Genomic DNA, 71,012 nt, shown 5'->3' on the forward strand with positions numbered 1-71,012 from the left:
TGGTTCAAGGATAAAAAGGGATGCCCCACATTATTTCCATGACACAAATGCAAAAATGATGATTTGGAAACTTTATGCAAAACTGGTCATGCATGCACCTATGTGGATGCTCAAGTGTAAAATTTTTATGGTCATGTGATGCTAGGGCTCAGGATTCATTTCCTCTATTTTAAATCAACCCAATGTTTCCAAAATATGTTCTTTTATCAATTTGTGCATTCATCCGAGTCCATTTCGGGCGTCTGGGGAAATTTCACAGCATTCACCCTTCAGGTGTAGCCACATTTTCCAAAAATTGGTTATGATCAATGAATTTTTTTCAAAGAAAAGTTGGAAATCATCTCTTTTCAAAAGCATGTCGGTTTTTCAGCTAGACAACTTATTTTTCTCTTTTTCCCATTTTTTCTTACTTGCTTTCTTTTTCCTTATTTGCTCTCTTTTTCTTTACTTGCTCTCTTCTTTTCTCATTTGCTCTCTTTTCCCTTTCATTTTTTTCTTTTCTATTTTTATTTTTATCATGATTTTTGTTTGTTTTACATATATTTTTTTGGACGATGTTCCTAAACGAAAAACTCTATACGGTTCCAGAATTTCAAACATCATTGATAGTAAATATATATAAACACTAACGCAACAATCCAAACAAAAATGTATGCGCTGTACAAATGACAATCGAAATAACAAAAACAAACATTAGTCTCTCAAGTCAAAACATAACATATAAATGATAAAAGAAATACGAAAGAAAAACATGAATCTGGGGATCTCCCAGTCATGCATCTCCACTCCCTCCCAAGAAGTCAAGCAAATCGGCCATCTCCTCGTCCTCGTGGGCCTCTTCTCCACCGCCGGGAGCTTCTGGGGGTGCCTCTCCTGCTTGGGCCTCGGGCCAATCTCCGGGCCATGCAACCTCTGCCCTGAACTGGTCTGGAGTAGGGCATGAAAAAGAAGCGAAGCCCTGGCTCTGCATGCTAAGGCTCATCTGGTACAGACAATCATGGATCTGTACATGTGCTCGGTGGTTGGCCGCCTGCTGGCAAACCAAATGCCGTAAATACTGCTCCATGTCAAATGCCCCAGCCTGGCCAGCCTGATGAGGTGGTGGTGGCGCGCCTGCGGCCTGTGGAGCATCACCCTAAGCCTGTCTCTGGGTACAGTACTTCTCAATAAAAGCCCGGGTGATAGGCGGCCGAATCACCTTGGTAGGTGCAACGGGAACTCCGAATGACTGGCAGAGTCCTGTGATCAGTGCGGGAAATCCCAGGGCCCTGTTGGACTTATCTGGATCCAAAGGGTGCCTGGTAGGCGCCATACCTGCAAATATATAAATGGCATCAGCGATTAACTGAGCCACATGGACGCTCATCCGCGTCAGGATGGCGTACACCAGCTGACACTTCGGCAGGGGGAGGTCGGAATTATGATCGCTGGGCAGGATGTTGCTGAGGAGCAACGTCATCCATATCTGGGTCAGGGTGGTCATGTTGGTGCGCATGATTCGCACTCGCCTCCCTGCAGCAGTCCGGGAAAAATCCTGCCCCGGTGTACATAGCAGTTGGGCGATGGCCTCCTCATCGAACCCGTCAGACCGGTTCCTCCTCTGGCCATACTCGCATTCCTGGCCCTCTTCCAACACCAACGGATATCCCAGGAGCTGGCCGATAGCGTCGGCATCAAACGGGATCCACTGACCCCTTACCCAGGATCTCATGTCACGCACGCCCTCCTCTGTTGGCCAAGCATTGGCATAAAACTCAAGGACTATTTCTGGATCGAACTTGGCCATGGGAGTAACCAGTGATGTCCACCGCCGGCACCCTATTTCCTCTTGGAAATCGGTATACTCGTCGTCCCTGAGCTGGACGCGTCGCTCCCGGAGAAATGACCATCCCTTGATGGCCTCGAAGCGCTGCTAGTGTACAGCACTCCTAAAGCGGTGACTGTCATACTCAGGAGCGAAACTAGTCCCTTCAGCCGCCTTATCCTTCCTGGACCTCTTTGAGGCAAGCTTGCTCGGGGCCATTTCCTGCGAAGTCAAACATTTGGAAAGTTAGTTTTACCAAGGGATGCTACTCTTAAAACAAAAATGGCATACAACCTCCTCCAATAAATACAAACATCAATGTAAATTTAGAGCAAGCTTATGCGCATACTTCTTTACGAGCGTTCACTTGCACAAGACATTCTTATAACTAAGAAAAATGCACCCATATACAATCAAGGCACCTTCGTTACCTAGATTATTTATATGTACTTCCAAGGTGTATTTGTTACCTACATCACACGCATTTCCTTTGCTAAATTTACATACATGCATACTCAAAGCACTTTGGCCATCAAAAATTGCATACGTGCACATTCTGGTATTTCTAATACCTATACACACAAACATCATGATGAATCTTGACTATCTACACAATAAGGTGCTACATTTCATGCTTTTTTTTCAAGTTTTTTTTTTTTTTTTACTACCTAAAGCCGCATGCAAATTCAAGTATATTTTCTTTTGCTGACTAAAATTGTATTCAAATTAAAAGGTATTTTTGTAAGGTATTTTCTTTACATAACATGCAACAATTTATATATTTTTGTGAGACATTTTGACTACCAAAAATTACATATACATACATCCTAGTATTTTGCTACCACACCCAAAGTGTAAATTGCCAAAGGTATTTTGCTACCTATTCTAAACATACACATTCATGATGAGCAAAATTCCTAACCATCTAGGCGTAGGGAAATTATTTGTAGCGTGGCCCATAGCTGATTGCTGGCCAAAAAGGGTAACTTTACCCAACATGCACCTCCTCTTGTGTTCTTTTGCATAAAAACTTTGGTTCCTAGGCCTAGGACATATGTGGGGCAATTACTCTAGCCTTTTTCGGGAATGAATGCATGTCCCAAAAAATAGAAAATATGTGCAAACCAAAATGCCCCATGGGTTGTTTCCTTACAAAAGTCACGCGCTAATGCCATTGAGGCATTTCACCGAACACTTGGTGGGCGCGCGTTTAGGCATCAATAGCAAGAGAACGGGGACAATGTGGCATGCCCCATTGCTTCAAAATGCATTATAGGCCTAGGGCCATCCCATACAAACCCCCAATTCAACCTAATCAAGCAAGAAAACAAACCAAAATTGCCCCACATATTTGAGCACATTCCCACAATTTAGAGCACCAAAAGCAGATCAAAATACACCAATGAAAAGCTAGAAAGCTTAGGGATGGAACACTTACTTGTTGGTGATGAACAAAAGCGCAAAACGGAATCAAAAAAATGCCAAAAATGATGACCCTAGGGCTGCAAACTCGTCAATCCCGTGGGTATGGCTTTTGAAAGGGGGGAAAAGAAGTTTTTGAATGCAAAAACGTCCCCCCTTTCGTCATTCTTATAATTTGGTGCAGGGGTGGCTCGCCCAGGCGAGCTAACCTGCATTTTTTTTTTTTGAGGGGAACATTAACCATGTCCCCTCCTTTCTCATGGATTAGCGTCTTGCCTAACTTGAACTTACTTAGGTTAGAATTAGGCGTTGATTACTTATTTTTACTTTTTAAAACAAACAAATAGTAAAAGAAAACTGCGAATACAAAGGATACGGGGCTGTCTTGCAGCGACGTTCTCTGCTTGTTTCGCGCAGAGAAGGGGCAACGATCGGTCGGTCGTGACCCCATCCCCACTTGCATCCATTCCTAAGTACCAGCAAGTAATAAACAACCAGGTTCGGCCAATGTTGACCGCGTCATTGTCTTACCTTGATTGGTTTCTGCTGTCCACATTTGGTCCTCACCCCAGAAGGTAGCTCAAGATGATCCTGCCCCTGTCTTACCACAACAATATGCATGCGTATGCGTATGCATGAATGTTTTCAAACGCAGCGAATCTTAGCAAAAGTTGGTTTAGGTTCAATTTTAATTAAGCGCTTGGGGCATCCCACGAACTGAGCGGAAGGGCTCAGGTGATCACAAATCAAATGCAAGGTTTGAAACCAACGTGAGGACTAAAGCCTCGAATCCACGTTCATTTCTTTGAAAGATTGTAACGAGAGACACAGCAGACGGGAAATCCCTGGGGGAAATCCAGAAAACGCATAAAGATAAAGAACATGCAGCGACATCCTTAATTGCCCCAGCTTCTAAGCATAATATCGCTTGACGACATCAGAATTCACGGGTGAAGGTAACTCTTCACCATCCATGTTGGTAAGCACCAGGGCTCCTCCGGAGAAAGCCCTCTTCACAACAAAAAGGCCCTTAGTAGTTCGGGGCCCATTTCCCTCGATTGTCCTTGACAGAATGGGACATTTTCTTTAGCACAAGGTCTCCCTCATGGAACTTGCGCAAACGTACTTTCTTGTCGAATGCATTCTTCATTCTTTGCTGGTATAAGCGCCCATGACTCAAGGCCGTTAAGCGCTTACCCTCAATGAGGTTGAGCTGGTCATAGCGCGTTTGATCACTAACTAGGCGAGCCAATCTAAACCTTGTATATGAACTTTCAGCCATTCATGGTAGCCACCAATGATGCCATTACGAATGCCTCTAAGTTCTTGATCTTTCCTTAACGGGGTTTCCCATGCCTTGTGGATTCTTTGTATAGCCTTGAAATTTTGTGCGTCGAAATCCCTTACAAGGAAAGGAGACATGCTTTCTTCCGTCGGTGCTCCCCTCATGGGGTACCCTAGTTGTCTTATAGCGAGCGCGGGATTGTAGTTAATACAACCCCTCGTTCCTACCAGCGGAATGTTTGGGTATCCTCCACATGAGAAAAGGACTCCTTCTTTTCCTTCCTTCCATCGGGGGAACCAATTGATTGTTCTACCACCTATCCCAGCCAAGAGCTGGTCCCAATCTATTCTCCTCTTTTCAGTACACGAGCGATGGCTCAGGAGCGGACATGGATGTCTTGTGTCTTGTTGGAACAAGTGCGAAACCAACCAAACACAGAGGGCGGGCAAGCAACAGATGATCCGTGCGCTACTCTTTTCGCACCTTCGGTCAAATGTGTCAAATAGATCTGCCAAGACAGCTACCACCGGACTTTCCTTGCTATAGTGGTATGCAAGGAAAGCGTCGATTGCTGCTAGGTCCACCAAACCATCCACGTTTGGAAAGAGGACGACCCCAAAAATTAGCAAAGCTAACACATCCATAAATGGGACCCAATCTCCTTGATTGGCCATACCCCTTGCCTTGTCTTCTAGGTACCCCCGTGGTAGGCCCGCCATGCCGTTCCGAGTCTGTTTTATGCGGTCCAAACATCTTGCTGAATCCTTGACCACAGTTGCAATTCTGCTCAAAGAGGGGAGACACCCGGAGGGAAGATATGGTCTTCTTCCCCCGAGAGGACATCCTAGAATTTCCTCAAATTCTTCAATGGTTGGTACTAACTGGAAGTCTCCGAATGTGAAGCACCTCAAAGGCTGGTCGTAGTATTGGGTGAGTGATGCAATGGCTTCTATGGACACCTCTGCTATGGTCAACTCTAAGATCTTTCCGTAAGTCTTGCGGAAGGCTTGCATTTGGAGAGGTTCCATCAACCGCCCTAATTCCTTGATGCTGGTGGTATCTAGGCTTTTAACCTTGACTTGGTAGAACCTCTTGCCGGTTTGATTTGTTCCCATGCTTACTAAAGTGAGACAAAAAGCTGGTGCAAATCAAAACTCCGATATCTCATGGGTGGAATGGATGAATGCATGAAGGAATGCATATGACACAGATGCAATCTAGGAATGCAGGGGCCTGAGGAATTGTCTCCTTCTTAGATACAACGTCTAGGGGTAGCAAAGTGCCCCAACATACGTTTTTAAGAAGGCGACACGGACCCTCCGTTGGTTTGTTTACAGAGGGGATCAAGACAGAACCCATATGCGATGCATATGCAAAAGACGCAATGCGGGAATGTACATAGTATGACAATATTCACTGAACATAAGCAAAAGGGTATATGATACTTATGCATGGCAGTGTGAAAAATGGCACGCAGCGTGTTTGCTCCGTGCCCCTATTTAAGGGACCTATAAGGGAGAGAACTAACTAGGCATTTAGTGATAACCCCCAAGGTAGTCATATCTCTTTTGATAGTTTCTAGAGGTATCATTCTCTTCGAAGAACATATTGCAGCAGTAGGGACTACTAGCAACAATAAGTTTTCAAAGAGAAAAGCTCTAGATGAGGGTTCACTGTAATCAAGCAAGTCGGAGACCTAGCATGATCACAGATTCACCTCCGCTCCTTATGTTCCCATGAACCCGGGTATAGGGCCCTTTTTCACTCACAGTGTGTGCAAATAGTGTTGGTGTTTGTGTGCATCAAATGAATAAGTATTTACCTCATGCATACATTTAAAATGCACTAAAAGCAACAAAGAATTTATATACACAAGAACATAATGAAGGGAAACCAACAAAGGGGTAAGTCACGGTAAAACATTGCACAAGATTAAATGGCCTAACTCTCTAAAAATAGTCCCCAGTGGAGTCGCCAACTGTCGCAACCTACCCTTCGGCGGGAGGGCGACGCGTGACTCGCGGGATGCGTGTTCCACGAAAGGAATACGCGCGGAGTCGCCACCAACGTTTATTTGAGGAAAACGTCGGAAAAACCGGAAAAGACGCGATCTACGAACTTTTAAGTGAAAGGTTCGGGAGTTGTATTTACGCACGGGGAAGGTATTAGCACCCCACACGTCCGTCCCAAGGGACGGCAGCCTTTAATCGAATGTGCAAACATGACCTTGATTTTTTATGTTCCCTTTTAAGTCCTTATATCCTTTATACCCTTTTTATATTTTTCTCTTTTTGTGGTCGACAAGGGTGTTTCCCTTTGCTCCTACGTATTCCTCAATTGCGATGAGGAAATCAGACCTACGTAGTTCTTTCTTATCAAGTGATTCTTTTTTACTTTAAGAGGTGATCATTTTAAGGCGTTGGACCTTGAAAATGATCCATTTTACTTAGTGAGAAATTGAAATGACAAACTTCAAAAACCTATTTTTGTGGACAAGCTTGACTAGGCGAGTTGATTTTAGCCTTAGTTTCACCTTAGTTATTAGTCAATTCGGTTAAGAATGAGAAATCCCAAAGAGAAAATGTCCGGTTGATTTTCCACTTTATTTTACTAAAAGGTATATTTTTGTTATTATATTATTATTTTATCTCTTTTTGATTTCCAATGTGGTTACGGCACGACCGAACGGTCGGAATTTATTTTAAAGTTTACGGATCATACAATTCAAACGTTCGGTGGAAATTTATTTTATTTTTAAGTTAAGCGAGAAATGACTTTAGTAAAATGGCTTAAGCACGTCAACAGGGGGTATAAAAAGTAAATGAAATGAGAATAAAAATACACGAAACACAATGTGGACCACCACGGGTACATAGAATGACTCGAAAAGCTTGGTTCAAGGTACTTACCCGTTGAAGATCGAAGAACGATGAAGAACGAATGAAGAACGTCGAAGAACGGTTGAAACCTTTGCGAAATTCTTCACGGAAAACGTTACGGAAACGTTTCGGAAGCGCCTCGGCTTAGATTTTCTTCACGGAAACAATTTTTCCAAGCAAATTCGAAAGAGAGAGAAGTGCCTAAGGGGTGAACCCTTTTCTTCTTCACTACCTCCCCTATTTATAGCAAAATAGGGGAGATGCTTGCCGCCCAGCTCGCCCAGGCGAGCCAGGTTGCTTCCTCTAGAAGCAACAGCCTTCTGGAGGAATCTTCTGGAGGGCCCAAGTGGGCCTGGGTGCTATTTGCACCCCCATTTTTACTAAGTACACCCCCCTCTGCTTTTTTTTTGGTGATTCTTTTTTCGTAAAGTTACGGAAACTTACGAATTTCGTAACGATACTTGTTTTCTTTCCGTAATGTTACGGAACCTTGCGAATTACATAATCATCCCCTTTTTGACTTACGGAATGTTACGGAACCTCACTTAATTATGCAACGATGCCTCCATTTGATTTCCGGTGTGTCACGGAAACTTACGGATTGTGCATCAATATTTTTTGGTTTTCCGGCATGTCCTGGAATTTCACAAATTGCCTAATGATGGGTGCCAAGCACCTCACAAGGACCAAAGAAAAGTCGCATGTCATCAAGCAAAGGTCCCCGGACGAAATTAGGGTATGACACTTAGCATGTACGACGGACGCGTCCTTCTTTCTGTCGGGCCCTTGTGTGGCGTACCTCCATGGCAACGCCTTGTCACTTTTGTAGGGGAATGATGCAGGTTTCTTAATTGGGATAGGCTGGAAGCCTCGGGGCTTGTGCGTGTCAACATCCCTAGTGAAGTGGATCACCAATGGCTTGGGTTTGCTCGAGCTCTTATCAGCCGATTGCATGCACACATTTCCTCCCTCTTTTCTCGCGCCACAAACCTCAATCAGGCCTTTGTCCATCAACCCCTATAGCAGGTCCTCTACCACCGAGAATGCCTCTACATCGTGTGACACTCCTGAATGTATCAAACAAGTATCTCCCTTGACCCCGTCAAGGCAAATCATGTCTGCTTCGCGCAATGCCTCCAATATGAACCTTCTAGAGGATTTGTCCTTACATTTGGGGTTGTCCCCTTGAAATGTCAGCCATCATGCATCAATCAAACTTTGGACCTTGTGTTTGAAAGCCATGCATTGTTCTATTGAATGCCCGGGACACCTCCATGATAAACATAGGTTGCATTGGGGTTGTACCATCAAGGGAAGGGAGATTGGTAGATCTTCCTAGGGTTCACCACCACCATTTGGTTGGTGATCAAGGATGGTAGCAATTCATCATATGGCATCGGGATCAGGGTAAATTCCATAAGCTTCTTTACTGGAAAATTCCTTCCTGGATTGGCACCTGGGCTGGGATTGGAGTTGTCGGAGGGGCAAGATTATGCGGGAGCCAAGTTTTAAATGGCAGGCCTTTGTGGTTGAACGGACACTCTTTGCTGGACGGGCGCCGAATTGGAAGGGTTTCCAACATAGGCCGAAAGGCTCGGCTGATGTGGGGAATATTGGTAAGTGTTGCGAGGGGTTTGCTGGGATTTAGGCCAAGTAGGAGCGGAAGTCACAGCATGGGTATCTCCTTCCTTCTTCTTGGCCCCACTTGCTTCGAATATTCTATTGCTCGTGTTGGCCGAAGCGGCATAATCAAACTTTCCCCTTCTTAAGCTTACCTCGATCCTCTCGCTCGCAAATACCAAATCTGCGAAGCTAGAGGGCATGTAACCCACCATCTTCTCATAGTAGAACACTGGCAGCGCGTCCACTATCATAGTCATCATTTCTCTTTCCATCATGGGGGGCGCCACTTGTCCAGCCAGGTCCCTCCACCTTTGGGCATACTCCTTAAAGGACTCGTGCTCCCTCTTGCTCATATTTTGCAATTGGGTTCTGTCAGGAGCCATGTCAGTGTTATACTGATACTGCCTGATAAAGGCAGCTATCAAGTCCCTCCAAGAGCGGATCCGGGAAGCTTCCAAATTTGTATACCAAGTGACCGCTGACCCGACCAAGCTCTCTTGGAAGAAATGCATTAAGAGCTTCTCCTCTCTGGAGTATGCCCCCATCTTCCGACAGTACATTTTCAAGTGGTTCTTGGGGAAAGTAGTCCCCTTGTACTTATCAAAATCTGGCACCTTGAACTTCGGGGGGATGACAATGTTAGGCACTAAACACAACTTTGGCATGTCGGGGAATGGGTAATCACCAATCCCTTCGATGGCTCTTAACCTCTCTTCGATGAGATCCAATTTCTCCCTTCCTTCCACTACCAAAGGCAGTCTCCCCATGGAGAAGTGTAGAGGTTACAGTGGGCGTTGTTGACGGGCCCCCACGGCATCAGGTTGAGGCATTCCACTACATGCTGGACCCTCGGTGTCGAACATAGGGTATGGTTCAAAGTCACCCTGAGCATGATCCCGAGGCTCTTCACGGGAGTCTTCCAATAGCTGAGCGAATGACGTATGCCCCAACTGGGGTTGCTAGCCTTCAATGGGAACGGGAACGACATGGTTAGCTTTCTCGTTGGGCATGTGCATGGCGTTGGGTGGTGTATAGTTGGGGGGTAGGCCATATTGGAAAGCATTCCTATTATGCCCCATGTGTGGACCGCCCGTGCTGCCTAACACCTCCCCTCCCTGACCTACCATGTACGGGATTGGTTGTTTTGCTTAGTTTATAACGGATGGGTGGGTCGAATCTGCCTCAGCAGTGGCGTTGGTGGCGGAAACTGCGACCGCATTGCTCTCCATCATTCGGTTTATGCTTAACATGGCCTCCATCATGGAGGTCATTTGATCCTTCATGGCCTCCATATCGGCCTTTATTTGCTCTTGCACTTCTTCTATCTCAACCATGACTCTTTTTGAATGAGTTTGATAGGGGTGCTGTAAAGCGTGTTTTTCTTTTTTGGTTATGGTGTTTACTTGACTATAACTGCTAAAAGAACAAAATGCAATGAGTAATTTGACAATGAACTAAACATGAATGCATGACAATGATAAGTTGTCGAAGTATTGGACCCATGCAGAAATTTTAGCAGAGACATAGGGTTGAATCAAATCTCATTTTCATTAAGAGACAAAATTGTCTATCTTGTCAAAGTCAAAACCTAAGTATAAATGCCTCAACGGTTCCTAATTATGTGGAGCATTAACTCGATCATATGGTGGCAATAATCGAAAAGCCCATGAACTTCCTCGAGAGCTGAGTACACGTCCGCCATTGCCTTGGCTTTGGCTAACAGCCTTGGAAGCTCTTGACTTCCATTCAAGGTGAAAGTGAACCTATCCATCCACATCATAGCTTCTCAGTGTAATGAATCTATCACCCTTTTCGCTTGCAGGACCACCTTGTGCGTCACTTGCATGGACAAAAATACATTCAAGACGTGAGATTCTTGACTTGGTGTATCCACAAAAGTTATAGATAACTTCATCCTTGAAATTTAGGCACTAGTCTTATGTCGTTTCGATGTCTACAACTCAATATATCCTCAAAACACTCCACATACGTTAAAATGTCCTTTACATCAAAGTCACTCCAAGCATAGAACCTCAAGCATCCATGGCAATCTCCTTAACTAATCCACCTTTCTAAGGACCCAAAACATAACAAACCTCAAAAATTCCTAGTGATGAAAATTAAAGAAAATAATCATGCAAGTAGTCCTAATTAACACAAAATGAATGCAAACCCTTCTGAATAAATATGCAAAACATGGAATAAATGAAACGCATCGAACAACCACAAACATAAATATTTGTTTGTCCTCAAGCAATCACTGCGGCATAAGCAAAAGAAATGGAATCCAATGAAATTAGGCTCGAAGAAATAGAAATGTAAGCAAGGTCGCTTCTTTCCTCAAGTCTCTAGAAACAGATGCATTGACAAGGTCGCTTCTTTCCTCACTCAAGTGTTTAAGGACTTCACAATTTCACTCATACTTCTTCAACAAGACAATTGTACCATGGGCTTGATAAGGAACCTTATCTCCACTAGAAAACCCTGAGAACATTGAATGAGTCACAAGGTCTTTTGTGAGGTTGTAATAGGACTAGGGGTTAAAGAACAAGGTAGGAAATTGAAACAAAAGGATATGCAAAGGGTTAAATAATTTCAAAACAATTTCAATACGATGATGAAATTCATAAGAATTACAATTCATAACAATTGGAATACTCCCCAAGATTCACCATTTATCATTCTTCCTTTCTCACTATCCAATTTCACTATTTTTTTTAAAAAAATTACTTTCCACCCTTTAATTTTCTTGCTTTGTTTCTCTTTTTTTTTCATTTTTTTTTCAAGCTTTTCTTTCTTTTTTTGCTTTCTATAAATTCCCAAAGCTTCAAAATCACAAGGAGCACCCCGAACTTAGCACATGGTTGCTACAATATATTATATATGGTACCAAGAAATATTAAAATTAAAAATGTGGGGTACAAAGGAAAAGAATACAATGTATGGCTGAAAGGGGCAACTATGGGTCAAGTAAGTTCTTGTTTTGGAGTTTGAAAAACAAATGCCTAATGCCTTGATCATGCTCTCATTCACACAAACACAATTATACTTCCTTAAACAAGTTCCAAATGAAGTTCTAGAGAGCGCAAAGATGTCAAGTTCACACTCAAACACAAAGAATAGGGGTAAAAATAAATTTGGTGTAAGATTCTCCCAATTTGGCTCAAAATCTAACATTTGTAGCTAAATTCAGTGCAAGCATTCAAACAAAAGATCTCATGCTAACTTTTCAACTTGTTTAGAGGTCATCAATTGCCATTTTCCACTGCAAAGCATAACACATTGGGCACTAATTCAAAGTAGTCAAAAACAAATTTTCAGCACATAGGATAAATTCAGGATTCAAGGAGTTTTGATTCTATGATGGAAAAAAATGACAGGTGGTGCAAATAGAAAAGTATGGTGCAAATAGCACAAAAAGGGTGCAGATAGAAAATGTGAGGTATGAAAAGCAAAAGTGAGAAAGTTACAAATATTAAAACTTACATGGTCCCCAATGTAAAGGATAAGCAAAGGGATGAAAGATATGAAAAATTGTTTCCTTAAAGTTTCCTATCTTCTTGCATAGCTACTATCCAATGGTCATCTATAATAGCTTCCTTAAAGTTTTTAGGTTCTATTAATGAAACAAATGTCATATTATTGCATAAATCTTTAAGAGAATGTCACGTTCTTACCCCTTTTGAGATATCACCGATGATGTTGTCAAGAGGATGATTTCTTGAAGTTTTCCATTCTTTGGGAAGATTATCATTTTCTTGTCTTGTGTTATCTTGATCATCCTTGTCTTCATCATCTCTCTTTCTTTTCAAATTTCTTTCTTCATTTTGAGTATCTTTCAAAGTATTTGCAATATCATAAAAAAAACTCCTTTCTCGGGGAGGTAATATTAGTTTCATCAAAAGTAACATGTATTGATTCCTCAGTTATCATGGTTCTTTTGGTGTATATTCTAAACGTTTTACTATGTAAGGAATACCCAAGGAAGATACCTTCATCTGCCTTAGAATCAAACTTTCCTAGACTTTCTTTACCATTGTTTAGAACAAAACATTTACATCCAAAAACAAGTAAATGTGCAATGTTTGGTTTTCTATTGTTGAAAAGTTCATATGGGGTTTTCTTAAGAATGGGTCTGATTAAGGCTCTGTTCATAATATAACATGCGGTGTTAACCGCTTTTGCCCAAAAGTATTTTGGAAGAGGTGTGTCATTTAAAAGAGTTCTAGCAATTTCTTCTAGGGCTCTATTTTTCCTTTCTACTACTCCATTTTGTTGGGGTGTCCTAGGTGCAGAAAAGTTGTGTTCTATGCCATATTCATCACAAAACATTTCAAACTCATTGTTTTCAAATTCACCTCCATGATCACTTCTGATGGAGATAATTTTGAGATTCTTTTTGTTTTGAATGACTTTGGCAAGTCTTCTAAATGCATGAAATGCATCATTTTTATGAGTAAGAAATAAAGTCCAAGTATACCTAGAATAGTCATCAACAATTACTAATGCATAGTAACTTCCACCAAAACTCATGACCCTAGATGGTCCAAACAAATCCATGTGTAATAATTGCAATGGTTGAGTGGTGGAAACAATATTTTTAGATTTAAAATATACTTTCGTTTGTTTACCTTTTTGGCATGCATCACACAACTTATCTTTTTCAAATTTTAATTTGGGCAAACCAATAACTAGATCTTTTGAAATTAATCTATTTAGATGATCCATGTTAATATGAGCAATTCTCTTATGCCATAACCATGGATCACAATCTTTACTTAAAAAGCATCTATTATTTTCATATTTTTGTTTTAAATCAATCGTGTAAACATTATTTTCTCTAAAACCTATATGTTCAATATCTTTGTCATGCTTAATAACACATTTTTCAGAATCAAAAGATACTTTATATCCTCTATCACATAATTGACTAACACTTAATAAGCTATGCTTCAATCCTTCTACAAGCAACACATTTTCAATAGGAGTAGAAGAACTCGTACCTATTTTACCGACTCCAATAATTTTGCCTTTGTTGTTGTCACCATATGTAACGTGTCCACTTTTCTTGGGGGAAATGGTTGTGAATTTGGATACATCTCCCGTCATATGCTTGGAACATCCACTGTTGATATACCACTTCTTCCTTACAGAATCTTCTTTGTTGTTCTCATCTGATTTTGTCATGAGACATAAGTTGACTTGGTCTTCATCATGATCTTGAAATAACCTATTCCTGAAAATACTTTTGAAAAACAAAGAATCTAAAGAGGCCATTAATCTTGAAGTGGTTAAACTTTCTACAAGAAACCTGCTCTAATACCACTTGTTGAATCAAGTGGCCTCAGAATAATTAAGAAGGGGGGTTGAATTAATTATTCCTAAACCTTTACTAATTAAAAATTTACTCTTCTAAGCCTTTTACTATGTTGTTAAGTAAATGAAGAACAGAAAAGAAACTTAACCAAAAGTAAAAGCATGAATTAAAATGCACAACAGAAATTAAAAGAGTAGGGAAGAAGGAGACAAACACACAAGAGTTTTTATACTGGTTTGGCAACAACCTGTGCCTACATCCAGTCCCCAAGCGACCTGCGGTCCTTGAGATTTCTTTTCAACCTTGTAAAAATCTTTTTACAAGCAAAGATCCACAAGGGATGTACCTTCCCTTGTTCTCTTTGAACAACCTAGTGGATGTACCCTCCACTAGAACTGATCCACAAGAGATGTACCCTCTCTTGTTCTCAGTCAACAACCCAAGTAGATGTACCCTCTACTTGTACCACAAAGGATGTATCCTCCAATGTGTTAAGACAAAGTTCTCGGGCAGTTAAACCTTTGAAACTTTGTGAATGGGGATACAAAAGAATTCTCAGGCGGTTAGTCCTTTGAAATCTTTTGTATATGGGAAAGGGAAGAATCAAAAGAATTCTCAGACTGTGTCGTTTTGAATTCTTTAACAAGGGAGAAGGGAGACACAAAAGAATTCAAGCGGTTAGTCCTTTGTTCTTTTGGAAAAGGGAGAAGAGAGACACAAAAAGAATTCAGGCGGTTAGTCCTTGGCGACTTCTTTTTGGCAAAGAGAGAAGGGAATGAAAAAGATGAATAGCACAAGTTTTGTTTTCAAGGTTTGGAAAACCAAAAAACTTTAGAAAGCTTTTGGCAAAGGAAGAAGAAGAAGGAGTTCAAAGAGATTCAGAAATCAGTTGACAAAAGTTTGTTGTCTAAAGAATGAATTGGAAAAGATAGATTTTGAAATGCAAAACAAAGCCTTGTTTTTATAGACTCTTCATGTCTGGTCAAGAGAACCATTAGAAGAGTTATGACCTTTAGAAAAACTTAAAACCAATTTGAAAAAGTCAAAAATTATTTGAAAAGTTACATCTTTTGATTTGTTCAGAAACTATCACGATAATCGATTACCAAATCAGTGTAATCGATTACACGGAGCTTTTTTGTGAAAGGATGTGACTCTTCACAATTTAATTTGAATTCCAACGTTCAAACACACTGGTAATCGATTACCAAATCATTGTAATCGATTACAACATTTTGAAATCAATTGGAACATTGTAAATTCAGTTGAAAGCTTTTTGAAAAACATTTTGCTACTGGTAATCGATTACAATAATCTGGTAATCGATTACCAGAGAGTAAAAACTCTTTGGTAAAAGGTTTTGAGAAAAATTCATGTGCTACTCAGTTTTTGAAAAAACTTTTTAATACTTATCTTAATTGAGTTTTCTCTTGATTCTTGAATCTTGAGCCTTGAATCTTGATTTTGATTCTTGGAACTTGAATCTTGAAACTTGATTCTTGATTCTTGAAATCAAATTTCCTTTTGAACCTTGAAGTGTTCTTGATTCAATCTTGAACTCATTCTTTGATTCTTGAGATCATCATCTTTGTTATCATGAATTGTTCTTGATCTTTGAGCTTTTTGTCATCACCTTTGTCATCATCAAAACTTCTTTGAATCAATCTTGATTCATCATGAAGCTTGCTTCTACAGTTCAATCTAATCAAATTAAAAAAAAGATTGGTAATCAAAATAGCACAATCCCCAACAATGAAGCCAAAACCTTGACGTAAAAAATTACAAGTGCATGGTAGTTGTCAAGTGATAATATCGAATCCACAAGGTCCACATTAATTGACTTAGGAATCATCACAATTAAAAATAGAAACTAAATAATTGGGAAAAGAATAAGAATTGATTTCCAAAATATGTAATTTAAAAGGTAAAAAATTAGATAGAAGATAAAGATGAAAGAAAAATAATATATTTGGGATAAGATTCAGAATTGAGAAATTCTGGGATCTGGGTTTCACACCAAGACTCTTGTTTAGTTCATCTATCCATTCAAGGTACTTTCTAATTATCTTATAATGGTGAATTTATCTAATGTGATCTTCGTTCTCTTTAAAGAAATGGACATATGCCTAATTGAATTAACTCATACTGTCGTAGTGTTATGTTTAATTAAACCTTTATGTTCTTTACTAATTCATTTTATCCACCTAGGATTAATTCTACTCCTGTGAATTAAAACCTAAGTCATCCTCCTATGGTTGTAACGCATTGATTCCCCTTTTAGTTCACCCCTAAGTGTCTAAAACATGCAAAACGATGATCAAGCATCTAACATGTATAAATTACAATAAGAGGAAAATTAGAAGACAAAATTAATGAATCCTCAAAGAAACTAATTTAACATAAAACAATTGTCAAGGGCTATGCCCTAATCCTAGAACAAAGAGGACTACTTACACATAGTCATGAGCAATCCCAATGAAAATGTAAAAGAGAAGGAAGAAGTACTAATAGAAGAAAAAAAATCTAAGAAAACTCCAAACATCTCCTTATCCGTCAATACTCAAAGTCGAAACCCTTCTACAAAGTTTTTCTAAGCTATTTAAAGACATATGATGAAATCTATTCAAGCCCAAATACAATAAAAACACACAAAATAAGAAAATAAAGTCTTTAGCTAAATGGCACACCTGTGCGAATGGATGGCATGCCTGTGCCAGATGCATCAGCCAAAAAATTGTCATTTTTCCTTCTAGTAAGGTTCCTAACAGCCAAGTTTTATCTTAAAAGTCAAGCATACACCAAAAAAGCTACATTTTACACCAAATGTCAAGTCAAGATGGCTCATATACACATGAAAACACCCACAACATAACAAGTTCAACAAAAAGAATAAAATGTAATGAAATGAACAAAAACAAAGGAACTTGACCCTAACCGTGATCTGCTGGTAGAACCAACACTATCCATTCTTAACCTAAGAACAAAGGAAAAGTTCCCACAATAGAGAAACTCTCAAATTTCATTAATCTTCAAAATCTCCCAACAAAGTGTTTAAGGAGTCTATTTATACTCTTACTAATAACCTTAATTTAGGCCCAAGGCCCAATAACTAATCTAATAATTAAAATACTCAAAAATAACAACAAAAGGTCATGCATGTTGAGCTTAATTATTATCTAATCAGCCAAATATTAATAGTCCACCAAAATTGATCAACTCAGCCCATGGATGCTTCTTGTCTTGTAAATTGGACTTCCCAATGTGATTCTTCAAGTTGGCCTCAAAACATCTTCATCAACATGTAGGGGAGTGACCTAATTAGGTGGAGCCCTTAGTTCACATTGGTCTTCTTTCTCTTTGATCTTTAGAATCAGGCCTTGCAATGCTTGCTTCATCCTCTTAGTCTTCGACCTTGTCATAGGACCTCCAATCCCCTGTAAAGGATCATTAGATGGGCTGGTTGCACCTTCATCATTCCCTCCTTCTTCGAAAGGATTTGTCATCGAATCTGATTCGTTACCTACATCAATGAAAGATAGATCAACCACATTAAAGGTACACTTATGTTACCATATTCTCTTGGCAAGTCCAGCTTATAAGCATTGTCATTTATCTTTTTGTAGAACTTAAAAGGGTCCATCTCCTCTTGGTTGCAACTTGGATTTTCTTTGAGCAAGAAACATTTCCTTCCTCGTATGAACCCAGACCCAATCTCTTGGTTCAAAAATAGCTTTGACACGACCCTTATTTGCTTGCTTTGCATATTGTTCATTCTTCTTTTCAATGTTGGCTTGAACTTTTGCATGCAACTCTTTCATAGAATCTGTTTTTTTCTTACCAACAAAATTAGCATACTCATTAGAAGGCAAAGGTAAGATATCCAAAGGAGTCAAAGGATTAAAGCCATACACAACTTCGAAAGGAGAATAAGAAGTAGTAGAATGAATAGACCTATTATAAGCAAACTCAACATGTGGCAAGCATTTCTCCCAGATTTTCAAATTCTTTTTGACAAGTTCATTTAAAGGTGCAGCAAGTGAATTAAAGTTCTTGACTAATCGTCTGTAAAAACTTGTTAAACCATGAAAACTTCTTACCTCATTGGCATTCTTAGGTATATAGGCCATTCCCTAATTGCCTTTACCTTTTCTTCATCCACAATTATTCCTTTTGAGTTAATGACAAAACCCAAGAACACAACAGATTCAACGCAAAAAGAACACTTTTTAAGATTGTCATACAATTTATTTTCTCTCAAAACATTAAAAACAACATGCAAATGATCAACATGTTCCTCTAATGTTTTGCTATAAATCAAAATGTCATCAAAATACACCACAACAAATTTCCCGATGAAAGCACCCAAAAACATGGTTCATTAACTTCATGAAGTTACTAGGTGCATTAGTTAAACCAAATGGAATCACCAACCACTTATATAAACCATATTTTGTTTTAAAAGTTGTTTTCCATTCATCACCTTCTTTCATGCGGATTTGATAGTATCCACTCTTCAAATTTATTTTTGAAAACACACACGAACTATCCAATTCATCAAACATATCTCCAGTCTAGGGATATGATACTTTATAGTGATTTTATTTATGGCTTGGTAGTCTATACACATGTGCCATGTCTAATCTTTCCTTGGAACCAAGATCATAGTAACAGAACACGAGCTAAGATTTTCCCCTATAAATCCATTTCACAAGAACTCATCAACTTGCCTTTGATCTCCTTTGCTTCTTCTAGACTTGGCCAATAGGCTGGCCTGTTTAGAAGTGAAGCACCAGGAATAAAGTTCATTTGATGCTCAATACCTCTTAAAGGAGGTAATCCATATGGAATTTCTTTTTGGAAAAATATCAATAAATTCCTATAACAAGGAAACAACCTCACAAGGCAAAGAAGAGTTAAGATTGTTAGTAAAATAAAAATCCTTGTACATGGGTACAAGTAGCTTCTCTCTAGCCATCAAAATACTCTCAACCTCTCTTTTCTTTGCAAATGCACTTACTTTCTTATTTTTCTCTTCTTTTGTTTCTTTTTATTCTTTTCTTTCTTTTGATCACTCTCATTTTTATTTTATTTTTTCTGTTTTTTTCTTAAATGCTCAATTGTTCTTCTCTCAACTTACATTCTCTTACAATTCTGATTTGATCGACATAGGCCTCAGCAGGCCGAAGAGGTGTTAACACAATGGTGTGATTGTTCAAAATAATAGCATATCTATTTTTGTAACCATCATGTGTAACCTTTCTATCAAATTTCCATGGATGCCCTAGAAGTATATGTCCAGCATGCATGGGTACCACATCACAAAAAACTTCATCCTTGTATTTACCAATGGAAAAAGAAACCAACACTTGCTTGGTCACCCTTATGTCTCCACAATCATTTAGCCACTGAAGTCTATATGGATTATGGTGCTTTAATGTGGGAAAACCCAATTTCTCAACCAACAAGGTGCTAGCAACACCAGCACAATCTCCACTATCAATGATCAAATTGCATACCTTGTCTTTTATGTGGCATCTTGTATGAAAAATATGCTCGCGTTGCTCCTCATCACCTCCTAGCTAAGGTTGTATGTTAAGAAAGAGTCTTGAGTGATTCTTCAAGTTGATCAAATTTCATACCTTATCTAATCAACCCAATATTAATAGTCCACCAAAATTGGCCAACTCAGCCCATGGATGCTTCTTGTCTTGTAAATTAGGCTTCCCAAAGTGATTCTTCAAGTTGGTCTCAAAACATCTTCATCAACTTGTAAGGGAGTGACCCAATTAGGTAAAACCCTTAGTTCACATTGGCTTTCTTTCTCTTTGATCTTTAGAATTGGGCCTTGCAATACTTGCTTCATCCTCTTAGTTTTTGATCTTGTCATGGGTCCTCCAATCCCCTATAAAGGATCATTAGACGGGCTGGTTGCACTTCCATCATGAGTATTGTTGTCAACGAGGACAACAATAATACATTGAGACTATTGTGTAAGTAGCATGATGATCCTGTCTCATAGGTCATGGATACGAGATACCAGATTGACCCAGTACGAGAAGGCTTCATAATAGTTATGTAACTGTCCTAAATGCTTCTTATGGAAACTATTATGGGATAGTAATCCTTCAACTTGAAGTCACTATGATTCCTACATGTAGAAATTATAGACTTTAATACTAGAAAATTCCATCTATAATAGGGAGATTATAAAGGTAGTAATTGGGCCTATAATGAATCATGTTGTGGGATGTGAATGGTGTAGCTCAAATTTCTCCTTTCTGCATAACAGGAGTTATGTCTATAGCCTCTCAATAGAGTGAGACATATAATATGTGTGGCCTTGCACAAATGGACTAACCAGAGATATTGGGTTCATTTGTATTGAAACCTCTACTTGTGTATTGAGAGATAAATGATTAGACTTAACGGAGGTGGCACCCTTATGCCTCGTGTTCAATCAAGAAATATGGACCAAGGGATAAAGGCTACAAGTGCAAATGGTTATGGTAAGTTTGAAACTGAATCACCAATTATCTCATTAGTTGGGTGACAATGATGCGTTGCTAGATGCCAATAACTATCTATAATATTATAAAGATAATATTATTGTTAGTCGAAGCCTATAGGGTCACACATATCTTTGAAAACCTTTGAAAGATACATTCGCTGTAGCGAGAACACAATTCGCTATAGCGAGTGTCAAAAAAAAATTTAGTGTTTTTTTTTACATATTTTTGAAGCAAAAATGTGAAAATGAAAGGAAAAAACATTATTGGACTCAAATTCCATAAAATTCATCATATGTAATTTGATTTTTAATCATATACTCAATTTCCATGCAACCAAGATTCAACTCAAATGATCAAATCCTAATTCCTTAGGTAAATGATCCTTAATTCTTGAATTAGATTCCTAATTTCTTAGGTAACCTAACCTAGAAATTAAAGTATGAACAAAGAATCTATGCAATAATGTAAAAACCTAATTTCATTCCTAAAACTAGATTCTTAGACATTTCTAATTCAGATCTAGAATAAAACTTATTTTCCAACACAATTCAATTCCATTAAGCAAGGTTGATCAAGTTTATGCATGCTCTAAGCTAAGAATTAGAAAAAGGACAAATAAACTAAGAAATGGATCATAATGAGAATCACATACTCCAAATCTACTTCATTAAATCCAGCAACTTGGAGTTTTAGCTATAATGGATCATAATGGGATACTAAAGAACATGAAATTGAAACTTCCAATGGAAGAAAAAGAGAGAGAGAGAGAGAGAAACAGAAATAACAAATTTTTAACACTGATCTACAAAAGTGACAAAAAATTTCTACAAATTTGTTACAAGTTCTTTTAATGAGTTTGATCGAGGCCGCACCGAATCAAATAAACATGAAAATGCAGTAACTAGGAAGTGATCCTAGGTCGTTTCCCAACGAGCAATGACAAACTGAATGTTCATAATATACTTGCGCAGTAACAGTAACGATTAAGGGGGTTTGTTTGTTTCGTGATTAAAGAGCAGAACAAGTAAACTGGAATTTTAAACTACTAATATTAAAAACGGGTTGTTTCCTCTGATTCATAAGCCATTCTCTTATCCTGGGTTATGGAGAATTTGTCCCTAACAGTCAACCACTTAATCCAACCCTATTTCAATTTACTAAGCGAAAATCAACTTAGGGTTTTCAATACGTGATTAGGCACCACATACACCAGTTAGCCCTTCGTCCATTAAGCATGAACACAAGTTAGGCTCAGAGGTAATTAATCGAACACGAAGCGTGCACTGATTAATATTCACGAATTTTGGGATAACTGGTGAAGGGAAAACTGCTAGGAAACCACATTACAAGCGAAACCTCAAAGAGAGTTGGGCTTCATCCTCAAAAGTAAACAACACCAGAAAAATCTAGCCTTCCATGGATTCAAACAGAAAACGCAAATGAAACATGAAGCAGAAACATAAATGAACAGAAACGTAAATGAAACAGAAACGTAAATGAGAGTAGAAGAAGAAGCAAGAACGAAATTGTAATTAGAAGTAGAAAACGTAAAATTGCATTACGTGAACAGTAGCATCAAAGCAGAAAACGTAAAAACCCTAAAACCAAAGCTCTGAATAATGAATAGCATGATATAATGCCTTGCACGAATCCCAAGGCTTCTATTTAAAAAGAGTCACTCAAAGTCACTGGGCCCTATTACAATACTCTGGCCCAAAACGAAATAAACACTGAACAACATAAAATAAAATTGCGAAATTTCCTAATTAGAAATTAACTAAGGTAAGCGCTGCTTTATTTGCCCTCTTCAAGTCCACAACCAAAATCCGGATTAAGCCCAATGTTTCATTAATTCCTGAAATTAGATTAAAAACATCAAATTAGCTAAATAGGCCCAAATAATAAAACTGCCTAATTAATTGACAATTAAGACCAATCAGTAATTAAAATGGTGCAAAAAGGGTTTAGAAAATAGAAGAAAATGATGGCACATCAGAGTTGATGCTATATTTTTTTTCTGCCACGTTAGCATCTCATTGTAGCAAGGACAATTCTCGTTACAACGAGTCTTCATTCTTTGCAAATGACTTTTTCACTTGAATCTTCATGTTCTCTAGTCCAAATCTTGTTGTGGCAAGAGGTATACTCGTTGTGGAAAGGTTTTGATCTCAAACTAAAGATTCACTATGGCAAGGTGTAGATTTGTTGTTGGGAGTCTTCACACTTTTGCACTTGATAATTGGTTTTGCATCATTGTGGCGAATGCACTGCTCAATGTGGCAAGCTGAGATCTGCAACTCCTCATTCCTTTTTCCTATAAATGCCCTTGTAACATCAAAATTTCACACAAAAACATTAAAAACTATATTTTTTATTTTCTAAATTGACTTTATACAATTTTATTCACAAGCAAATACTTACTAACAAAAATCCTAAAAATGCTAAGATAATTGCTCACAAAAATGAATTGTGAAAAGCAATTATCATGTCTATACCGGAAGGGGTATTCGACTGATTGAATGGCTGAATACCCACAAGAAACTTTGACCTAAAGACAAATCCTGATGGGGTTTTAGATATTCGATTGACTAAATGGCTGGATACCTATATGAACTTGATCAAGAGAAATATTTGCAGTTAAAGGAGGTTTTAGTATTTGGTTGACTAGATAGTCAAATACCTACATGAGCTCAACTCAAAGAAATGTTAAAATAGGGGTACCAAAAACTCCAATGACTGAATAGTCAAATACATCTAAATATGGTTGAATACCGTAGAATATCTTAATCGTAATGATAATTAAGACTAGATTAACCAGAATGATAATCATGTACAAAGGCTCATGGGTCCAAAGTACACTAAGATATGTATAAAAAAGGGTTAGATCCTCGAGCTAATTAAACTAACTACTCACTCTCATTTATCACCCTCATTTCCCTCTTAGCAACGAGATTTAACTTAAGCATTAGAGTGTCTTTTGTAGGTATCCCACTGTGGAAGCAATGTTTTCCAAGTTTATTTTGATGATGCCAAAGACTCAAGTCAAGAATCAAGAGTCAAGAAAGTTTCAAGAATCAAGAATCAAAGAGTCGTTCAATCAAAGCAAGTTTCAAGAATCAAGATTAAAGTGAAGATTCAAGAGAAGACTCAATTAAGATAAGTATTAAAAGAGTTTTTCAAAATATTGAATAGCACAATTTTGTTCAAGAGAATTTTTCAAAGAAAAATCTTTTACCAAGAGTTTTACTCTCTGATAATCGATTACCAGAAGGCAGTAATCGATTACCAGTAGCCAACATTCTTTTCAAACTTATTTACAAAGCAGTAATCGATTACCATAATCATGTAATCGATATCCAATGTTTTAAAACGTTAGATTTCAAATTTCAAGAGTCACAACTTGTGATAAAACATTTTCAAATCATATCAAACTTGTGTAATCGATTACACAATACCTGTAATCGATTACCAGTATTTCTAAACGTTTTGATTTTCAAATTTAAACATGAAGAGTCACATCTGTTAATGTGTAATCAATTACACTATGATGGTAATCGATTTCCAGTGACTTATTTTGAAAATTAAATTACCAAAAGTCACAATTCTTAAAGTGACTAGTTTCTGAAGATTTTTCAAAAGTCACAACCTTTAAAGTGACTAGTTTTCAAAAGAGTCACAACTTTTAAAGTGACTAATTTTCAAAAGAGTCACAACTTTTAAAAAGTGACTAGTTTTGATGAAATTGCCAAGAGTCATAAACTTTTAACTTGAGTCATCAAATGACTATAAATATGTGACCATGGCATGAATTTTAAAGTGACAACTTTCATATTTCTTTCATTCATTCAAAGTATTCTTTTAAGAGTTTTTGTTCAATACTTTCTTTATTCAAGAAAAGTTCATTGGCCAAAAATTTGTGGTATTCTTCTTCTTCATTCCTTCTCTCTCTTGCCAGAAGAATTCAAAGGACTAATCGCCTAAGAATTCTTTTGATTTTTCCTTCTCCCTCTTGCCAAAAGATTCAAAGGACTAACCGCCTGAGAATTCTTTTGATTCTTCCTCTTCCCTTTAAACAAAAGATTTCAAAGGACTAACCGCCTGAAATATCTTTTGTTTCCCCTTACAAAGATTCAAGGGACTATCTGCCTAAGAATTCTTTGTCTTAACACATTGGAGGATACATCCTTTGTGGTACAAGTAGAGCGTACATCTACTTGGGTTGTACATCTCTTGTGGATCAGTTCAAGTGGAGGGTACATCCACTTGGTTGTTCAAAGAGAACAAGGGAGGGTACATCCCTTGTGGATCTTTGCTTGCAAAGGATTTTACAAGGTTATTGGAAATCTCAAGAACCGGTGGTTGCTTGGGGACTAGACGTAGGCACGGGTTGTGGTCGAACCAGTATAAATCTTGTGTTTGTCTTTCTTCTTCCCTACACTCTTTATTTTTTCATTGTGCACTTTTTATTTTCAGTTTACTTTTGTCTAAGTTATTGTTTCTGTTCTTTACTTTCTCATAACTTAGTAGTAAAGTCTAATTGAATCTAGTAACATTAAGAATGATATATTTTTAATTAGTCAATACACGTTTATAATTAATTCAACTCTCCCTTGTTAATTATTCCGAGGCCGCGTGATCCAACAAGCCCTCTAGATACTCGATAAACTTGGAAATACATAAGAGGAGTTGAAAAGCCTACACGAAGGAAATTACGTTGTTGCGCTTAGGTATGTACAATTTTAATAATTATTAATTAAAAAATATCCTTTAAAAAATTAAAAATCCTTTGTTTCTTCTTTCTTCTTCTATTATATTTTTTTTATCCGTAACTTAACCTTTAAAAACATATCCTTAAAGAAGGTTTGTTATCTCACGAATTGCTGCCACAACTTTTGTCAAGATTCCAAATTCTGGCGTGTGGGCGGTGGAATTATACAAAAAGAGGAAAGTACGCCCCCAACCAATCCAATCATTTCACACGCACAGTTAGAGATTTTGGTACTAATGTAACCTTTTCAAACGTGAATGTGGTGGTGGCGAGGGGTGACCCCTGCATTCCTTTTCATTGAGCTATAGGAGGTTTTGAAATTGGAAGAGAGGTTTTATACCCTCACTCGTGACAAATTCAATGGTTTCAAAACGCACGTGATAACAGTAATATAGTATAAGCGTGATATAATGATATATACAATGAATATTTTTTTCTTCATTCACATGCATAGGACCCGCAAGCTTTTGGTATTCAATGAGTGGAAATTAATGTGGAAGGTAATGCTATGCAGTTGAAACCAAACAATTCATGGCAGCTTTTAATGGGCAGAATGAATAATTGAATTAGGCATGCAGGGGGAGACAGCCATTTTTCTTGGATTCCTTCTACTCAAACTTATCCCCTTGTACTCTTTCATAATCCCCTTTTCTTCCTCGTCCTGGGTACTTCCTTTCTTTTTTATATGTTTGTTGGAATGCTATTTTGATATCTTATTTTGATGTTAAGGACGTATGTGCAAGATTTGTTGAATATATTTGTTGGGCTAAGGAACTCATTTTTTAACAATTTAAAATTATAAGGATCAAAGGTAACTAATTCAAATTAGGAGAGCAAAATTATACATGTGCTAAAGTATGCAGATAAATCAATCTTTAAAATTATTATAAAAAAGTAAAGACATTTTTAATTCTATAAATTAATAAATTACTTTTTTATTTTGGTTTCTAAAATTTTGTTCTTTTGTTTCAACACGGTTGGCAGGTAGTTGGGCCTAAATATGCTAATAAGGTTTGATTCTTGATGGTGCATATTAAAATATTTTATTAAAAGAGTCAAAATTCACTTTAATAATTTCTATACTTAATGGAGATTAATTAGTAACATATTTTCAACTATGATTACTTTTAAAATAATAATAATATTAATATGATAACATCATGTGTCACACCAACAAATGGTGATGTTATCAAATGATAATATAATTAAGTGTCACGTCATTAGGAACTAAATATAAAAGGTAATATATTTGTAAAAACTAAAAAAAAGAAATAAAAGAAAAAAAGTGGCATATTTACGAGTACAATGACTAAAAAAATATTTAATTATTAAACTAAATATTGACTTCCTTATAGCTCTCATACATCACACACTCAATAATTTCAGACACTTCGTATCTTTAAGTTTATGCAAATTCTCACCATAAATAGCCCATTGAACCTAAGAGGTAAGAAGGATTAGCATACAGATGATGTATATGACTTGGTGTGCTTGTTGACTTCGATGGAGGATAAGCTAGCAAACCACAATAGTGGTGGCAAGAAAAAATTGCCCTAGATTTTTCATTGGAAATTTGTTCCCTTTTTGCATGGAATTATGCTGTTGGGTTGCGTGGTTAGACACAAGTTGGCTTTGATTATCTTCCTACAAGCTAAATGGAATGGAGGGTTCTAAACAAATTGATTAGGAAGAAAGGTGTTGCGCCTAAGGCCCAACTTAAGAATTTAGGTTCACACTATTTGACATCTAAACCATGAATGAAGGCATCTTAGATTAAAGTTATCTCAAGATGTTCTAAGAATAACATATAACTCCTCCCTTAAGTAGGCCATTGATCCTAAATATGGAATTCCAACTCATTATCATCATGTATATATACCTAAAGCATCATTGCTACAAGTATGCACATTTATTACAACATATCTTAAGTGGGATTCTTTGTTAACTTAAGTATCAAAGTGTCAATATAGATACCCATCATCGCTTTGAAGTTTAGAATCATAGAGTTAAAGTCAACTAAGTGATCGATGTCCATTTAATAATTTGGGACACTAGGTAGCTAGAATGTGAAACCTTCGCCTGCCACAGTTCAATTCTTCAAACCAAATTAAAGGGAAGGATATTTGAGAAGAACGGAAGATAGAGAAAAAGAGGGACATGGAGATGGAGATGGAGATTGGGAAGTATTTTAATATTTAAATGGTTATTCTATTTTAATATTCTTTCTTATTATTAAAAAGTTAAACCTTAATTTTGTAACTATCAATTAATTTGAACGTAACATTATTGTTTATTAAACTTTCAAAAGAAAAAAAATAACTAATTTGTCCCCAACATAAATGTTAGGAAATTTACTGAAGGTTATTAAATATAAAGGTTAAATTGTGTAAATCAATGAAATTAAAAATTAAATTAATTAATATAATAATAATTGAAAAAATAAATTGAATAATAATTACTAAAATTATGAATTAAATTTACTAGTTTATATTATTTATGATGATATTGACCGACATTAATTATAAATTTAAAAGATTATATTGATGTTCTACTTTAACTGAATATGAAGTGAGTGATGAATGTCATATCATGCTCATCACATTTAGGCAGGTTGATAATCAAAGTTTGATTAGTCATGTGCTGAGTCATTTGACTCGGACAAAAGATGTTTCCAACTCATCAAATGTGACAAATGTAAGATGAGTATTATATATGTGCAATTGTGAATAATACATTGAAAAAACATAAATATAGTTTAAAAAAAACGAAAAAAACATTATTATATACTCATTTCTGTTATCTGACTTTGTAAATCTTTTGTATATATTCAAAATAAAGTATCACTTATATTCTATTTTTTAAATAAATTTTAACTTATAAAATAATATAGTCATTTTTCTATAATTTTTGTTTTAATTCCATTTCATTATTCCTTTTCCTACTTACCTCATTACATAACTTAACATGTCTATTGCTTTCTTACTTTTCCTTTTCCTTTTCCCTTTCATATGTTTATCATATCTCCTATATATATTGTTGTCCATTGAATAGCATTTCTTTCACATCATTTGATACTTGACAACATGACCACGACCTTTGAGCCTCTTTATATTGATCACTATCTGCTTTAGTCTATCCATACATACAATTTTGGCTGGCATTAGTTACTAGCTTCGTTCAATCTATCCCTATGGCAAGCTTGAGAATATCATGCCTTGTCCTTCTCTTCACGTCAATTCTGATCTGCCAAGAAGCTCGTCCTCTACCTTTCACCTTCTCAAGAAGTAATCAAAGCCATGCATTTTCAGGGAGTGCCACAAAATTGGTTAAGGAGCTTTTGCTAAGGAAGCAATTGCTTGGTACGGAAAATTATGAGCCTAATCGACTCAGTCCAGGTGGTCCAGACCCTCTTCATCACTAATGAATGTGCAATTAATGCATGAAAACTTGAGAATCATAGATTCATGCAACAGGAAAAGGAAAGATTGTTATTGTCACTGCATTTACCTTCCCACGTACGCATTCCTTTTAGAATTAGGAGTCCATAAATCATTTTATTGCATAAAATGATTTATTTGACCATTTTTAGTTGATTCTTAAGAAGAATCACAAAGAGGGTAGGTGGAATGATCCTAGAATATTCTCTGTCGTCTGTAGCTAAATTTTCAGTTAACGAAACTTTCTCATTTGTTTTTGTGCGAGATTAATTTAAGGTTTTAAATTGTGATTGTTGTTATAGTCACGGTCGCTGACAGGAAATTAACATTGTAGCTGAAATTGCAGTCAGACCATTTTTTAAAATGTTGATGATGTTCAATCTTAACTTGTTAAATCCTAGCTAGTTTATGTTGTCAAGACTCAGAGTGAGATCTTCTGAATAATTTAATCTCTTCACATTTTTGAAGAGTACAGGTCATAGTTTCCAGCGATATATAAGTAGGTTATTAATTAATAATGTTGTGAGTTTGCCTTAGATATGGTCATATTGGATATTGATGTTGTTACATCAACGATCTATAGAAAGGGGTAGTGTTCTTCAAACTAAACTTGATCCTATAACCATTTAACTTAGAATGAGAAACTGCCTCTCAACCAAAATAATACGAGGTCTTAATTAGTGAAATTAAAAATGCTCTGCTACTAATTATAGTGAAAAATGCTCTTAATTAGTAAAACTTGACCATGTTTGGTGTTGTTATATTCACATAACATGCCCGATCTAAGGACTTAAATGCTCTGTCACTACAAGAAAATAGTGAAAAATGTTGAATAGTATTCGTCTTGACTCTGATGCTACTAGTATAGTGCATGTCGGTTTAGCCAACACTAGGTGCATATTATTAAGTGTTGCATTTACAGAAAAAAAAAATTTCTTAAAATAAGTATTATAATTGATTTTTTAATGTAACATTAATTACTTTTTTTTTCACCAATATCCTTAATAAATGTTACTTTAATTTTTGAATCGAATATTAATATTATTTTCTTTCATTTATTTAATAAAATTAGTTTTATAAAATTATCACTTTTTATCTATTTATTATTTTTTTAATATGTGTAAAACAATAAAAAAATATCACTTATTTTGGGATGGAAAAATTATATTTAAACGTAGTGTCAATTATGGTCAAACACTGAGTTAGATAAGTTAACACCGGTTAGGTCGGCTAACTTCAATAGGCAAATGTCGTTTATCCATTGGTGAGGCTACACAATTATTGTCGGAGGCTAAATTTTAGGATTCAACTTATCACATCCCCATTATATTAGATGTGACCATACTAGTGTTATAAAATATATTTCCTCCATATCTAAATCTAAACAATAAAAATACTCTTTGCCCCCACTACTAAAATAAAAGTCTACAACGACAGCGGATCTACGATGATCATATAAGAAACGTCTTAAAAAAAAGGTGGTGACATTTTCTGAGTGTAATTTTTCAAAGACGGTCCTGGAAAACTGTATTTGAAAATGCAATACTACATCGTTTTATAAAGAACCATTTTTGAAAACACGTCTAAGTTATTTAAAAGGAATGCGACTCTCTGACTCGCACCTCATCTCTTTCACTCGCGACTCTCTTACTTGTGACTCTCTCACTCTCGCACCTCATCTCTCTCACTCGCGCCTTATCTCTATCACTGGGAGGAGCCCTAAGCCCCAATCCCGTGAAGGGTCTGAAGCCCCGCATCTAGTCCTCGAATCCAAACCCCATACACACTCTCTCTCTTTGCTGCAAACGAACCTTCTCCTGGGCAGCCTCTTCTTCTTGGGTCTTTAAAATCCACCATTTTCAAAAAAGAAGAGAGAAAACAATGAGTATTGAGTCTCTCTGTCTTCCCTGGTATTCTTCTTCATTTTGATTGGATTTTTGTAACCCTAAAATTAACCTAATTGCAATCAGAGATGTATCACTATTTTCATATTTGTGTTGTGTTGTGTGGACAGAAGTATAGCAAAGGAATGGCGAACATAGATATCGAAGGGATCTTGAAGCATCAGCCTGACGATGGGCGCGTTCCGAAGATGAAAATAGTGTGTAGTTTGGGCTCTACTTCTCGATCTGTGGAAATGATTGAGTAGCTTCTTAGGGAAGAGATGAACGTTGCTCGTTTCAATTTCTCTCATGGCACCCACGACTATCATCAGGAAACCCTCAACAATCTCAAGACTGCTATGCACAACACTGGTATACTCTGTGTTGTCATGCTTGACACTAAGGTAGGTTTTCTCACTAAATGCCTCATGTATGGTGAATGGTGATAAATTTCTTATTCATTAAATTATATCCTGGTGTTGTTGTTGATCTCTACCCACACTTACTAAGAAGGATAAGGAATATATTCTTCAATGCGGTGTACCAAGATTGACATGATTGCTCTTTCATTTGTTCGTAAAGGCTCAGATGTTGTTAATGTCCGCAAGGTTCTGGGGCCACATGCAAAGAATATTCATTTGATGTCTAAGGTATTTTTTGTTGAACTTCCTTAATAACAAGAGGTTTTTTTATTCATGCGGTTTCTCAGTTGCTCTGGCAATGTGTATTGTGAAAATGTAATTTATAATGAAGTCAACAGTATTAGCCAGCTTGTTGGAACTTCCTTAATAACAAGAGGTTTTTTTTTTTTTTTTTTTCTTTCTGATTTTGCTTTTATGTTGTAGTGATTGTTGGAGAGATTGCTAATTTTGTAGCCTACATTTATGCCTCTGCTGTGCTTTGAGCATTATTGTTAGGTAAATATTTATTTCCATTTTATACTATACTAAATACTATAGTTGTTTCCATTTCATGTTTTAGTCCCTATACAGTTTCTTTGTGGTGATTTTGTACTGCTACAAAGTCTTCTATATTAGTGAGAGGGACCAAAATTTTGTCAGGCATGCATGTGCAGGGACTAAAACTTGTAATTTTCTCGTATAAAAACTAAAACTTAAAAATGAGGACAACTATAGGAACCACGTGAATAGTTTAACCTTGTTATTAAGGAGCTGAGAATTGCTATGGATATGGCAATGCTGTCTTGGCACATTTTCTCTTGAAGGAGAAGCTGCAGAAAATGGGCATGTTGGGGTGTCTTTTGTGCATTGTTGGATCAACTGTTATTGTGCTGCATGCACCTGAAGAGAAATCTCTTAGTTCTGTACAAGAAATATGGGAATTGGCCATTCAACCTGGTATTCTGTCAAAGTTTCATTAATTATCCATTATGAAAAAAATGCTTAATGGTATTTTCTTGATTATTGCTTTCTGCTTTTTGCATCCAGCATTCCTCTCATACACTGCCTCAACAATTGCCGTGACATTGTTCTTGGTTTTGTATTGTGCTCCCCGTTATGGCCAGACTAATATTTTGGTTTATACTGGAATATGCTCGATAGTTGGGTCCTTGACAGTAAGTGACTCTACACAGTTAACCTTGTCATATGTGATATTTTTATCATTTTGGATATTTCTATACTTTCTAGCTGTTAACTGAGTTGTATACCATAGTCCACCATATGTTTTAACTTTCTGATAAAATACTAATTTCTCAGTTCATGAGTGTAAAAGCAGTTGGCATTGCGGTAAAACTTACAGTAGAAGGTGCAAACCCGGCTTTCCACTTTCAGGCATAGGTTTTTGCAATGGTTTCTATCACCTGCATCATTGTCCAACTAAATTACCTTAATATGGTCGGTGCTATTTTTTTTATTTTACTAACATTTTCTATTAATGTTACTCTTTTTGGGATAATTTACTCTCTTACTTTTTTAAAGTAACTATTTTTCTATTAAACATTGTTCTTCAGGTAACTTTTGAGAATTTTCATGTGGTTGTTTAGTTCTTTTAAGTTTTAATAAAGTAACTATTTTTCTTATATTAACCAGGAGGTACTACATTGTTACTTTGAGACATATATTTAAGCTTCTTTTCTATAAATTTGAGCTTTGTGTAACAGTGACAACTATGATTAGTGAATAACTGTGGAGGTTGAGACTGTAGTGTGCCTGTTATGTTTGTACTAAAAGAAGAGTGATAGACTGAGGGTCTTGAATCTTAAATATATTTTTATTTGTTCAAAAGTGTAGGTTGGTACTCTGATGCAGCCGAGCACAACTAATTAATATACATACATATACGTACCTTACTGGATTGATTATTGTTTTGTAAATCACAGTAGTATTTATGCAACTAATTAATATACATACATATAATCACTTTTTATTTTGAGAATTAGAATTTTGTAAGATATAACGTTAGTTATCTTAATTTTTTATTGATAAATATTAATTGTTAGAATATTAATTTTGTTAGTAAAAAAATCAAATCCATAATTTTTTATTTTTTTTTCTTTGTCCTTAATCATCCAATCTACCTTATAATTCTCTCTCCTTAACATACTAAATATATATGTTTTCTTGATTTTGCGTCATTAAGTTGGCAATATAAGCTGATAACTTAATTTTACATTTTATCCTTTCCCACGCGCGGACACAAAAAACTTGAACTTACAAGTTCAAGGTGTTTGACATAAGAAAATTAGTCTTGGAGGAAAATAGTGCATATACCAGTTACCAAGTCATATATTATGTATGTGAAGAATAATTTTAAATTCTTCTATAAATTTTTTCCTTTTTAAATCCTCTTATTTATTTTGTAAAAAGAATATTTAACATTTTTATATTTTCAAAACATTAAATATATTTAATTTTATATTTTCTTGATTCTAGCCTGTTGAGTAGTTTTGTTTAGTGACTATTAAAGCTTGGTGACTTTTGAGTTGATTTATCTTTCAACTTTTATGAATAATATATTTCTTCTCTAGGTATGTGGTCCCAGTGGTCGCTGGTATCTGGCAGACAGTGGGTCTGTGCCTGGAGATCTTTTACTTATAATAGGAAAGGCACTTACCCATGCTACTGTTGGCCTATGTCCTGCTGCATCATATAGAGCTTCTCCTGATTATTTTTTGAGTCCTAATGGTGGAGGAAGGTACCAAATAATTTTTTTAACAAAAGTCTTGTATTTGTGATGACTGATAAGATTTCCAACCAACTTATTTAGGTACTTTCTTGAGCTTTGTGACTGTAGGACTTCTCTTGCATATAGACTCATGCCACAGGGCAATGCTATATTAGATTGTTCCCTAATTGCAGCAGCTGGCCATGTTATTCCCCAAAGTTATGTTCGAATATCTGTAAGCCAATTTATGGATGACCTTGTTGTCGAAGAACTGATAGGCAATAGATGTAAGTTATCTCTCCTTATTACTGATTACAATGATTATGCATCCTGCTAGGCCCTTGTTCAAGATAAAAATCTTACAATTTGTCATGGATTATATAGCTATCAAAGGCTGGTGGGAGGCTTATAATTAAGTAGTTAACTAGTAATTATTAGTTTTATTAATAATTGATTGTAGTATTATGCTTAAGGAATCAAAAGTAGAAATTTTTCTAATGTTATTAATATATTATATTTTGTAATTTTTAATAAAAAGATTATATTAATTTAACCATTACTCATAGTAAAATGAATTATAAATTACTAGTTTTAAAGAGTTTTTGGAAACGTATTGTCACTAACCATTTATGAGTTGAATGCAACTACTTACTTTTAGTATGTTAAAATAGACTAGCTTTTAGTTAATTAAGCACAAAATTGATCTAATAAAATAATATATTATTTTAGTTATTAGTTTTTGTTAAAATTAAAATAGAATGTTGTTTTGGCTAAACAAACCAAATGGGCTAGGCCAGATATGAAAAATGTTGGCCTGAAAATCACTGAACCTATTTGATCTGTATTATTATTATTATTCACATAATGTTAAAAAAATATATATCAATTTTGATCTAATTTGATGAGCCAACAGATGATATAGTAGTATCTACTAGTTGTATAATAACAAATGAAAAGGTCTATGAGCCACCTCTTCTCCCTCCCAAGAGTCAGTGTTTCTGTTCCGATTGTCTTTTGTTTCTATCTATTTTATTAAACTAGTTCTTTGCTCTAATTTTTGCTTTCTAACAGTTTATTTAGTTACCTTATGGATAAGACCCTTTTTTTTTGTCACCAGGGGTTTATAAAAACAATGGATACCTTATGGTCTCGTGCAATGGAGGACTCAACCAAATGAGAGTTGCGGTGAGTGATTGGTTTTGTTTTGTTCAATCATAATTAATAACCTATATCTTGATTTGGGTCTGATTATTTGATGTAACTTGGCAGATATGTGACATGGTGGCTATTGCCAGATATTTCAATGTCACACTTATAGTTCCTGAACTGGATAAAACATCCTTTTGGGCTGATCCCAGGTGAACCTCTTAATTTCACTGTGCATGGTGTAGATTTGTTGTTTTAGTGATCCCAGGTTGAAGAAATTTCCAGTGATGATTTTGTATCAATCGGTGTTTTTTGTTACTTGTGTATCCTAGTGACTTTCAAGACATATTTGATGTGGATCATTTTATCGCGTCCTTTAGAGATGAAGTGCGGATATTGAAAGAGTTGCCTCCCAGACTCAACATGAAAGTGGAGCGCGGGTTTCTTTACACCATGCCACCTATTAGTTGTCTGATATCTTACTATAAGGACCAGGTACGCTTCTCTTCCTCTTCACTTTCAAGTCCTTTTCTTTTGTTGAATGCTTAATACATTGCTAGTTATTTCCTTGGACCCTCGGAGTGTGGACTTTCCAGAGACTATTCCATGTCTTCAACTATACTCCTTCTTGGAATTGTGTATGCTGTGGTGGCTTCAAGATTTCTAGGATTTTGGAAGTCTCAAATATTTCTAAACCATAGCAGAAGTAACAATGAGATAAAAGCAATAGCTGTTATTTTTTGTCCATTAAAATAATCATAATGTAAACTTTACCTAATTTTTTCAACATGTATGCTGCATCTTTATGAGGGAACACTGCTCATGAGCTTGTAACACTTTTGTCTGAAAATGCAATGATACAGGATGGCGTGTGTGATGTTTAGTCTAAATATATTTTGTTATCAATTTTATGACCCATTTGTTTTTTTCCCTTTTCATAGCAGAAATTTTCTAGACTCATTCTGTTTACTACCATGAATACTTAAGTATATACACAATCAATTCTTACATCAGATTCAAAATTATGATGCCATATGGACTAATAAGATATACTTGCTTGCAAAACTGAATGAACATAAAATAAAATTCTATGCCTTTTTGGATTCTCCTCTCTGTTTGACAGTCTAATTGCAAGTATACCAACAAGCATCAAGAACCCCATTGAAACCCATAGGAGAAAGACATGCAATGTAATCTGAAACTGAAGTCCTGAATTCATCTTCACATATAAACCTGTTAGTGTTTGGCTCTACTGAGCTTTAAAAGATTGGCTAAGATTTTGTTAAAACATAAGCACTTAGACAATGAAGGAAAGCTGGAGTTGCTGCACATGATGTCCAACGTTATGTCAAGGAATGAGATCGGGCTGCACAATGCACAAGGCAAGATAAAATGTCAAATGAAGAATTGAAGTTGCAGGATCCACGATGTCGGATACAATGTCCTGACATCCTGCCCGAGAATACTGGAGTTGCTGTACAATGCAAGATAAAAGTCAAGTGCAGAAGTGAAGTTGCAGGATCCACGATGTCGGATACAATGTCCTGACATCCTGCCCGAGAATACTGGAGTTGCTGTACAATGCAAGATAAAAGTCAAGTGCAGAAGTGAAGCTGCAGGATCCACGATGTCGGACACGATGTCCTGACATCCGGCCCGAAAATACTGGACATATAAATCTGTTATATCTTTAACAGATTATTGTGCAGTTAGCAAGAGATTAGAAGATCTATCTTTAGGAACGAATTAAAAGATCATTAAAGTTCGAATTTCAAAGTAGAAGAGTTCGTTCAGGGATTAAAGATTAAAGATTAAAGATTCAAACTAAAAGATCAAAAGTTATCTTTTAGTTCTTTCTCCTCCAGCATCAAGGCGTTGCAGCCCAGAATCGTACACGGCTATATAATCATGGAGGCTGCACGAGTTCTGTACGAGGCTGCACGAGTTCTGTACCAAGTCCGGGATTGAAGAGTTAGTTTGTGAGTTTTTGGGACTTGAGTCTTTTGTGAGCCACCTTGTTGGACCTATGTGTGTAGAGTTGATCTCTTGTGTGTAGAGTTGATCTCTTGTGTCTAGAGTTGATCTCTAGTGTGTAGAGTTGATCTCTTTTGTTCAGAGTTGATCTCTGGTGTGTCTTTGACTTAATTGTAAACACGGGAGTGTGAGTGAGAGGGAGTGAGCGGAGGTTCTCATATCTAAGAGTGGCTCTTAGGTAGAGATCGCACGGGTAGTGGTTAGGTGAGAAGGTTGTAAACAGGGGCTGTTAGACCTTGAACTAACACTATTGAGAGTGGATTTCCTCCCTGGCTTGGTAGCCCCCAGATGTAGGTGAGGTTGCACCGAACTGGGTTAACAATTCTCTTGTGTTATTTACTTGTTTAATCTGTTCATACGGACACATATAATCTGCATGTTCTGAAGCGTGATGTCGTGACATCCTGTACAACATCTGTCCCCTGGTATCAGAATTTCAATTGGTATCAGAGCCAACACTCGAAATCACAGAGTGAGATCTAGGGAGATAAATTCTGATGAACATGGAGAAGGAAGGAGGACCAGTGAACAGACCACCAATTCTTGATGGAACCAACTATGAATACTGGAAAGCAAGAATGGTGGCCTTTCTCAAATCACTGGATAGCAGAACCTGGAAAGCTGTCATCAAAGGCTGGGAACATCCCAAGATGCTGGACACAGAAGGAAAGCCCACTGAAGAATTGAAGCCAGAAGAAGACTGGACTAAAGAAGAAGACGAATTGGCACTTGGAAACTCCAAAGCTTTGAATGCTCTATTCAATGGAGTTGACAAGAATATCTTCAGACTGATCAACACTTGCACAGTGGCCAAGGATGCGTGGGAGATCCTGAAAACCACTCATGAAGGAACCTCCAAGGTAAAGATGTCCAGACTGCAACTATTGGCTACAAAATTCGAAAATCTGAAGATGAAGGAGGAAGAATGCATTCATGACTTCCACATGAACATTCTTGAAATTGCCAATGCTTGCACTGCCTTGGGAGAGAAGATGACACATGAAAAGCTGGTGAGAAAGATCCTCAGATCCTTGCCTAAGAGATTTGACATGAAAGTCACTGCAATAGAGGAGGCCCAAGACATTTGCAACATGAGAGTGGATGAACTCATTGGTTCCCTTCAAACCTTTGAGCTAGGACTCTCGGATAGGGCTGAAAAGAAGAGCAAGAACTTGGCTTTCGTGTCCAATGATGAAGGAGAAGAAGATGAGTATGACCTGGATACTGATGAAGGTCTGACTAATGCAGTTGTGCTCCTTGGAAAGCAGTTCAACAAAGTGCTGAACAGAATGGACAAGAGGCAGAAACCACATGTCCAGAACATCCCTTTCGACATCAGGAAAGGCAGTAAATACCAGAAAAGATCAGATGTAAAGCCCAGTCACAGCAAAGGAATTCAATGCCATGGGTGTGAAGGCTATGGACACATCATAGCTGAATGTCCCACTCATCTCAAGAAGCAGAGGAAAGGACTTTCTGTATGTCAATCTGATACAGAGAGTGAACAAGAAAGTGACTCTGACAGAGATGTGAATGCACTCACTGGGAGATTTGAAACTGCTGAAGATTCAAGTGATACAGATAGTGAAATCACTTTTGATGAGCTTGCTACATCCTATAGAGAACTATGCATCAGAAGTGAGAAGATCCTTCAGCAAGAAGCACAACTGAAGAAGGTCATTGCAGATCTGGAGGCTGAAAAGGAGGCACATAAAGAGGAGATCTCTGAGCTTAAAGGAGAAGTCGGTTTTCTGAACTCTAAATTGGAAAACATGACCAAATCAATAAAGATGCTGAATAAAGGCTCAGATACGCTTGATGAGGTGCTGCTGCTTGGAAAGAATGCTGGAAACCAGAGAGGACTTGGATTTAATCCTAAGTCTGCTGGCAGAACGACCATGACAGAATTTGTTCCTGCCAAAAACAGGACTGGAGCCACGATGTCACAACATCGGTCTCGACATCATGGAACGCAGCAGAAAAAGAGCAAAAGAAAGAAGTGGAGGTGTCACTACTGTGGCAAGTATGGTCACATAAAGCCCTTTTGCTATCATCTACATGGCCATCCACATCATGGAACTCAAAGTAGCAACAGCAGAAAGAAGATGATGTGGGTTCCAAAACACAAGGCTGTCAGTCTTGTTGTTCATACTTCACTTAGAGCATCAGCTAGGGAAGATTGGTACCTAGATAGCGGCTGTTCCCGACACATGACAGGAGTCAAAGAATTCCTGCTGAACATTGAGCCCTGCTCCACTAGTTATGTGACATTTGGAGATGGCTCTAAAGGAAAGATCATTGGAATGGGAAAGCTAGTTCATGATGGACTTCCTAGTCTGAACAAAGTACTGCTGGTGAAGGGACTGACTGCAAACTTGATCAGCATCAGTCAGCTGTGTGATGAAGGATTCAATGTAAACTTCACAAAGTCAGAATGCTTGGTGACAAATGAGAAGAGTGAAGTTCTAATGAAGGGCAGCAGATCAAAGGACAATTGTTACCTATGGACACCTCAAGAAACCAGCTACTCCTCCACATGTCTATCCTCCAAAGAAGATGAAGTCAGAATATGGCATCAAAGATTTGGACATCTGCACTTAAGAGGCATGAAGAAAATCATTGACAAAGGTGCTGTTAGAGGCATTCCCAATCTGAAAATAGAAGAAGGCAGAATCTGTGGTGAATGTCAGATTGGAAAGCAAGTCAAGATGTCCCACCAGAAGCTTCAACATCAGACCACTTCCAGGGTGCTGGAACTACTTCACATGGATTTGATGGGGCCTATGCAGGTTGAAAGCCTTGGAGGAAAGAGGTATGCCTATGTTGTTGTGAATGATTTCTCCAGATTTACCTGGGTCAACTTTATCAGAGAGAAATCAGAAACCTTTGAAGTATTCAAGGAGTTGAGTCTAAGACTTCAAAGAGAAAATGACTGTGTCATCAAGAGAATCAGGAGTGACCATGGCAGAGAATTTGAAAACAGCAGGTTCACTGAATTCTGCACATCTGAAGGCATCACTCATGAGTTCTCTGCAGCCATTACCCCACAACAGAATGGCATAGTTGAAAGGAAAAACAGGACTTTACAAGAGGTTGCTAGGGTCATGCTCCATGCCAAAGAACTTCCCTATAATCTCTGGGCTGAAGCCATGAACACAGCATGCTACATCCACAACAGAGTCACACTGAGAAGAGGGACTCCGACCACCCTGTATGAAATCTGGAAAGGGAGGAAGCCATCTGTCAAGCACTTCCACATCTTTGGAAGTCCATGTTACATCTTGGCAGATAGAGAGCAAAGGAGAAAGATGGATCCCAAGAGTGATGCAGGAATATTCCTGGGATACTCTACAAACAGCAGAGCATATAGAGTATTCAATTCCAGAACCAGAACAGTGATGGAATCCATCAATGTGGTTGTTGATGATCTGTCTCCAGCAAGAAAGAAGGATGTCGAAGAAGATGTCAGAACATCGGGAGACAATGTAGCAGATGCAGCTAAAAGTGGAGAAAATGCAGAAAACTCTGATTCTGCTACAGATGAATCAAACATCAACCAACCTGACAAGAGACCCTCCATTAGAATCCAGAAGATGCACCCCAAGGAGCTGATTATAGGAGATCCAAACAGAGGGGTCACTACAAGATCAAGGGAGGTTGAGATCGTCTCAAACTCATGTTTTGTCTCCAAAATTGAGCCCAAGAATGTGAAAGAGGCACTGACTGATGAGTTCTGGATCAATGCTATGCAAGAAGAATTGGAGCAATTCAAAAGGAATGAAGTCTGGGAGCTAGTTCCGAGGCCCGAGGGAACTAATGTGATTGGCACCAAGTGGATCTTCAAGAACAAAACCAATGAAGAAGGTGTCATAACCAGAAACAAGGCCAGACTGGTTGCTCAAGGCTACACTCAGATTGAAGGTGTAGACTTTGATGAGACTTTTGCCCCAGTTGCTAGACTTGAGTCCATCAGATTATTACTTGGTGTAGCTTGCATCCTCAAATTCAAGCTGTACCAGATGGATGTGAAGAGCACATTTCTGAATGGATACCTGAATGAAGAAGTCTATGTGGAGCAGCCAAAGGGATTTGTAGACCCGACTCATCCAGATCATGTATACAGGCTCAAGAAGGCTCTCTATGGATTGAAGCAAGCTCCAAGAGCTTGGTATGAAAGACTAACAGAGTTCCTTACTCAGCAAGGGTATAGGAAGGGAGGAATTGACAAGACTCTCTTTGTCAAACAAGATGCTGATAACTTGATGATTGCACAGATATATGTTGATGACATTGTGTTTGGAGGAATGTCGAATGAGATGCTTCGACATTTTGTCCAACAGATGCAATCTGAATTTGAAATGAGTCTTGTTGGAGAGCTGACTTATTTTCTGGGACTCCAAGTGAAGCAGATGGAAGACTCCATATTCCTCTCACAAAGCAAGTATGCAAAGAACATTGTCAAGAAGTTTGGAATGGAGAATGCCAGCCATAAAAGAACACCTGCACCTACTCACTTGAAGCTGTCAAAGGATGAAGCTAGCACCAGTGTTGATCAAAGCCTGTACAGAAGCATGATAGGGAGTTTACTATATTTAACAGCTAGCAGACCCGACATCACCTATGCAGTAGGTGTTTGTGCAAGATATCAAGCCAATCCCAAGATAAGTCCCTTGAATCAAGTAAAGAGAATTCTGAAATATGTAAATGGCACCAGTGACTATGGGATTATGTACTGTCATTGTTCAGATTCAATGCTGGTTGGGTATTGTGATGCTGATTGGGCTGGAAGTGCAGATGACAGAAAAAGCACTTCTGGTGGCTGTTTCTATTTGGGAAACAATCTTATTTCATGGTTCAGCAAGAAGCAGAACTGTGTGTCCCTATCTACAGCAGAAGCCGAGTATATTGCAGCAGGAAGCAGCTGTTCACAGCTAGTTTGGATGAAGCAGATGCTGAAGGAGTACAATGTCGAACAAGATGTCATGACATTGTACTGTGACAACATGAGTGCTGTTAATATTTCTAAAAATCCTGTTCAACACAGCAGAACCAAGCACATTGACATTAGACATCACTATATCAGAGATCTTGTTGATGATAAAGTGATCACACTGAAGCATGTTGACACTGAGGAACAAATAGCAGATATTTTCACAAAGTCTTTGGATGCAAATCAGTTTGAAAAACTGAAGGGCAAGCTGGGCATTTGTTTGCTAGAGGAATTATAGCAACTACAGCAATCTGAACGTGCCCAAACGAATCACTTAACATTAATAGCACGTTCACTATTAAGCCAAAACGAATTCGACCGTTGCTTCACACGCCCCTCTACATTCTTCATTCAAATTTATATCTGCTTGGCATTCGTGTTTTCACCAGCATTTCCCAATAGTTTTCTGAGATTTACGAAATCATTCCAAACGCTCTGCTTTTCCATGGCTACCTCACCAAAAGAAACTTCCGCTCCAGGTTCACCCGCTGTACGATCATCTCCGCACCAGGAACAACCAGAATTCAACATCCAACCCATACAAATAATTCCTGGTCAAGCTTCAGTCCCTGAGAAACTGATTCCCAGAAGACAACAGGGAGTGAAGATTGCTGAAAACCCTAGCCCTGCAACAAGTCCTAGGGAAGTAGACACGGAGATGGACAAGAAAATCCGCGGTATTGTGAGTAGCATTCTGAAAGATGCTTCTGTGCCTGATGCTGAGAAAGATGTTCCAACATCTTCCACCCCAGATGTTTCTGTGCCTGATGTCAATCAAGATGTTCCAACATCCTCCGCTCCAAATGCTGAAGCCCTCCCTTCACCCAGTGAAGAGGAATCAACAGAAGAAGAGGATCAAGCCTCAGAGGAGACCCCTGCACCAAGGGCACCAGAACCTGCTCCAGGTAACCTCATTGACTTGGAAGAAGTCGAATCTGATGAAGAACCCATTGCCAACAGGTTGGCACCTGGCATTGCAGAAAGGTTACAAAGCCGAAAGGGAAAAACCCCCATCAAGAGGTCTGGACGAATCAAGACTATGGCCCAGAAGAAGAGCACTCCAGCCACTCCTGCCACATCCAGAAGAAGCAAGGTTGCTATCCCCTCCAAGAAGAGGAAAGAAATTTCCTCATCCGATTCTGATGATGATGTCGAACTAGATGTCTCGACATCTAAGAGGGCCAAGAAATCTGGAAGAAAGGTGCCTGGAAATGTTCCTGATGCACCAGTGGACAATATCTCTTTCCACTCCATTGGCAATGTTGAAAAGTGGAAATATGTGTATCAACGCAGACTTGCGGTTGAAAGAGAGCTGGGAAGAAATGCCTTGGATTGCAAGGAGATCATGGACCTCATCAAGGCTGCTGGACTGCTGAAGACTGTCAGCAAGTTAGGAGATTGCTATGAAGGCTTAGTCAGGGAATTCATTGTCAACATTCCCTCTGACATATCAAACAGAAAAAGTGATGATTATCAAAGAGTGTTTGTCAGAGGAAAGTGTGTTAGATTCTCTCCTGCTGTGATCAACAAATATCTGGGCAGACCTACTGATGGAGTAATAGATATTGATGTTTCTGAGCATCAAATTGCCAAGGAAATCACTGCCAAACGAGTCCAGCATTGGCCAAAGAAAGGGAAGCTTTCAGCAGGGAAGCTAAGTGTGAAGTATGCAATTCTACACAGGATTGGTGCTGCAAACTGGGTACCCACCAATCATACTTCCACTGTTGCCACAGGTTTGGGTAAATTTCTGTATACTGTTGGAACCAAGTCCAAATTTAATTTTGGAAACTATATTTTTGATCAAACTGTTAAGCATTCAGAATCATTTGCTGTCAAATTACCCATTGCCTTCCCTACTGTATTGTGTGGCATTATGTTGAGTCAACATCCCAATATGTTAAACTACACTGACTCTGTGATGAAGAGAGAATCGCCTCTATCCCTGCATTACAAATTGTTTGAGGGGACACATGTCCCAGACATTGTCTCGACATCAGGGAAAGCTGCTGCTTCAGGTGCTGTGTCCAAGGATGCCTTGATTGCTGAACTCAAGGACACATGCAAGGTGCTGGAAGCAACCATCAAAGCCACCACAGAAAAGAAGATGGAGCTAGAACGGCTGATCACAAGGCTCTCAGAAAGTGGCATTGATGATGAAGAAGCAGCTGAAGAAGAGGAAGAGGCAGCTGAGGAAGACAAAGAAGCAGCTGAAGAAGAAGAAGAAGCTGCTGAGGAAGAGGAAGATGCAGCAGAAGAGACAGAATCAGATGATGATTCTGAAGCCACCCCATGATCATCAGACCCTTATGTTTGCATTTCACTTTTATTAGCTAAAGGGGCATGTCCCTTTGAACAATTGATTGTTATTGGTCTGTAATATTTGCACATTCATTTCATGCATCCTACTTTTGCCAAATTTATGTCTAAAAAGGGGGAGTAATAGTATTATGCTTGCTATTATGCATGATTATGTTGAATGTATGATGTATGGCAGTAGGATAGTAGGATACGATGTATGCATGATTCATGAGGATACGGTGTATGCATGATTCATGATCTTGAGGGGGAGTTGTATGAATATGATTTTGAGGGGGAGACTGCTGCTGATGATGACTGATGTAAGCTACTAGAAGATGCTGCAGTAAGAGCATGAAGACAGGGGGAGCAGATAGCGGATGTCACATGCGATGTCTTGACATCCTGGAAAAGACTAGTAGCTGATAGAAGATGCTGCAGTAAGCATGAAGACAGGGGGAGCAGAAGCAGAAAGCTGATGTCACGAGAGATGTCTTGACATCCTGGAGAAGACTTGTAGATTTGCAACTTGAAGAATTTCCGCTGTGCTTGATTACTCTGATAATGGAAGTTGCTGATCCCACTTGCATAACTGCTCGTACCTGCTCAGGAAGTGTCTAAGTATGTTTTAGACAAAATTTGCCAAAGGGGGAGATTGTCCAACGGTATGTCAAGGAATAAGATCGGGCTGCACAATGCACAAGGCAAGATAAAATGTCAAATGAAGAATTGAAGTTGCAGGATCCACGATGTCGGATACAATGTCCTGACATCCTGCCCGAGAATACTGGACAATGCACAAGGCAAGATAAAATGTCAAATGAAGAATTGAAGTTGCAGGATCCACGATGTCGGATACAATGTCCTGACATCCTGCCCGAGAATACTGGAGTTGCTGTACAATGCAAGATAAAAGTCAAGTGCAGAAGTGAAGCTGCAGGATCCACGATGTCGGACACGATGTCCTGACATCCGGCCCGAAAATACTGGACATATAAATCTGTTATATCTTTAACAGATTATTGTGCAGTTAGCAAGAGATTAGAAGATCTATCTTTAGGAACGAATTAAAAGATCATTAAAGTTCGAATTTCAAAGTAGAAGAGTTCGTTCAGGGATTAAAGATTAAAGATTAAAGATTCAAACTAAAAGATCAAAAGTTATCTTTTAGTTCTTTAACTGCAGATTTTTCAGAAGAAGATAGATCTCCTCCAGCATCAAGGAGTTGCAGCCCAGAATCGTACACGGCTATATAATCATGGAGGCTGCACGAGTTCTGTACCAAGTCCGGGATTGAAGAGTTAGTTTGTGAGTTTTTGGGACTTGAGTCTTTTGTGAGCCACCTTGATGGTACCCTAACATCAAGTGTTGGACCTATGTGTGTAGAGTTGATCTCTTGTGTCTAGAGTTGATCTCTAGTGTGTAGAGTTGATCTCTTTTGTTCAGAGTTGATCTCTGGTGTGTCTTTGACTTAATTGTAAACACGGGAGTGTGAGTGAGAGGGAGTGAGCGGAGGTTCTCATATCTAAGAGTGGCTCTTAGGTAGAGATCGCACGGGTAGTGGTTAGGTGAGAAGGTTGTAAACAGGGGCTGTTAGACCTTGAACTAACACTATTGAGAGTGGATTTCCTCCCTGGCTTGGTAGCCCCCAGATGTAGGTGAGGTTGCACCGAACTGGGTTAACAATTCTCTTGTGTTATTTACTTGTTTAATCTGTTCATACGGACACATATAATCTGCATGTTCTGAAGCGTGATGTCGTGACATCCTGTACAACATCTGTCCCCTGGTATCAGAATTTCAAAACCAATCACCAAAAAGTTAGATTCACAGACAAAACTCATAAAGAAAGGATTAAACTTTATAAGATTATAAATTAGGCAAGGGGAGCATAATTAATGAACAGGAGATGCTGCCAACTTTATTGAATAAAAAACTCATAAGAATATGCAACAGAAATGGAACACCTTACCTTAATGTGGTTGCTATCTATGGTTTTTGAAGGATTTCTTGTAATTTGGTGGTGCTCTTGGGATGACCTAACAAGGGGAAATATGATGGAAACAAAACTTGCAAGAAAGAGGAAAGCAATGAACTTTTTTTGAACTCCCATTCTTCGTAGTTCTTTTTTTTTTTTTTCTATATGAAAACATCAAAAAGTGGACAAACTTAATCTTCAATACTAGTGAAGATTTAAGGAAGCAGAAAACTATAACATTCTAAAAATAAAAACTGAATATGATTTCTCATGGAGTGAAGGATCTAGCTTTTCCTTTTTTTTTTGGTAGGGACTGTGGCTGTGACTGTCAAACAGCTTCATAGATGCTTGCTAGAGCAGGCAATACATGGCAACAACTATGGAAATGATAGAGATCCCCTCCACAAACCACAAAAACCACAAAAATGAGATGACTTTGATACCATGTCAAAGATCAAGTGATATCATGATAAAACAAAAGAAAGGTTTTAGGGAAAAACTGTATGCTTCTCTGGCCTTTATCTCATTAAATAGACAGATCCAATCCTTGATCTTCATTATGTTTGCTGTTAGAATAGGTTAGTTAGATTATGCAAACAGTTTAAAAGTATTTGACATAGAACTTTGACATGAATGTGTCCATATCTTTTTTAGGTGGAGGGGTGTTATGTATCTCTTATGTATGATCAATTTTCAGAGTGATCGTATAGAAAAGGTGGAGCAAGTGGTGAGAATCAAACAGAAGCAAGAAGAAGACAAAGCATCAGTCAAACTTCATTCATTTGAGTTGGTATTGCTGTCATTTATGTGGTTATTCCATTTTGTATGCAAGATCTGATTTCATGTATCTTGGTTGGTATAATTTCGTTCCCTCATATGATATCATGTCAGCATTGGAAAACAAAATAATAATTACCGAAACAAGGAGAGGCCTTGCTCTTTGAAGTTTGAAGAGTATACAGCAACTGGTTATTATAACATGTAGCTCACTCTTGCTTAGTAGCTCTCTACTTTTCAGGTCATTGCTTACTTAGTTACATCCACACATTTTGGTTTATTGGCTTTATTCAATTATAAGTCTTTTTTTTCTTCTTTAAGAAAAACAATTGAGAGATTTCTTAAGTTATTTAATCTATTGTCGCCTAAAAATTACGATATCCACTATCTCTAATCATGAGTATTATTGTCTTCATGACTATCTCTGCAATACTTTTATGCTATAGTTCATGGTTTATTGTTAAGTTATTTATTGTTATGCCTTTGAATCATTATAACACGCTTTCTTATTAGTACTCAGATACAAGCATCAATAGAAACATAGTAGTAGTAGTATCTTTGTTTAATTATAAGGTTTATCATTTCCTTCATATGTTGTTCAGGAGATTTTTGCAAAGCTTATCCAAGTACAAAAATTATTTTTTTAAAAAATAATACATTCTAAGACGGTCATGGAGACAACCATCTTAGAATGTTCGCACATTCTATAAGATGGTCGTTAAAAATTATCGTCGTAGATGCGTTTTTTATAAATTAAGAAAAATAAGTATTTCAAGAAAATAATATTTATTAGGGAATAATTATATTAAAATATTTTTATTCTTTTTTTAATTATAATAAATTTATTATTAAGTTTTTAAATACAACAATTTTTATTAGACCGTAAAAATGGAATAAATATTTGAATATCTAATTGAAAAATCAGAACATCAATCAATTTGAATTTTTTTCAAAGACTAAAGCTGTAATCTTTTTGCAACAGAGGAGTATATTTTTGGACTCATTCAAATAAATTTTAACTATGTTGACCGTATTAATGATGTCATTTCCAAAAATATCCTTCAATTATTTATGATTATAGTTCTAATGACTCCTTTTTATTCTTGATATCAAATTCCAAATGAAAAGATACTTTAGGAAAAAAATATTTTTAAAAATGATTAACTTTATTTAATGAAATTGGGTTTAAATATGATTAGTAGAATTAAATCAAATTAACTTACTTTCTTAATTAACATAAATTAATTATTTTTGCTTATATTCAAGTCAGCAATAAATATTGATTTTGCAAACCACACAAAAATTTATATAAACATATTGATTTTGCAAAGACAACCATATCTACATCAAAATTTACATTTTTGTAATTAATTTTGTTTTTTAATAACTAAATGTATCGGCTGTCAAAAAAACAAACTAAATATGCATTGCTTGTGTGACACACGAGTATTCATGGTAGTATGTAAAATAATAAGGGGGTAAATAGCCATTTTGATCATTATACTTTGCATTAGGTGATAATTTGGTTCCGATAATTTGAAAATAATTAATTTAGTCCACAAAAGTATAATTGTTGCGATAAATTAGTCCAACTGCCAAGTATTTGTCATTTCCATTATCGTGTGGTGCATATATGGCATGTTGTTGCTAGCACGACAATTCCATGTGTGCAAAGGAGGTTCCACATAAACATATTTTTTAAACTAAAATGTTAGGGAATTTTTTTTGTTGTCATTGACATCATCATCGGTATAAATGCCTGCATGGAGAACTGTTAGTCGCTATTTACGACTAACTTTTGTATAGAAATCATTTTCCAAAGTTTGTATAGTTCCCCAATTTATGGTCATTTTGGAGTAAATTTTGTAAATAAATCTTGTTTTATGGTTAACGCTGTCTCTAGAACATTTCCATTGGATTTAATAATGAAATCTGTTCATTTTCAGGTGAAAAAGAGGCTAAGTTTTGAATTGCAAAAAGTAGTAGTTGGGCTAAGCACATATCCACCGCTAAGCACAGCTTCAGCGAGCTTAGCACAAAAGAGAATCTGGCAGAGCATCAGCATCAAAGCCGCGTGCTAAGCGCGAGATCAGTGCGCTATGCGCAACAGGTGCCTTCAGCCAGGCTAAGCGTGAGATTGACGCTAAGCTCAATTCCACTTACCCGCGCTAAGCGCGAAGGTGGCGCTAAGCGCAGCGTCGCGATTTCAGAGCCTATTCAAAGCCTGTCTTGTACAGAATTAGGGTACACCTTTTACAACACCTTTTATGAAAACTTCTACACACTCGTACAGAACGGCCAGGGCACAGAATTCCAGAGCAGCCACAGGCCTATTTGGGGAAAATAGCCCTAAAAGCAGAAAAAAGGGAGAATCTTGTGCATTGAAGCCTAGGTTTTGTCATTTGAGAGAGATTATTGAGTAGAGAGTGAGTGTGAGATGCTGAGAAGAGGAGGAGGAATCCCCCTTCTTGTGTAAGAAACTATCATTCTCTGCTTTTAATCTCATTTATTGTTAGGGTTTCTTTGTAATGGCTGGCTAAACACCCTAGTTGGGGATTTCTAATGAACAGCTGATGTAAATACCTAATATCTAATTGATTGTGTTTTCTGTGTTCAATGCTTCATTCAATGCTTAATGTTTATATGCTTTTGGTCTGATCACCCATTTGTGTTCACAGTTAGGTGACTTTAGCATTGGGAAATGTACTGTTGCCTTAGAACTTGAATGAAGCAGGATCGAAACTTAATCTTACATGAGGGATCTGCAGGTTAAGTTTTGGTTTTAATTATGCTATTACAATAATGTTGTTTAGTTTAGGCCTAGTCTTACATGAGGGATCTGCGGATGAAGCTTAAGCTAAATTAGGCTAAACTTCCGTAAGCTACTTGAGCTGAGTCTAGTCTTACATCAGGGATCTGCAGACGAAACTCAGTTTAAGTTAGTATAAACCTAAGAGGGTTGTCTAAATCGGGTGTAGTCTTACATGAGGGATTTGCAGACGAAGCTTGGATAGTCAGCCTGACGAGGGATCAAAGGTTTAGTAATTTAGGATACAACATAGAACACAAGAGCACGATTGATTAGAGAAATATATTTCTATGCATCAGGTTGTTTGTTAGAAAGACCCAACATTTCTACCTACTGCTGTCATTTTATTTACCTTGCATTTTATAGTTTTTAGCATAAAAGTTTAGTTTAAATTTTGTCTGAAATTATCACTTATACATGTTATCTCAACAATGCTTCAATTCTGCACTTAATTCAGGCTAACATTAGTTCCCTGTGTTCGATACTCGGATTCATCCGTTTTAATTTTAAATACTTGACGATCCGGTGCGCTTTCCGGTAAACCCCCATTGAAATTTCCTTGAGACATAAATGCGCAAAAAGTAACTACAATGGGGGGCGATCAAGAACCAAACAATGTATTTCCTATTTTATCCTTTCTTATCCCACCATCACAAACTACCACTCTGCGGTTCCCAAATTGTAACCATCACCAAAACCAAGATCTTTGTGCTCTACACTCCGATGCCAACCACTGCATCTTTGTTGAGGTCGGTAAGACACTAGTTTGCTGTCAGTCAAACACTATGATAGATATTCATTCGAGGGAAACTTGTCATATAGAAGCTGACGAATCAATGGCTAGGAAGCGAGTGGTGGAAAAAATGGAGTCAAGATTGGCCTCCCGTTCAAAATTGGGCACTAAGCACTATTGAAAGGAGTTATTGATAACAATTACCAAATTGTTCCAAAACAAATAAAACTAGGATTAATTCTGCAATACAAGAATAACCTTGGTTGACTTAGAGATACAATCCAGTTTGGTTCTGATTTCAATCTACTTATAAACAGTAGAGGAGATTTCAACAAACAGTTTGTAGGAAATTGAAAGAAATGCAAAAACACACAAACAAAACTTCATAATCTAGGAGAAGAGTTTTGAAAGCAGAATATGAAACAAATTTAATAGGATCAATCCAGTTCACCAAATCCAAGAAATTCAAATTGTCAAAGTTCTACAGATAATGATCATATTGTGAAAGTTTAGTCAATGTCATTAGAGGTAGTTCAATCGAATTAATCCCTAAATTCATTGAGATCACAAATCAGATTGAAATATCATCCAATCAATCTGCGATTAAATTTGAAATTAGGAGATTAATCAATAACCTAATTCGTTTTCAATCCTAAACATACCCATTATCATGGAAATTGAAAATAGAATTGGAGAAGATGAACATTCACATAGGATTTGAAATACTTGACCTGAACTCAAATTCTTCATTGCTTGGACTTGATCCTTGGATTGATTAGTTGTTTGGCCTTCCATGATCATCACCAGTGGAAGAGCAACAAAATTTGTGCAAGAAAGGAGAATAACAAAGTTGAAGAGAGGAAGAAAAATGAAGAACAGTTGAGAGAAAAAAGGCAAAGAAGAGTTTGATCTCCAAACTTGCACAAGAAGTTTCTAAATTATTTTTTTGTACAAAAATGGTTCTAACTAATTATACTAATATATCTTGTGACTAAATCATAAGGAAAGGATGTGATGCAATCCTAACCCCCAAGGGTATTGGATAGAAGACTCCAAGAGGATTGGGCTAGAGCTGCTAAAGAAGGCCCTAGGGTTCTCATGAACCTCAGGGTAGATTTCCGAGCCCATGGGCCAAGGTTGGGTCCACTCTTCTTTGTAAATATTAGAATAAGTTTTTCCTTCTTTTGGGCCTTGTATTTTGGCCATTATATTAGTATGGGGTTTTAGCCTTGTATTTAAGGGTTTTTTGAGTAGTCTTTGTAGTAGGGACTTTTTGTATTTTCATGTATTTGGGCATGGGATGAGCTTAGCTATTATAGGGGGTGTGTGTAGCTAAGCTCTAGCTTCTCGTCTCAAGGAGGTGAACTGAGCTATTAAAGGGGTGTGTGTAGCTAACCTCTAGCTTCTCTAAAAATCTTCTTAGGGAAGCTTCCTCTCTAAGCTTCTTATCTAAGGCATTCTCTTAGTGGTGAAGCTCCTTCTTCCATGGCTTATTCCTGAAAAAATTGTATCTCTTTTCCTTAGTAATTTAGGCACTACTCATATGCTCCATTTAGAGTTTTGTAGCGCCCTATAGGTCTTGCACAAGGCAAATAGGTCAAGTAAGCACAAAAATTTGAAAATATGCAACAATTATCAATTAAGCCCAATTATTTGCCTAAGACCCAAACTGAGTTAAGGAGAGAAAATAAGACTCCAAGAGAGGTCAAATAAGCTAAGATGAATAGAAAAATACTAAACTAAAAACATTTAATCAAATTCCCCCATACTTTATCTTTTGCACTCCAGGGAAAAGCTAAAAGAAAGACTAAGAAAAATCAAACTAAAGTAAAACCACAACTAAAAGAAATGAATTAACAAGGAATACATATTTTTCAATGGATCTTAACAATGCAAAAAAAAAACGAGAAAGATTAAAAATGGAAGAATTGTATCAAGGTAACAAGCAATCCATGAACATAAGATCACAAAATGCAAAGTGGAAAAGTATTCAAGTCAAAATTAAGAATGTATCATGGTGATAGAAATCTCTCAAAGAACAACACTCAACCTCACCAAATGTATATGGGTTTGTGTTTGCACTCAGGCACCACATGTAACTAGCACATCTAAATTTTGACAAGACTCTAATCCATTCAACTTGAACTACACATGCATCAAAAGATCAAAAGGGCATTTATTGGGTTGTAATGTATGGCATAGGTAAGGGTGGATATGAGAAAGATATTTAGGCTAAAACTAAGGGAAAATAGGGGCAATTGGGAGTAAGCCAACAAGTAAAAAGAGGGGTAGAAACAAAGAAATAAAATGGAGAACAACAAAATTAAAATAAAAATAACTTATAAGAATGAAAATGAACCACAACACATTTATTGCCTTTTTTCTATTTTTTCTTTTTGTACATTTTTTTTCTTTTGCTTTTTATACTCCCTTCTTTTTCTTTTCTTTTGCTTTTTTCCATTTTTTTCTTATGCTTTTTATATTCTCTTTCTTTTTCTTTTATTTTTCTTTGGTTTCCTTTTTTCAACAAGTTAAAAGAAAATGAAATGAAAAAAATAAAGAAACTTTCATATAAACAAAACACAAATGCCACACACTTGTTTGAAGACCACTCCCAAAACAACTGCAAGGTCCCTTTTCTCCCTAAAGTTTAGGACAACATGGTTTTCCACTTTTTGGCTTGTAATAAGCCACAAAATGAAAGAAAGGGTTAAAGGTTCAAAGAGGGTGGCAATGGATATCAATACAAGGTAGGTTTATTTGGCTAGTGGCTAAAAGAAAGAAGGCCTAAAACATCTCAATCAATGCATGCACAACAAGGAGTGACAAGAGAAGCAAGGTAAAAGCTAGAGTAATCTAGCACAAGGGTGAAATCACACATGAAAGAACATGAATGGAATAGTGCAATCCATCCACAAAAGCCAAAAAAAACTCATAAGGCATAATTCTATCACTCACGATCCACCTTAAATTTTATTTTCCAAGCCTACTTAGCACTTCAACAATTGCAACAATGGTTTACATCAAGCATGAAACTTCTCAACTAAAAATGGTACATCTCTCACAATTTATATAAGTTAGAAATCTTATGAAAAACATGAAAAGTGCCTAAATTCAACAAAGACATTAGAAAATAGCGACTGCAAAATCTTTATTTAATTATTTTTTATTTCATGTATGTAAAAATAGTAAAACAACAAAACAAAACAATTATAGAAAAACAAAAAATAGCAACAAAAACAGAAACAACATACAATTATAGCAAAACAATTATACCTTTCATTCTCGTGGCATCTAAAGGGAATATGCTAAGATGCCTTTGGCATAGTCTTGGAATATTCTAAGATGACTTTGGCATATCCTTGGAATATTCCTCTTAGATTTACATGAAACGAAAATGAAATTCACAAATTTTGTTAGTGACCTAGGCAATAAATAGAAACATGTGTAACATGTAACGACCCGCCTCGTCGCTACGATATCACCACTCTAAATCGCGATTATTTCAAATTTTAAATGAAAACTCCGTTAATTTGCTTGTGAAAAGTGAAAGTAATTTTTTTCTCGACATACATTCACCAAACAACACACCATTACTTAGGTGAATACATATACATATAGGAATAGTAACTCAGTACGTGTCATACACATAATGGAAAGTACATTTGTTCATACATATAATTAAATATGTGATTTACATTTTTAGTTCAACAAAAGAATCATAAATTAGTTATGGAGGAGTTGATTAACAAAACACAACTCTCTCCTAAAATAATCCCAACGTTATCACGTCGGCTTGGCGGCTCCTCAATAGAATCTCACCTCCTACACCCTACTGTTGTCATTCTGCTCCCATAAACATGGTTTGCGATCATCACAGGTATCAACCACACAATACAAAATTGCAAGGGTGAGTTCATTATAAAAGAATTAACATAAAAACCAAACAATCACAATTAGAAGAAACACATTAACAAATTATCATAAGAATACATAAACATACATTGATCCACACACACACTCAAGAATCAGTCATTATCCATCCATGGATCCCATCAATCATTGCTCAGTATGATGCATGCACCTGACCTCAACTCTCAGATGTAATGTGGTACCGTACCATCCCCAAGGAAATAGCCTAAGCATGTCCTCATGACACCTCACTTAGGGAAACTATGCAGTAAGTGTCGAGGCCACCCTATCGTGCACTGTAACTCCCCCCCCATGGTGATCAGCCTGGGCCATAAGGGAGTTCCCAAACCAAGTGACACACCCCCTAGTAGAAGTAGTCCTCCTCACAAGGAACTACAAGTACATACTACCATTGTTTACACTATTTCCAGTGTGATATGAGGCATGAAACATGGGCACCATCAAGTGCAAGGACCATGGATGAATTAAAGATCCTAAGACATCCCCTCGGGCATGCTTAAACTCTTTAACCACTCTATTTTCCCCCACCAGAGACATCCGACAAGGTCAATGCACCCCCCCATGAACATACACAACATGCATCATCTCAACGCATTTCCAACATCATCAACATTTCATTTCAACATCATTCTCAACATAAACATCATCTCATCTCAATGGCATTATAAAAAACAACAACCTCATTCCATATCAGCATAATCATCAATAATAACATCCATTCATGTTGACCTGATCATAACTAACAACGTCATCTTAAATCAATATCATCATAAATATCAACATCACCACATATTAATTTAAGTCATCAATAGCAACATCAACAGTAAGTCGCATTCCGCATATAGATATATCTTTCATGCCTGGGATTCACACTACCCAGGTCTTCAGACAACACAAGTCTAATAAAGACAATAACGTTATTCATCAACAATAAATATATCGCATCCCATTCTTCAAAGACATTGTTTTCTAAAAACAAAATCAGCATGCAATAGGGACATACATATGTTCCCATAGTTCGGTTCCCTGACCCTAACCGTGGCATCAAAACAGTAAATTTATAATAAACTCCCATCACCTATTGTGATCTATCCTTTTGTTCCTCTTTGCATCGCTCTAAGGTCTCTCTCTTTTGTTCATGTTCTTCAGTCCAAACGTAAGGCTCTATATGCCAAATTGAAGGAAAACCAATATAGATTTAAAAAACAAGGTCAATGAAAACATTCGGAGTCAAATACCCCTGCCAAACATAAAGGGCTGAGGGGTGTTTTGGGTTCTACAAAAAGGAAACATCATTTTGAAATTCTGATCACGCCAATGTGACCGGGGTTCAGTGAATGCCGCAAAAATAACCTCATTGTTATAAAAAGATAACTTTTACAATGTCTCATTCTCTAGGGTTTTTCAAAGGAAGTGTAAAAACACCCTATTACTGTACCTGTCATACCCTAATTTCGTCCGGGGATTATTATTTGATGATATACAACCTTTGATTGGCCGCTTCGAGATACTTGGCACCCTTTGTTGCACGATATGTGAAGTCCCGAGACGTTCCGCAAATCACAAGGAAGCAAGCTTACGCGATCCGTGAAAATTCCGTAATGTGACGGAAATCGAAAGGAGGCGTTTTCCGCAATCCGTGAGTTTTCGTAACTTCTTCGAAAGCTAAAAAAGAGTAGATACATAATCCATGAAGATTCGTAACCTTGCGGAAGGGAAATAAGTATCATCACGAAATTCATAAAGTTTCGTAACGTTACGGAAAAAGAATTACCAAAAAAGGTAAAGGGGGGTGCATTTAGTAAAAAAGGGGGTACAAATAGCAACCAGGCCCACTTGGGCCTTCCAGATTCTTCCTCCAAAAGGCTGTTGCTTCTGGAGGAAGCAACCTTGCTCGCCGGGGCAAGCTAAGCTCACCTGGGCGAGCTGGGTGGCAAGCTCCTCCCCTATTTTGCTATAAATAGGGGGAGGAGTGAAGAGATAAGGGTTCAGCCTTCTTGGCACTGCGTATTCTCTTAAATTTGCTGAGGAAAATTGTTTCCGTGAAGAAAATCCAAGCCGAGGCGCTTCCGTAACGTTTTCATGAGTAATTACGCGAAGATTCTCGACCGTTCTTCAACATTCATCGTTCGTTCTTCGTTTTCTTCAGTCTACAACGGGTAAGTACCTCAAACCGAGCTTTTCAATTCATTCTATGTACCCGTGGTGGTCCACATTTTGTTTCATGTATTTTTATTCTCGTCTTCATTCGCTTTCTATACCCCCTTTGACTTGCTTCAGTCATTTATTTAAGTCATTTCTCGCCTAATCTAATAATAAAATAAATTTCCATCGATCATTTGAATTGTATCATCCGTTAATTTCGGTTAAAATGAATTCCGACCGTTCGGTCGTGCCATAACCACGTTGGAAATAAAAAAAAGGTAAAATAATAATATAATAAAAAAATACCTTTTAGTAAAATGAAGCGAAAAAATCAATCAGACGTTTTCTCTTTGGAATTTCTCATTCTTAATTGAATTGACTAATAACTAAAGTGAAACTAAGGCTAAAATCAACCCGCCTAGTCAAGCTCGTCCACAAAAAAGTCACTAAAAAGGGTTTGAAAGTTTATCATCTCAGTTTTCCTTATCAAGTAAATGGATCATTTTTAAGGTCCAACGCCTTAAAATGATCACCCTTCAAGTAAAAAGAATCTCTTAATTCACTCTTAAAGAAAGAACTACGTAGGTCTGATTTCCTCTTCGATGGAGGGTACGTAGGAGCAGAAGCCCCGCTTTTGTCGACCTCAAAAATAAAAAAGAAATAAAAGGTAAGATAACACAATTTCACAATTCTAAAAATAGGCTGTTGTCCTTTGAGACAAACGTGAGAGGTGCTAATACCTTCCTCAAACTTAAATACAACTCCCGAACTTAGAATTTTTGTTTTGATCGGTTTCCTTCGGTTTTTCCGACGTTTTCAACAAATAAACGTTGGTGGCGACTTCGCCCATCTTTCCTCCTTTGGAAAGCACACCCGTGAGCCTCGCCTCGCACGCCCGCAAAAGGGCATGTTGCGACAGTTGGCGACTCCACTAGGGACTTTTTGTGAGTTAGGCCTATTTTAAGGAATTGTGGAATTGTGAAACTTTGTGTGTGCACTTGTTGAACTGTGTAAAAATGTAAATAACTGTTGTCTATTTCACATTCTTTACACTGCATTCTAAGCACCCACGGGTTTGAGTAAAAAAAAAAGGGGCCCTATACCCGGGTTCATGGGAATCTAAGGAGTGGAGGTGAATCTATGATCATGCTAGGTCTCCGACTTGCTTGATAATAGTGAAACCTCGTCTAGAGCTTTCTCTCTTTATAATATGTTGTCGCTGGTATTCCATACCGCCACAATATTATTATCTTGAGTGATGATACCTCTAGAAAACAACCGTGTGGGCTATGAATCGTTGGGAGTAGTTATTAGAGACCTCTAGATATTATCCTATAGGTCCCTAAAATAGGGGCACGAAGCAGACACGCTGCGTGCCTTTTAAACACTGTCATGCATATAACCTAAATGTCATGTACGCCTTTGCTTATGATTATTTGAGGATATTGCCATGCTGTGTAAATCCCCATGTTGCGCTTTTGCGCATCTGCATCATGCCGTCACACATGCGTTGTATGTGGGTCTCATCTTTTGTCGTGGGAAGTCGGAAGATCCATATCGTCTTCTGAACTGCACACATGGGGCACTACACCCCCAAATGCGCAAGTAAGGAGAGATGATTTTCCGGGCTCTCGTGTCCGTAAATGCATTCATATCATGCATCGCATAAGCATCTCTTCATGGCACCATAATGAGCATATCGTTCCTACATTTGTTCGTTATCATATTCCAGCATCACATTTTGCATGAGTCATTGCATCATCATGCATATGTGTTCAACAAACTTTTTGTTCTACAAACTGCATACCTTTTGTTTTCATGTTCACTCATGCATGATCCTTGCATTTTCCTCTGCGAAACAAAAAAAAAGGGAAGCATGAAAATTCATGATGCATTCTTAGTTGCATGTGTTAGGTACCATGAGCCAACCATGTTGGGATCATAAACCCATTTCTAAAATTAAAAAAAAAAACACAAACAACAAAACAAAATGATTGAGCATGGTACCTAATGCATGGTTAACTAAGAAAAGATGTTTCTTCAGGCATCTCAAATTCATAATTACATTTTCCATGCATAGCATGTGTATTCCCGAGTCTTTCATCTTTATAAAATGTTGTCGAAGTATTGGCGATCAAATTGTCATTCTTTGGATTATGGGGTTGAACCAAGCTCATGCTTTTACGAAAGGGTTCAGCAAGTCAAGTTGAAGCATGGAAGTAACCATCTTGCAAAAATTGGGATCGAGTTACGTTGCTGCGTCATCTACTGCCAAACACATTTAGGACTGTTGATGTCCTTGTTACCTCCAGTTTCACCTTGACAAAGATGTCATGGACCATGTTGAAAATCTAAATTGATTCAACCCCATGTCCTGCGTAAAAATTTGCAATACTTCAACTATGCATCATTCGCATACATCCATGCTTTTCATTGGTTGCATTGTTCATTACATTCTTTCCTAAAAAAAAAGAAAAAGAGAACTTAATCATTATTATAAAAGAGAAAAGAACCCGCTTTACGACGCCCTTACCAAACCTGTGCTAGAGCTAGAGTAATGGGTAAAGCAGAGGAGGTGCAAGAGAAGATGGAGGCCGACATGGAGGCCATGAAAGAGCCAATAGCCGCAATGATGGAGGCCATGATGAGTGTGAAGAAGATAATAGAAGCCAATGCGGTTGCAATTGCCGCTACCAGCGTTGTTGCTAAGGTGAACCCGATGCCCCCATCTGGCCTTAACCAAATGAATCATCCAACCTTAGATATGGTAGGTAAAGATTTGGGAAGTAGGGGCGGCCCCCATTATGCGCAAAACGAGCATGCCTTCCCGCCATATGGCTTGCCTCTCAACTATATGCCACCCAATGTGGCGTACACTCCCAATGAGGATGTCAATAACTCCACTCCTATACCCATTGAGAGCCAACAACCCCAAACTGATCATGCATATGTCTCTTAAACCGTGAGGGAGACACATGAAATTCCCCACCACAATCTAGCCGACTTCGAGCCTTGCCTCGGATATGCCACGGAAGGGCAAGCAGTTGGTGGTATACCCCTACAAAACCCTTTGGAAGGCCCTCAGTATCACCCACAACTACGCCTCTTGCTTTCCACAACAAGTAAAAACCCTCATGCTATGGCAGAAATGGGAAAGTTGGATCATCTAGAGGAAAGGCTCAGGGCCATTGAAGGAGGTGAAGATTATGCCTTTGCTAACCTAGAAGAGTTGTTCCTAGTACCCAATATCATCACCCCTCCCAAGTTCAAGGTGCTGGACTTTGACGAGTACAAGGGGACTACTTGCCCCAAGAACCATCTAAAGATGTATTGTCGGAGGATGGGGGCATACGCAAAAGATGAGAAATTGCTAATACATTCCTTCCAAAGAAAGTCTTACTGGGGTAGCTGTTACCTGGTACACTAACTTTGAACCTTCCCGAGTCCATTCTTGGAAGGACCTAATGGTTGCCTCCATTAGGCGGTGTCAGTATAATGACTTCGGATAGGATGCAACTACAAAACATGTGCAAAAGGGAGCATGAATCCTTCAAAGAATACACCCAAAGGTGGAGGGATCTGGCAGCTCAAGTGGTACCCCCAATGATGGAAAAAGAGACGATAATCATGATGGTAGACACATTATCGGTATTCTACTATGAAAAGATGGTGGGCTACGCACCTTCAAAGTTTTGCGTATTTGGTCTTCACCGACAAAAGGATCAAAGTGGGTCTAAAAAGAGGCAAATCTGATCATCATGCTTTGATAAATGCCAAAAAAAACTAGGGCAAATGAAGAGGGTGAGAATGAGGGAGAAGCCCATGCTGTGACTGCCATTCCTATACAGCCAAGTTTCCCACCAACCTAACAATGTCATTACTCAGCCAATAAACAAACCTTCTCCTTACCCACCGCCCAGTTATCGACAAAGGCCATCCCTAAATCAACCACAAAGTATGTCTACCGCACTTCTAATGACGAACATCACCTTTAGCACAATCCAAAAACACCCGCCAAGAAATGAGTTTTGCAGCGAAAAAAAAACCTGTAGAATTCACCCAAATTCCAGAGTCCTATGTTGACTTGCTCCCATGTCCACTCGATAATGCAGTGGTAGCCATAAACCATGCTAGGTTTCCTCAATCTCCATTTTTTCGAGGATGCAACTCGAACGCAAGGTGTGCTCGTCATAGAGAAGCCCCGAGGCGTTCCATTGAGCATTGTAGGGCCTTGAAGCGTAAGGTGCAAGGTCTAATTGATGCGGGCTGGCTGAAATTTGAGGAGAATCGCATGTAAATCCTGACATTGACAAGAGATGCCACACATGTGGCAATTTTGAAAGCTGTTGTTAGATGTCTCTAATGACTCATCAGGATTTTCAAGTGCAAGCCATTGGTCAGTTTGCTCAAGCGACCTGTGCTCCTGAGTTTGGACTTCCAAGACCGTTCAATCATAGATTACTCGGCTTGCACGTTGGTGGGGGTGCCGTAAAACAACGAGTAAAGTTCAAAACAAATAAGTTCCAATATAAAAAAAGAGGCTTCAAAAAGAAAAAGAAAAAAAAGGGCATTTGATTGACTGTGTTTTCAAGACGTTCATGTGAGCTCATTTTATCGTTCCGGAAAGTTTGTCTTTTAGAGAGAAGTGAGTTATCAACAATAGGATGTTGGACAAATGGCCTCAGTTACCTTAAGAAAAAGGGGGGTTGAATTAGGATACGAAGTTTATTCCCCGATTAAACTTTCACTCTCTCTTTTCGAATTAACAATGCACACAGGGACAACCCTTCCCTTGTGTTCGAGAATATCCTACAACAAGAGACCCACGGTCTCTTAATCCCTTTTCAGAAATAAGAAGAAGAGAATAAGAAATCTCTCTTAAAAGAGATAGATTGTAAAATGAAGATCAATCAAAATTCCTTATTAAATATGCAAGTGGTTGACCAAGGAATCTTTTTGAGGGGATAGGACATTTCAGTTAAGAAAAACTCTCTTAATCTTTTGAGAGGATGAAACTTTTTGGGCAATAAAAGCTCTCTTTAAATTCGTGTTTCCAAGTCACATATAAATAGACCTTTGATGGCCATTCATAAACCATTTGAACAGATGTGACTCTTGGAAATTATATTCTGAAAATCCCCTCTGGTAATCAATTACAAGACTTGTGTAATCGATTACAAGTTTTAAAAATTTGAATTAAAACGTTCAATAAACTTCTGGTAATCAATTACCGTCCATGTGTAATCAATTACACGTTATAAATATTGAATTCAAATTTCTAGTGACTATTATAAACATTTTTCAATTGCTGGTAATCGATTACCAGAGAGCAAATCTCAATTTGAAATGATAGAATTCTTTGGTCAAACCTTTTGTTTTTTCAATTTGGAAACTTCTTCCTAAAGATTCTAGAAATCAACTTGATCATATATCTTGATTTTCTTGGATTCTTGTCTTGAATAAAACTTAGAAGCACTTGATCCTTTAGCATCATCAAGACATCAAAACATCTTGCTTCTACATAGGAGTCATTTGACTTAAATCCATCAACTATTTCTCGTCCTTGGAAAATTCTTTTTGCAAGAATCAACTGCTTCTTTCATTCTTTCTCACTACGAGGTTGTGAAAACAAGACAACAATTGGTACCTCTAAGCCCTACACTGGGGCAATGAAAGGCACCATGCATAAACCTCAAACGAACCTAGGGGCAGATTAGAAGTTCTCACCCAATAGGTTCCTTGCTACAAGGTCATGACGAAAGACAACGATTGTACCTCAAAGCCTTACACTGGGGCAATGAAAGGCACCATGCAAAAAACCTCAAGCGAACCTAGGGGCAGATTAGAAGTTCTCACCCAATAGGTTCCCAGCTACAAGGTCATGATGAAAGATAACAATTGGTACCTCAAAGTCTTACACTAGGGCAATAAGGGGCATCGTGCATGAGCCTCAAGTGAACATAGGGGCAGATCAAAAGTTCTCACCCGTCGATGTTTTTAAACAAGAAAAAAAAGGGAGACAAGCCCTGGAATTTCAATAGATTGATTAAACGTCAAACGACTCCATTGTCGTCACTCCAAAATGGTCAAGTGACTAAATCAAACAAAACATACACTCTGAGGGAGTTCCCGGAGAGATTTGCAAAAGATAGGATAAGGTTGCATGAATTATCACCTTTTTCAAAAGGACAGTCAATCTGTGTTTTCCAAAAACATTAAATCAAAATCAAAATCACAAAATAGGGGAAGAATGTCATGAACATTGTACAACTTTCTATTGCATTGCATTGTTTCATATGAGGTCAGCGTTACCAAATTTCACAACAAAGGTTGCATGCGTCTGCATCCCTAAAAATCATGTTAATTGCATAGATTTCCTAAATCTCGTGTCCAATCTTTTCGGATGACCGACCCTCTCGATGAGTCGATCTCTTGCTTTCTCATAAAGGTGGACCCTTGGGTACTAGTACCTATCACCTTTAGAGGACTATACGTCCTCGCCATTAGAGGACTGCACATCCTCGCCTGCAGAGGGCTGCACGCCCTCGCCTTTAGAGGGCTACGCGTCCTCATTTTCAGTGTGCTCCATATCCACACCTTAGAAGAATATAAGGTCCTTTGCCCTTAGATGCTTAAACAAGACTTGCGCTCCCGGTTAAGGGGCCAGTAGTTTCCTTTAATCAGTTCTTGGGTCACCCCCTGATATTGGAGTGCGACCAACTGTGCGAGCACATCCAGAGAGGGAGGCTATCACGCATCTACTATGCATATTGGGGCAAGATTTCCCCCGTGTCGCTGCAAAAAGACGAGTGCGGACCATGCGCACCAACATGACCACCCTTACGTGGATGACGTTGCTATTTAGCAACATTCTGCCCAGCGACCACAATGCCAATCTCCCCCTGTAGATGTATCAGTTGGTCTATGCTGTCATGACATAGGTAAGTATGCACATGGTTCAACTGATTTCTGATACCATCTATTGTTTGCAGGAATGGCACCCACAAGACACCCAGTGGACCCGGAGAAGTCCAACAAGGCCCTGGGGTTTCCAGCTCTGGTTACGGGCCTCTGTACGGTGCCTGTTCCCCCCGGCAAGGTCATGCCATCGTGACATAGGTAAGTATACATATGGTTCAACTTATTTCTGATACCATCTTTTGTTTGCAGGGATCGCGCCCACATGACGCCTAGTGGACCCGGAGAAGTCCAACAGGGCCCTAGGGTTTTCAGCTCTGGTTACGGGCCTCTGTCAGTCCTACAGGGTGCCCGTCCCCCCGGCAAGGTCACGTCGTCATGACATAGGTAAGTATGCGCATCGCTCAACTGATTTCTGATGTCATCTATTGTTTGCAGGGATCGCGCCCGCAAGACACCCAGTGGACCCAAAGAAGTCCAACAGGGTCTTGGAGTTGTCAATCTCTAATTACGGGTCTCTGTCAGTTCTACGGAGTGCCTGTCACCTCCAGCAAGGGCATCAGGCCCCCCACTAATCGAGCTTTCATCAAGAAGTACTGCGTCCCCAGGCAGGCGCAGGGCGAAACACCACAGCAGCCTAGGGATGGCCGGCAGCGGGCAATAGACGCACCGCCATCACCTCTAGAGTTCACCTCAGCTCATCCACAAAAAGGTTAGAGTGTTGCTTACGACCCATGGCCGACCAATAGGCGACCAAGTCCAAAGCCAAAGGTAAGCAAAGTACTAGGTCCGTGACCGACAAGCCATCATGCGTCCAGCTCAAGACGTTAAAGAAGCGCTACTAGGAGGCAACCTAGTACCTTTTAAATCTCTGCTTGTTATCTGATCACCTTTGTTTCTCAAGTCATAGCAGGACACACCTAGTTGCTCATGATCCTAGGAATTTAAATAAAACAAGCACAAGCTTGGAAGGTAGTCATACCTCACAAAATATATATATATATATATATATATATATATATATATATATACATATATATATATATATATATATATATGTTTAGGTAGAAAGATACCTTGGATATGCATGTATGTAGCAAAAAAAATTTCACAAAATATATATATGTATGTTTAGGTAGCAAGATACCTTGGATATGCATGTATATAGCAAAAATATCTCACAAAACATATATACGTATGTTTAGGTAGCAAGATACCTGGGACACACATGTATATAGCAAAATACCTCACAAAAATATACGTATGTTTAGGTAGAAAAATACCTCATGAAAAAAAAGAGAGCGAGCAAGAAAAGAATAAGAAGAAAAAAAAAATAGAAAGAAAAATAATAAAAAAATATAAAAAATAATAAAGGTTGTCTAGCTAAAAAACAACATGCTTGTGAAAAGAGATAACTTCCAGCTTTTCTTTGAAAAATGCACTGATCATAACCAGTTTTTGAAAAAAAATGTGTGTACACATTTGAAGGGTAAATGCTATGAAAAGTTTTTTCGAACACCCAAGATAGACTCGGATGAATGCACAAATTAATAGAAGAACATATTTTGGAAATACTAGGTTGACTTAAAATAAGGAAAATGAATCCTGAGCCCTAGTGTCACATGACCATAAAAACTTGATGCTTGAGTGTCCACATGGGTGCATGCATGACCAGTTTTGCATAAAATTTCCTAATCATCATTGTTGCATGTGTATCATGGAAATAATGTAGGACATCCCCTTTAGCCCCGAGCCGCTGGCCAAACCTTGACATATATCATGACCAGTCATTCTACAAGCCTTGAGCCAAAATGCCAACTTATCATAAACCTTGACCCAGTGTGAGAATGTCAATCCTTGCCCTCGGAAGAAAACACAAAAAAAGAAAAAAAAGAAAAATTCCCAATCAAAGAGTGGGAGAAAGCAAAAAAAGGAAAGAAAATTCTCGATCAAGGATCGGAAGAAAATAGAAGAAACATCCAGAAAGGTCTTTGGACCAGACAATATCTGAACAATACAGAATTGTCACCAAGTAAACAAGAAAAAGGAAACCACGACCTAAAGTGGTCCTCTCCCTTTGATTGCCGACAAAATCCTGTGCGCTAGCGACTTTCTCGCCACGCACTAACAAAAACAGAAAAGGAAAAGTCAAAAACACTCAAAGCCAAATTCCCCACCTAAAGACCATTCCCAAAATAAGTCCTATTGATCCATGATCACGCATGTAATCTTTGATTTGATAGGAAATGATTTGCAAAATCAAGTCATGACATATCTATGGTTCGGAATTAGGATAAAACACTTACCTGTGTGAGATTGATACACTTTGAGTGATTTTCTCCTATTTTTGTTGGACCCAGTGTTTCCTCTAAATGGTCGTTTAGAAACGAAATGCTAACATCCAAAATCTCATTTACGGTTATGAGAAAATTTCATCAGCATACTCTCTTTCCCCGATAGACACATCATTTTTCATCAAAAAAAGCATATGTTGCTCTGATCAGTTGGAAGTTTTGTCTCTTTACTAAAGCATGTTCACATTTTAGTGAAGAAAACACCGAGACTATTTTTAGTCTCACAGTTAGCAAGAACTACGTAGGTCTGAGTTCCTCATCACAAATTGAGGATACGTAGGAGCAAAAGCCCTGCTTTTGTCGACCACCCCACTTTTTGTTATCGTGTCCCAAGAGTCCGGTGGCATGCGGAGCCATAGGACCGTGGGATCCCCAAATCCGTATGTTCCATCATTTATCATTCGTATGTTATCTTGTTTCTATGACTTGAGGGACTAATGTTTGTTTTGTTGTTGCGATTGTCATTTGTTTTGTGCATATATTTTGTTTGGTCTATTGCGTTAGTGCTTACTTCGTTGTTGTCAATAGTTTTTGTTGAAATTTCGGAACCGTGTAGAGTTTTTCATTTTAGGAATGTCATCCTAAAAATAAAATGAACAAAAATCAAGATAACGCCAAAAATAAAGCGTTGTGAACGAATGTTGTGTCTATGTATACAAAGAAAAGAAAAGAGTTTTTTATATATGTAAAAGGAAAATGTGTATAAAAGAATTTTGTGTGTGTAAATAATGTATGGAAAGAAATTCTTGTGTGTGTGAGCAACGAGTGTATATAAAGAAACTTTTGTATGAACCATAGGTGTGCGTTGGAGAAAAACGAAAAAAATCTTTGAATGTAAATAGGGTTTGACCGTGTGACGTAAAGAGAGAGAGTTCCAATGCATATACAGAAAGAGTTTGTCATGTATAAGAGTGTAGATATACAAAAGAAAATTTCTTCATAAAGGACCACAGGTGTATAATTTTGTGAATATATAAAATGAAACAAAAAGGAAAAAGAAAGAAAGACCGCAAAGGTCGACATGTTATAGTTAAGAAGTATAAATCATTCGTAAAGAGCAAACGTATCTTCTGGAAACAAGGGACTGATGCTAAGAGTTTATTTTCCGGAATAAACCGATATAATAATGGATGAATTCATTGAACTGATGAAAGAACATAACTTGGAAACGTTGGGTCTGTCTGTGTAAATTCCCAACCGTAGTAGCACAATGCCATAAACGGGATGCTTGAGTGCTCACCTGGCTGTAGCCATGACTAATTTTGCACGTTGTTTTCAAATCATCATTGTCACGCGTGCCTTGTGGAGTAATATGGAAGTTCGGCCCGAAATCAACACCTTGACACCCAAATTTGTTTCACCCCAGATATCAAGAATGAGTTCCCATGATAAAAGACCCCATTGAAACACAACCTTAGACTTTTTGAACCTTGGCCTGTAAAAAAGAATCCTCATTCCTTCCCCGAAGCAAAGGACAGCGGAATCTCCGCAAGGGAGAGCGAATAAAATGCTAAAACCTGATTTCCAAAGAAAGGGATGGGGGAGGAGAAGTGAAAAGAAAGAAAAGGAAGAAATGGAAAGAAAGAAAAAGAAAAAAAAATGAAAATAAAGAAAAGAACAAAAGAAAGAAAAGGAAGGATTCCCGATCAAGGATCGAAAGGAAGTAAAAAGGGAAAAGAAGCAATTCTCGATCAATGGAAGAAAGAGAACGGAAGATCTTCAGACTAGATAAATTTTCGGCAAGGTAAGTGACTGCCGGCAAAGGAAAACCCATTTTTGGTGTCTCTTCCTTTCAGATTGCCATTCTCGATTGGCGATATCCCACCCCACATGAACAAAGAGGAAAAGACCGAATCACCCAGCTTCCTCTCCAAAAATACTACCCTCGAGAAAATCCTATTGGTCCGTGATCGTACGTTTGATCTTTGATTCGATAGGAAGTCGTGTGCAAAATAGAGTCATGGTGCAGTTATGGTTTGGGAATAGGATAAAACACTGGCCTGTGTGAGTTTTATACACTATGAGTGATTTATTTTCAGCTTAGCCCGATGTTTCCCCTGCATGTTCATTTAAAAGCAAAAAGTTGACATCCTGCCCTTCATTCTCGGTTACAAGGAAGATTACCCTTGGCACAAATATATTGTTTCTCTAAGATATGGTGCTCTCGCGAATGATTTATTTTTCTTTACAAAAAGCATGTTTGCATTTCAGGTGGAAAAACCCGGTGGACCGTTCGGTCCTGCCAACCACCTTTATTCGGAGCCCCATGAATGTCATTGCCTAGCACTGTTCATGTGTCCTCCACCTACGAGTCTGGAGCCCCGTGAATGTCATTGCCTAGCGCTGTTCGCCAATTCTCCATTCTCCACTTTTTTTCGGAGCCCCATGAATGTCATTGCCTAGCACTACTCATGTGTCCTCCACCTTTTTTGGGAGCCCCATGAATGTCATTGCCTAGCGCTGCTCATGTGTCCTCCACCTACGAGTTTGGAGCCATGCGTAGTGATTGCTTAGTGCAATTCTCCATCCTCACCTTTTTTTCGGAGCCCCATGAATGTCATTGCCTAGCGCTGTTCATGTGTCCTCCACCTACGAGTTTGGAGCCATGCGTAGTGATTGCTTAGTGCAATTCTCCATCCTCGCCTTTTTTTCGGAGCCCCATGAATGTCATTACCTAGCGCTGTTCATGCATCCTCCACCAACGAGTCTGGAGTCCCGCGAATGTCATTGCCTAGCGCTGTTCGCCAATTCTCCATTCTCCACTTTTTTTCGGAGCCCCATGAATGTCATTGCCTAGCGCTGTACATGAGTCCTCCACCTACGAGTCTGGAGACCCGCGAATGTCATTGCCTAGCGCTGTTCGCCAATTCTCCATTCTCCACTTTTTTCAGAGCCCCATGAATGTCATTGCCTAGCGCTGTTCATGTGTCCTCCACCTTCGAGTCTGGAGCCCCGCGAATGTCATTGCCTAGCGCTGTTCGCCAATTCTCCATTCTCCACTTTTTTTCGGAGCCCCATGAATGTCATTGCCTTGCGCTGTTCAAGTGTCCTCCACCTTCGAGTCTGGAGCCCCGCGAATGTCATTGCCTAGCGCTATTCGCCAATTCTCCATTCTCCACTTTTTTTCGGAGCCCCATGAATTGCCTAGCGTTGTTCATGTGTCCTCCACCTTCGAGTCTGGAGCCCCGCGAATGTCATTGCCTAGCGCTGTTCGCCAATTCTCCATTCTCCATTTTTTTTCAGAGCCCCATGAATGTCATTGCCTAGCGCTGTTCATGTGTCCTCCACCTTCGAGTCTGGAGCCCCGCGAATGTCATTGCCTAGCGCTGTTCGCCAATTCTCCATTCTCCACTTTTTTTCGGAGTCCCATGAATGTCATTGCCTAGCGCTGTTCATGTGTCCTCCATTCTCCACGTACCCTCCATCAAAGAGGAAATCATACCTACGTAGTTCTTTCTTAAGAGTGAATCAAGCGATTCTTTTTACTTGAATTGTGATCATTTTTTAAGGCGTTGGACTTTAAAAATGATCCTTTTTACTTGGTAAGAAACTGAAATGATAAACTTTCAAAACCCTATTTTTGTGGACGAGCTTGACTAGGCGAATTGATTTTAGCCTTAGTTTCACTTTAGTTATTAGTCAATTCAATTAAGAATGAGAAATCACAAATAGAAAACGTCCGATTGATTTTTTGCTTTATTTTACTAAAAGGTATTTTTTTATTATTATATTATTATTTTACCTCTTTTTTTGATTTCCAACGTGGTTACGGCACGACCGAACGGTCGAAATTCATTTTAACCGAAATTAACGGATGATACAATTCAAACGATCGGTGGAAATTTATTTTATTTATAGATTAGGCGAGAAATGACTTAAATAAATGACTTAAGCACGTCAAAAGGGGGTATAAAAAGCGAATGAAAACGAGAATAAAAATACATGAAACAAAATGTGGACCACCACGGGTACATAGAATGAATTGAAAAGCTCGGTTTAAGGTACTTACCCGTTGAAGACTGAAGAAAACGAAGAACGAACGATGAATGTTGAAGAACGGTCGAGAATCTTTGCGTAATTACTCACGGAAACGTTACGGAAACGTTACGGAAGCGCCTCGGCTTGGATTTTCTTCACGGAAATAATTTTCCTCAGCAATTTCGAGAGAATGAGAAGTGCCAAGAAGGCTGAACCCTTTTCTTCTTCACTCCTCCCCCTATTTATAGCAAAATAGGGCAGGAGCTTGCCACCCAGCTCGCCCAGGCGAGCAAGGTTGCTTCCTCCAGAAGCAACAGCCTTCTGGAGGAAGAATCTGGAAGGCCCAAGTGGGCCAGATTGCTATTTGTACACCCTCTTTTTCCGTAACGTTACGAAAATTCACGAATTTCGTAACGATACATATTTTCCTTCCGCAAGGTTATGAATCTTCACGGATTATGTATTTACTCTTTTTTATCTTTCAAAGAAGTTACGAAAACTCACGGATTGCGAAAAACACCTCCCTTCGATTTCCGCCACATTACGGAATTTCACGGATCGCGCAAGCCCGCTTCCTTTTGATTTCTGACACGTCTCAGGACTTCATATATTGTGCAACAAAGGACGCCAAGTATCTCAAAGCGGCTAACCAAAGGTTGCATGTCATCAAGTAATAATCCCCGGACGAAATTAGGGTATGACAGTTGCCCCTCTTTACTTACCTTTTATCGAAGATAAGAGGAAAGCAAAGATAAGATACTGATTTTGTCCGTCTTGCCCTTTCCGTGATTAGTCCATGATAATTCTCGTCTCTACTCCTTCTTTTTTTCTGCACAACAACACAGTTCTGAAATCCGTACAACAAC

At 38.1% G+C, this 71,012-nt stretch overlaps 1 protein-coding gene across 21 annotated transcripts; it reads left to right on the plus strand.

Annotated features, from left to right (window-relative positions):
* Positions 1-30,600: 30,600 nt before the first annotated feature.
* On the plus strand, positions 30,601-49,888 carry LOC100803123 (O-fucosyltransferase 35). 21 transcript variants are annotated; one of them, XM_041007543.1, is made up of 13 exons: positions 30,601-30,954; positions 31,059-31,331; positions 31,438-31,577; positions 31,773-31,844; positions 32,097-32,285; positions 32,376-32,503; positions 33,917-34,083; positions 34,156-34,340; positions 35,171-35,238; positions 35,323-35,411; positions 35,532-35,694; positions 47,197-47,289; positions 49,223-49,888. In XM_041007543.1, the coding sequence occupies exons 5-13, from the start codon at positions 32,168-32,170 to the stop codon at positions 49,355-49,357; spliced, it is 1,146 nt and encodes a 381-aa protein (XP_040863477.1). In that variant the 5' UTR covers positions 30,601-30,954; positions 31,059-31,331; positions 31,438-31,577; positions 31,773-31,844; positions 32,097-32,167; the 3' UTR covers positions 49,358-49,888. The 21 variants fall into 21 exon arrangements, 19 of the variants coding, with proteins under 19 accessions (XP_040863477.1, XP_014620448.1, XP_040863479.1 ...); XM_014764962.3 differs by having other exon boundaries at positions 30,603-30,954; positions 31,510-31,577; positions 32,153-32,285; XM_041007547.1 differs by having other exon boundaries at positions 30,623-30,954; positions 31,510-31,577; positions 32,153-32,285; positions 34,183-34,340.
* Positions 49,889-71,012: the final 21,124 nt, after the last annotated feature.

The sequence above is a fragment of the Glycine max genome, chromosome 12 (assembly GCF_000004515.6).
Source record: "Glycine max cultivar Williams 82 chromosome 12, Glycine_max_v4.0, whole genome shotgun sequence".
NCBI classification, from domain to species: Eukaryota; Viridiplantae; Streptophyta; class Magnoliopsida; order Fabales; family Fabaceae; genus Glycine; species Glycine max.

Bases quoted from the DNA above. Each gene is read 5' to 3' on its own strand.
- LOC100803123 (XM_041007543.1), top strand. From the start codon at position 32,168: ATGGGCATGTTGGGGTGTCTTTTGTGCATTGTTGGATCAACTGTTATT. The intron at 32,504-33,916 runs GTAAGTGACTCT...TTTCTTCTCTAG, and splicing joins CGATAGTTGGGTCCTTGACA to GTATGTGGTCCCAGTGGTCG. The intron at 47,290-49,222 runs GTATTGCTGTCA...GTTCATTTTCAG, and splicing joins AACTTCATTCATTTGAGTTG to GTGAAAAAGAGGCTAAGTTT.